The 65,000-nt window shown below is 44.3% G+C and overlaps 3 protein-coding genes across 3 annotated transcripts; 1 reads left to right on the top strand and 2 right to left on the bottom strand.

The window, feature by feature from the left end:
* Window positions 1-10,217: 10,217 nt before the first annotated feature.
* On the top strand, window positions 10,218-34,198 carry vwde (von Willebrand factor D and EGF domains; the record flags this gene model as incomplete). Its single annotated transcript, XM_080005799.1, has 30 exons — window positions 10,218-10,251; window positions 11,389-11,579; window positions 11,802-12,033; window positions 13,448-13,680; window positions 14,189-14,278; window positions 14,692-14,830; window positions 15,625-15,842; window positions 15,925-15,998; window positions 16,539-16,812; window positions 17,684-17,880; window positions 18,349-19,154; window positions 19,764-19,900; window positions 20,571-20,735; window positions 21,140-21,244; window positions 22,305-22,419; window positions 22,581-22,840; window positions 23,432-23,651; window positions 25,286-25,423; window positions 25,635-25,835; window positions 26,355-26,744; window positions 27,770-27,865; window positions 28,711-28,806; window positions 29,413-29,508; window positions 29,693-29,788; window positions 30,115-30,210; window positions 30,892-30,987; window positions 31,069-31,164; window positions 31,940-32,035; window positions 32,349-32,446; window positions 33,524-34,198. The coding sequence occupies 30 exons, from the start codon at window positions 10,218-10,220 to the stop codon at window positions 33,536-33,538; spliced, it is 5,100 nt and encodes a 1,699-aa protein (XP_079861925.1). The 3' UTR covers window positions 33,539-34,198.
* Window positions 34,199-34,258: 60 nt separating this feature from the next.
* seraf (Schwann cell-specific EGF-like repeat autocrine factor) lies at window positions 34,259-40,899 on the bottom strand. The gene is made up of 5 exons (XM_080004971.1): window positions 40,506-40,899; window positions 36,802-36,897; window positions 36,241-36,345; window positions 35,865-35,960; window positions 34,259-34,552 (listed from the first exon to the last, which is right to left on the bottom strand). The coding sequence occupies exons 1-5, from the start codon at window positions 40,753-40,755 to the stop codon at window positions 34,443-34,445; spliced, it is 657 nt and encodes a 218-aa protein (XP_079861097.1). The 5' UTR covers window positions 40,756-40,899; the 3' UTR covers window positions 34,259-34,442.
* Window positions 40,900-44,706: 3,807 nt separating this feature from the next.
* tmem106ba (transmembrane protein 106Ba) lies at window positions 44,707-51,871 on the bottom strand. The gene is made up of 8 exons (XM_080005199.1): window positions 51,817-51,871; window positions 50,384-50,590; window positions 49,626-49,689; window positions 48,922-49,081; window positions 48,418-48,558; window positions 47,172-47,221; window positions 47,022-47,075; window positions 44,707-46,356 (listed from the first exon to the last, which is right to left on the bottom strand). Exons 2-8 carry the CDS (start codon window positions 50,580-50,582, stop codon window positions 46,236-46,238), a joined length of 789 nt encoding a protein of 262 aa, XP_079861325.1. The 5' UTR covers window positions 50,583-50,590; window positions 51,817-51,871; the 3' UTR covers window positions 44,707-46,235.
* Between the last annotated feature and the right edge of the window lie 13,129 nt (window positions 51,872-65,000).

Below are 65,000 nucleotides of genomic sequence, written 5' to 3'. Positions count from 1 at the left end.
TCACAACTGGGGCCAGTATTTACTCGTCTTGGATGGGGATCTCTAGCATGATGTTTAATATACAAAATAAGATGTCAGACACGTTTCACATTCACTCAGCTTCAGACAAGACAACTGTCGAAGTACTAGGAAAAGTTCAAATCAAACTATAGGCCTATGCAACCCGAAGAAACCGAAGAAAGACTTTATATGACAGTTTATATATTCATTTCAGATGGGATGCCTCTCACCGAAATGACACGGCAGGCAGATAAAAAGAAAAGCATTTCAATAATTTATTGTCATATGTTATTGCTCCCCGATTCCACAATTAGCTCGCAGCATCAGAGCTATAATGCACAGCAAGTGTCCCAGATGAATCACATAGTTTACGACGCAGTCATTTCAGATATGCTTCAACATATGCCGCCTTCTCATGCTGGAATGTTTCGGGGTACGGGCGGAGCAGATGTCTGGAGATGGGGCTCATCATGGCGATGGCATGTCGACCTTCCAGTCGGAGTTATTTTCAGTCTGAAAGCCTCGTACTTATTTCTTGCGGAGGGACTTTTAAAAATCCCCGCCCTCTCCCCTCTGTCTCGCATCCGCAGCAATAAGTAATTATGGGGAATTCCACACCACATTTCAATGCACAAGTTGTTTATTTCTTTAAAAGATGAAAGAAATGGGTTGCAAAGTAAGAGTGAATCCATCATTTATTTTATTTTATTTTTATTTTTTTAAAGCTGGCATGGATATTTTTATTTTGAAGCAGTATATGACCTTAATGCAGTGTTTTCTTTATAAATACAAAAATGAAAAAAAACATTTTTTTTAGGGACTGGTATCAACACACATTCCTTTCTTACATCTTATATCTTCCTCCATATTTGCTCTTCCATACTTATATAAAAATATTTTACCATGTCTTTTCACTCCATTTATCTCCTTAATCTTAAGATCTCTGTTTTTCACTCCCTTTGTACACTCACAGGGATGTTGTGTTTAGTTTGTGACGTTCACTTTCCAACATGATGACGTGAGACTTTGTGCTTATTTTTCCAATGACCACAATGTGACACATCCATGGAACCGTTGCATTAGTTCATGTAAAAAGTAAAGTACTGTAAAGTTGAGGAAGACATTATCTCTTGGCCCAGGACAGAGACAACTTCTCCTCCACCCGCTCCATGAAGGCACTGTAAACCTCCCTTCTTCTGCTGTGTATCTGAAAAAATATTTATAATATACCATCAATGTGTTGTTTATGCAGTAGCCATAATGGAATAGAAGCTTAATTTAAAGATTGCCTGTATGGTTTAGAATTTGAGTCATTGGATTTTACTTTAAATGCTTTAATTTACACTTAACTTAAAATGATTCAATTTGTCCTTTTTTGTTTTCGCAACTTTAAACTGAGAAATTCAGATGCACATTTCAAGTTGAGGAAACCTTAAAAATGTAGGGTTTTCCAAATGAAAGCAAGCAATTTAGCAATTATTAAGCTTATTTCTTTAGAGAGAAATCAAAATCTAATTTCTGAATGACAGCATTATCAGCCATGCAAATTTGTTTGGTCAGGTAGCCTTTCGACAATGCTTCGAATTCCCATAACGGCTCTAGAACACAGGAGGAGTAGGCCTATATGTAAGGGATCATGTGCAACCCGGTCATTATCGCAAAATAACCCCAGAGAGGGTATTATTTAATTTTGCAGTAATAACCAGCTGGCTGCATATTATCTTGCTTATTACTCAGTGGGTTGCTAAATACATAAATATATTGACACATAATATTGATTTGTAATTATTGTAAATATAGTATAACTAGCTTGAGAACTTTAATGTATCTTTGCATTAATTAGTGCAGTGCCCGTTTAAAACATTCATGATCGGAATGGGCCGCACTATTTGGAGCGGCTGCACTGTTAAAAACGGGTTGCACTGCGGACGTAATTGACTCAGTTGCAGAGCCCTGAAGCCCTGCGAGCTGAGTGGCTTGCTGTTCATTCGGAATGTATTAATATTACACGTGTCGCGCGTCCAAATTGCACCATGTATCACACTGCACGTCCTTGGGTCCCCAGCATGACACCCGGAAGCAGATCTGAAGCAGATCGGATGAACAGTTATTGAGATAATCAAAGGAAAAGACAGACAGACGGACAGACAGACAGACAGACAGACAGAGATTCCTTCCTTTGTATTTAGATTCAAGTCCTTCCATTGCAGTGTCTCTGCAGCGTCACAAGATGGCGCCACTAGCTAGTGTTGTTCAATACTAAATAACAGATACATGTAAGGTAAAAATACAGATGCATTTGATTCCCAATAGTGTATATAATGAAAACTATGAATAAACACTTTGCATCAAGATGCTGTACTTACTGTATAGGAGGCTAATTTGGGAGGCCAGGGCAGTTTGGGGAGTATCAGCCCCGGGTCCCATCTGGGTTCTGCAGGTTTGTAGGTGTCCATCCTTGTCTTCACGTCCCTAGAACTACGGGTGGACACTGTACATCTGGTCCCAACTGGAAATGAGCAAATAGTGTTTTAATTTCACATACTAACCCATCAGGTGTGCGTATGTCTATGCAAAAAAAACAAAAAGCACATTTTCCAAGTATTTGTTACGGTCAAAACCATTTCCAAACTATTTGAGAACGTTTACTGATGTCTAGGTGCTTGGATTTGAAGTTCAGGTTTCCAGGATCCCTATTCCAGGATGCGGTGACTATATTGGGAAGGTCTTCATTTAGCTGTGGGAAATAATTAAAAAAAAAAAGAGAGTGCTTGCGGGACAGTGCTCCTATCGCCATCTTGTGTCGAAAATTATACATCACAAAATTTTTTTTAAAAACATTGGACATATCTACACACGGACAATCCAGGAAAGAAGGAAAAAAGTCGCTTTCCGGTCATCGCGCTCTGTGTTTACCACTCTCCTGTGGGATGATTTTTCCCACTCCCGACGGATACATCTGGAAGAAAGACGGAAGAAAACCAAGACGTTCTACTCACCGGTCTAAAGCTGTGCGGTTTGGCGTTCCTGGAAGGGCGCGTGGGGTATTTTCCGAATTTGACAAACGTCAGCTGGGACTGAAGAGCATCCGGCGCCCTGCGCAACGGGATGACCTTGGCCGGTTCTGCCACTTTGTTTATCTCAAGTAAAAACTTTGGGAGAGACTGCTGGGCCCTCTTCCTCGGGTCGAGGATCTGAGCCGCCGGCCGCGGGCCCCCTCTGCTTCTTCTTCCCCGGGGCCCCGTGAGGGACCTGTAGAGCTTGGGCGAGAGCTCCGGCGGCTTGACGCTCCACGCTCTGGCCAAGTGCTGACTCGCGGAGAACAGAGTCTTTCTGTCAAAATAGTTTGGCGACAGATGCAACTGACTCATGCCGCTTTGACCCATTCTGAACGGTTTTGGTTCCCAGGGACCAAAGGGGGGGGGGGGAAAGGGGCCTCAGACCTTCTCGTCTGGTTTGGCCCTCACCTTCAATGTCCGACGTCCCCCGGTGTGGTAGAAAGGTCAACTCCGGCCGTTTGATCCGCTCCGTCTCTCTCTCTCCCTCTCTCTCTCTCTCTGTCTCTCTCTCTCTCTCCCCGTCTCTCTCTGACCCCCATCGAGGGGGTGAGGGCAGGCTGGGGTGTATTGGAACGGGTTGCTTAGTAACCGGCGTCGGCAGTCTTTTACATGAAGAATAAAACGGAGGGAATTGAGCTCAGCGGGACGCCGGCAGAAACCTTAAACAGGAGCTTAGCAACAGGAGAACAATGTGCCCTCATTCCTCACGCAGCTCGGAGCACTAATCACCTTTTTTTTAAAATGGACTGTTATTTGACCTTTTAAATCAATCGGTCAATCAATCTTTATCTGTATACAGTGGTTGTTTATTGTTTATTTTCATTTTGTTGTTTATTGCCAAATTTACCAAATATCGCCCTTTTTTTTTTTTTTTACATTTTTGTCAGCTCCCGTAACAGCGTAATTTCCCTCCGGGGATGAATAAAGTATTTATCCAATCTATTTGATGTTATCTATAAGGACATAGCAGAAAACACACACACACACACACACACACACACACACACACACACACACACACACACACACACACACACACACACACACACACACACACACACACACACACACACACACACATGTTTTTACGATACTGTACATTACTGTACATTAATTCCCTTTTTTTTTTTAATCTTTATAATTATTTATTTCAATTTCTTGATTTGTTTGACATGATTTATATTATCCTTATATTTATCCCCAACAGACAAGGGTTGCACAGATGTGTGTGTTGCAGCCGTGATGTGAGGGAGTGTGAGTCCAGAAGGTGGCAGTGGTACGTTTCTCAACTGACGGTTTGGCCGCAGCCGGTATGAAAATTTGGGTCATTCTTTCTAGCCCGACTGCTGAGTTGAGGCATTCGCTGTTGAAACGTCTGATCGTTATTATCGAGAGTTATTGGTATAGAAAATGGGTGAAAAAAAACAAAACAAAAAAAAAAAAACTTGCCAATAAAAGGGATAAAAGTGTGCGATAAACTGTAAGCAGCAGGCCTACCGCCGTGTATTTTATTATCACAAAAAGCGTTATGCAGGAGCTCCCACAGGGAGGCGCAGGCTTGGCACACAGACACGCTAATACCTCCTCCAGATTCTGAGCCGCTCTCCAACCAACAGCTGTTTAACGTCAGCCGGAGCAAAATAGGACGTTTTGCAGGGCGAACCTCCCTAAAAAAAAAAACACAGAGTGGTGGAGCGGAGGGAGGAAGGAGGGCTCCGCTTATCGAAACATAGCACGGCATAGCATGTCCGATGGATAAGAAACGCTGCCCTCGTCCCCTGCGTAGAAGCTGATGAATACTTCGCCCGAAAGGGGAAAAAAACAGCCTCATCGTCTCATCATTCAAACCTCAGCGTTGCCGTAGTGAGGCGCCACGCCGGGTTCTGCGGTTGAAGTGTGGGGCACATCTCGGCGAGGGACGCCGCTGTTTTGCGGGGGTCCCAAGATAAGCCCGGGAGGCCGCTCTCTTATGAAAACAGACCCCTGCAGGCGGCCGCCCGCCACAGAACGCCTGGACGTACCGCCCCGCCGGGACGGCTGAGGGGGGCCGGGGCAAGGCGGCCGGGCAACCCGATCCGAGGCCGCGGAGGCCCCCCCCCCCCCTGCGGAGAAGGCCGACCTCCCTGGCCTCATAAAGCACACGGCCTCTTAGGGGGGCCGACCTTCCCCCCCCCCCCCGAGCTCCAGGTCGGGGAAAACCTCTCCCCATTGTAGCGGCTGACATTTACGGCCGCCGCGGCCTCGGGGACGGGGCTGGGGCCGATCCGATTAAGAGAGGACCTTGAAATGAAGCCGCTGACCCGGTGTCGGTGGGCGCGATGACGCCCTCTTATAGGCGGGAGATCGGCACAAGGACGTCTAATTGTGCTGCTGTTTGAAGACAAAAGCAGACAAGTCGTGCAATGGGAGCTCGCCACACCTCTTCTCTTCCCCCTCCTCCTCCCCCTCCTCCTCCTCCTCCTCCGTCTGTCACTCGCCAGACGAGGAACCGAGATTCAACATCTGTTTTTATCGTTCTGTTAAAACAAAATATCACACTGGCAAAACCCAATGTTCTGCCATTCCTGCTGACTCCATCAAATCCCCCTCCCCTCTGTGATTTTTATTTATTTAATTTTTTTTTTACCTTTCTGGGTCAGAGGATGTTGTGCAATCAGGACAAATAGAAAATATTCACTAGGAGCGATGTGCGGTGCTTGACTCTTGAATTGCAAAAAGTTTGGGTGTTTTTTTGTCATCATCCGTGAGTTGGTGGTTGCTTGTTTTTTCGTGCATGTGCTTGGAGTCCTCTGTGGATGTGGACGTGATCGTTGTGATTGAGTTTGGGCCCTGGGAAGCCAATGCATTTTGTTAATACTATTCCACCTTAAACAGACTACACAGAGCAGCATTTCAGTCGAGTTCTACTTCACTGGCTCATCTGGAAAGACCAGCACTCCTGAGATCTCCCACAGCAGGGGTGGGGAGCCTCAGGCCCGCGGGCCTGTTACGGCCCCTCCAGTCTCCATCACGCCGCCCGCCGAGTGTTTCCTAGATCTGATACAGCCGTTAAATATTTTTCCCCCATTTTGAAAAAGTAGTCCGTCACAATTTCATTAACAATTTGCGAAAATAAAAAAATAAAAAGATGAAACCGAACCTTAGGAAAAAAACAAAAAAAACAATCAATTTTTTCCCGTAGTTTATGGTAATAACAATCTTGAAAATGAACCGGCTCAAGTACGTGGTAATCTATGCATTTTTAATATCACATCAAAATGATCAATTCATTGTTTGAATTGATCAATTGTTTATAACATGTTGATCGCGTGAGTCTACGGAGTAGAGAGAGAGCGTGAGAGTGAGACAGAGAGAGAGAGAGAGAGAGAGAGAGAGAGTATGTGATAAATGACAGAATGAGTGGGAGAAAGAGAAAAGTGCAGCAGACAGAAAGAGGTCATGTCTGAACTATAAATCTTGGGACAACTTTTTACAGCAGGTACCTCCATGACCTCCGCTGACCACGTCACAACGCAACCACAGCTTCCGGGATGAGATCAACACATCAACACTTTCAGGCAGGTTGGTTCTGCCACGCCATTCTAAAGTCATTTACTCCGGATATTCAAAGGGAGCGAGTTATTTCACTGTAATTTGGTAACCCCACGGCCGTGTTAACACATGTGTACGGTGTTTGAATTCCAATGTAGCCGCGTAAAAATGTTTTGTGTTTGGTGCCCTATTTACCTGGTATATTAATCTGGTAAATCGGATCCGAGGAGTGGGCGGGTGCTTTTCCCGTCATGACCCACGTGCCCTCGATCTATTCGAATGGGATAAAATGGCATAAATTAGCTCACATATTGGGGTTAAAATGAGCTTTTCAAAGTTGAAGTTTAAGATCAAGTCCAGAAGTTCAAATAAACCCCATACCACAGTTAGAGTCTGGAAGGGCTCCACAAGCTCCCATTTAGTGAGCAATGGGATAGAGCCCAAATGTAATAATATGTATAAATCACACTCTCATTTCCTCAGAATTTAGCGGACGATAAAGATGGTGGCGTAAGAGAGCAAGTGGGAGTGGGAAGAGAAAGTGGGTTTGATTTTATTTTACTTGATGGCAATTCCAGGCCCCTGCCAGGTTGATAGTTTGGGAAATTTACGAGGGGAAAGGTTGTTCTCCTTCTTTCTCTGCCAGGAAGTCAAACAGATGAGGCTCCGGGCAGGACAGTCGGCCCGTTTCCCCCGTGTTGCACAGGGTCCTAAAAAGCGTCCAGGGACCTCTCAGCGGCTCTCGTACGGTCACTCGGTGATGGCGTCTGCACAAAATACTACCATCGAAGCCGCCTTTTTAATTTGAAATGTTGGCTATGAATAGTCACGATTCCAGATGTGCAGTGGGATAATTTTACTGCTCCAACAATTAAGGCAAAACATATGAGACATCTGGAAAGGAAAGCATCCATAAGTATATTTACATACATATTTCAATTGATTTTGGTTATGGGTTCCATTTCCCAAACCTTCATTTTCTTTTCTGCTTCCTTTAATAAATCCCAGGCATTTCTTCACCAAACCACAAGGACATTGTCAAGTTTCCTCGACATTTTAGAATCAGTACAGACCCATCACTTAAGTCCTTACACATTTTTTAACGTTAAACTTGTTACATGTGTTTTTAAGGGCTTGGAATATGAGCCTTGGGAGTACAGTCCACAACCTAAAGGTGGGGGAGAGGGATTCCAGCTCCTGGCTGTAGGTTTTATTGCAGGGTGAAGTGCAGTATGAAAGGAACTGCCCCAGAAAAGGCTGAGGCAATTTCCCCGAAAAAATACTTGACCATCTGTTTTAGTGGTTTGAAGTGGATGGTGACTAATGTAATAGTCCTATCACGTTACTGCTCAGCCAACTGGCATGACTGCCACCCGGGTTTTTCAATTTAAAACAAAAAGAAAAAAATGAACCACAGATTGTATTATTTGCAGGAGCCAATTTTCCATTTTGAGTATACTGTACGTGCGTTGGGATACGTTAACTTTATCTGAATGAACCCAAAAAAATTGATAGATGTCGTTGCATTACAAAATAAAAAGAGCTGCTGAAGTCAAAGGTTTTACTGTGTCCAGATCCTAAAACAATTACTGTTTAATGGCTTCTTGAATGATATGAGTTCCATTATATACTGCAAGATACAATATGTATCATGCAATATGAACTGCAATGCATGTAAGATATACTGTATAGTATAATGCAATGTATATGTCATATACTGCATACTGCAATGCACATAGCCTGTGCATATGAACTGCAATGCAAATGTGATATAAGCTGCAATGCATATATGCATATATCCAATGCATTTATGAATATATGCATTGCAGTTGATATATATAATGAAATGCACATATGCGTTGCAAATAACACTGAAATGCATATGTGCATCGTAGTATATATAAATATATATATATATATATATATATATATATATATATATATATATATATATATATATACATACATATATATATATATATAAATATATATATATATATATATATATATAGAGTATATATGCATTAGTGTACAAATTGCAGTTGCCAGGGAATGGCTGCAGATAAGGTGTACCCTGATGCTCCTCCTGCCGCTCCTGCAGCAGCAGCTTGAGCTCAGCGGTGCAGTCTGGGCTCCCTGGTCCCGACAACTTCACCAACTGCTGATCTTTTGTAAAGGGACTCACTCTGGTGTTTCTCTGTGGATTGCACTCTGCCGGATTTTACTCGGGCTGCTGGATTTACCTCGAGGGGGAAGCACAGGGACTCCAGTTCTGTCATTTCTTGAAAGCTGCGTCTTGGCTGCAGGACGATGCGACCCCCAGTTCTGCTCCAGCTCCTCCAGTATGTAGGGATTTTACTCGCCAGTCACATGCATCTGCAAACAGGTAAGCTGCACCCAACGCGAGTGTCGCTTTTTAAGACAGTTGAGACTTTCAATGGTAATTAGATTTACGGACTTTCCTAAAAATAGTGTCTTAAAAGTAGTTTATTTTATTTATATATTAGGTTTTTTTTACAAATGACTGACTCTCGTCTGTTACAAGACGAATATCCTGAAGAAAAAATATGTTTATTTTATTAAATATATATTACTTTAATATTTATGTGGCATCCATCTAATGTCCAGTCTCAGGTTCCCTGTGGTTATTCCTGTCCATTTGTCCAGCTGCTTAGAAAAAAAAAAAAGGGGTCCTGCGTGGTATTCTTAGAAGAACCTTCTCATCCATCACGGTGCTGTCGTCCAAGGGCGCTGATCTATTGTGCTGTCATCGGGGGAAAGCAAAGGGTCAAGCATCTTCCTAGCTGTCCACCTCCTCACCACGTGGGCCCCCAGGGGCCAAGGTGACATGCCACGCCCACCCCCCCCCACCCCCCACCCCCGAGGGGCCAGGGGAGGTGGTGCTGTGGGGCCATCCGAGGTGCTGAGGGATCTGAGGACATGTGCTCCAAAAAGGACCCTGTGAGTGGAGGACGTCTGGAGTCTGGAGGCTCTGAAAGCTCCTGTCTCCACCCTGTCATAATGAGGCAGGATATCCCCTTTCACTTTGCTGCTTCAGTCTGGGGCCCCCAGGACCCAATTATTACCAAAAAAAAAACAAAAAACAGAGGCCAGTGGGTTATGATTAGTGGCTTTTGTATTGTTTTTCAGTGGCGGAAGAAGTACTTGGACCATTTACTTCAGTAAAAATTAAAAAAAATTAAAATACCCTGACACAAAATTAGTATATACAGTATAAACAGTATGTGCTCTTAAATTTACTATAAATATTATGACATGCAGTTTTGGTTAGGTTGGTGGTGATATAGTTAAATGTTGTCTTAAAGACAACATTTAACTATGTGAAGTAATGCCGTTTTCTGAATTTCACAAACTGTTCTAGCTGTTCTGATCAATACCTCCGCCTGCTTGGTATAATATAATACTAGTGATGAATAATGGATAATTATACAAATACAATTATTCTTTCTCGCAAAACGTCATGTCCCTAAACATATGAAAACACCAATAATCAACCCCCAAAATATTTTCAAATTATCGATATCGAGGTGTTCGCCCCAAAATATCGGTGTATTTCATTTTGTCAATATCGCCCTGCCCTAAGATGAGTCAATGCCTGTTTCCCAAATGGTGGGCCGCGGCCCCCTGGTGGGCCGTGGAGGTACTAACAATAAATTAATCAAAAGGGTTTTATTTGTTTTGTTTTTTTTGTTTTTAATGAAAAATGTTGCTATTAAGTTTGAAATTGCCATAACATATTTAAAATTATATACTGACATTTAAAAAAGGTGTCAGAACTAATAAAACAAAGCCAGGGGATTAAAATGACTTGTTATCCTTCATTTATCGGACCTATTTTTGATCCCGATCGTGTCTTACTGTATATCTCATCATTGAGTTGTGGTTAAAGGTCTGGTTGGGCAGCAGAAGATTTTGACATTTTAAATCGGGCCGCGGCATTCTTAAGTTTGGGAATGGCTGCTGCGCAGTTTAATTTGCAGGCCCTCCCATCCGTCCGACGAAGGCGATTTTAAAACGGCCGTCCCTCGCCGTCTTAATCGAGTGTCGAGCGAAACACCTCGGGGACTTGCTGTCCCGGTAATGGCCCTTCTGTTTCAAATTCACATTTGACCCGAGACACGGAGCAGTCGGCGGTGCCTTTGAAGTGGCCCCGCGCCGCGCCCATCCTCAGCAAAAAGGCCAGCGTCTCCAACAGAGTTTTACAGTGCAACTAGTCACTAAATGCCAAATCCTCTCCACGCGACGGCTCTCATGTGGAACCGTATCTTAAAGGAGACCGTCTGGGGATTAGCAGGAACGTCCTATTCCCCTTTGAGCGTCGCTACAGTCATAATAATAACACTGTTAGGCTTGGCTCCGTTATGAGAGGAACCCGAGGCTGAAAGGAAGCTCCTCGTGCTGCTGCTTCTTATGGGGTTACAAGTGTTGGAGCAGTTCCCAGACCAGCCCAGACCTTTTCTTGTCTTTAGGATTCACGGATCACGTTTTCATGAATGAGACGGCTCTACTGCAAATGTGACCATTCCTCGGATTCAGTGTCGTACAGGACGTTAATACCAAGTCAGGTTCTGGGCGTGACTCGGGAAGACGTTTCACATTGTTAGCTCAAACAGGTTAATCCGGCCCCGGTTCAGGGAAGTAATTTTGATTGCCGTGCTTCCCTCCCTTCTCCAGGACCTTGAACGTTCCCTTTATCCCCCTTCTTACGACATCCACCCGGCCTCACAGTTTTTGCCCGTCGTTTCCGGTGTTCCTCCATCGGGTTTTCCCTTCACAGTGCTCCCTCCAGAGTGCGCTCCGGGAGGCCACGCTCTGCTCCAGAACCCGTACCGCAGCACGTCCTTCACCTCCGCCTGGCTGCAGCAGTCCACCCTGCAGGACTTCATCTGCGACCACTCCCTCACGCCCGGCTGGTACCAGTTCCAGATATTCGACAAGCCCGCCAGCATGCCCACCCAGTGCGTGGAGGTAGGAGAGCGAACCAGCAGAACGGGTCCTGAAATGCTGAATGATGGACTTGTTCCATGCTAAACTTCACCATTTGAAGTACAGAATTAAGTGCTTAGAGCAACATTGTCATTGTGTATATTATGATCAAGGCCGGTTTCCAATCAAATGTGACCTTCTAACACATTCTGACACATTCTCACCCGCTCTTCCCCTATGTCTCTCACCCTCTCTCTCGCCCAGGTGAACCACTGTGGGACCCAGGCCCCGGTGTGGCTCTCCCTGGGCGATGGCGAGTCCCTGCCGGGGCCCCTGGAGCTCCGGCAGCTGACGGCCTGCGCCGCCTGGCAGTTCTCGCCCAGTGCCACCAGGGACTGCTGCCTGTTCCGCCTCCCGGTCACCGTCCGTAACTGTGGAGACTTCTACGTCTACCTCCTGCAGCCCACGCAGGGCTGCATGGGGTACTGTGCACAGGGTAAGGCAGGGAACAGGACCCCCTTACATGAGGGGCGTCAAACCCGTTTGAGTCACGGCGCTGGATTGGTCAAAATGCGACTTTGTGCGGGTCGGACTACTTTTTGTGAAACCGTACCATACATAATATCTTGGAGACTACAACTAAACACGGTTAGTTCAGCTGTATTTAATACAGCATAACTGCAGGTGAATTGTTTTCTTTTCCTCCAAACTGTCCCGTGGTACTTATTGGATCCCTCTGTGGGCCGAATCCAGCCCACAGGCCATGTGTTTGACACCCCTACTGTATGTTACACGGTACTATGGTTGTTTGAGGCAATTTGCTGTGAATCTATTGTTTTGAATGTCATACGGTTGGATGAAGCCCTACACCTTCTCTCTTCTTTCAACACTCTTAACCTGATCAGGCATAAGCTGCAAGTGTTGGTTCAGACCTCAACTTTTGGGTTATTCAATGTGTCTCCCTCTCCCCAACTTGTCAACATGTCAAAACGAGACCGCCTACACCCCTGTCTCCTCATATTAAGGCAGACACTGAAACACCCTGTGTGTGTGTGTGTGTGCCTGTGTGCGTGTCTGTGTGTGTGTGTGTGTGTGTGTGTGTGTGTGTGTGTGTGCCTGTGTGCGTGTCTGTGCGTGTCTGTGTGTGTGTGTGTGTGTGTGTGTGTGTGTGTGTGTGTGTGTGTGTGTGTGTGTGTGTGTGCGTGTGCGTGTGGTGTGCGTGTGCATGTTGCCATGTGGTGTGGAATGCAACCACTGGGCCCCCTCCACACTCCTCTTAATGAACCAATCATGTGTCCTCTGGTCCACTGAGCTCGGTCTCCATGGCGATGGCCCTTGGCATTGTCCTGAGCTATTCCACCGTGGGGTTTTCTTTTTGATTTCAGATGCTGCCATAAGTCATTATGGCACCCTCGGCTGGTTGTACATTTACCCGCTTATAACATGGCCACTTGTTAAGTAAATGAATACATTGACTATTATTAAGTCAATACAGTGAGTATTGATTTGAATATTGAATTCTGATTGTATAACTATTATGCTGAGTTGAATGGTTAGGGTTAGGCTAACCTATTCACGTTGCATAATCAATTTTAAATTGGACATTTACACTCATCTGAAATGAATCATGAACAATGGAATGTTGGGGATTTCGATATTGATGTCCGCATTCCTGTCTGCCTTTGTGGTTTCTATGTGGGTTCACAAGATGGCGCCACTATCTAGTGTCAGCATGGGCATGTGGGCAGACATGAAACCAGGTGGAGAAGTGGTTGCCCGTGGCAATGGTCAGATCAGCGGTCATTATTCGGAAATAACTGACCGCTGCTTGCCGCTATTTGCCAATCAGGGTCAAGTATTTTCCACAGATTTGTATAATATCTCCCATGCGTCTCTCTCCCTGGTTCAAGCCAAGCGGCCGCCTCCTCCGCCCGTTCCGCTGATCTCCTCCGAGTTGTCCGGCTCCTCCATCGTCCTCCGGTGCGGCTTCGAGGGCCGGGGCTCCAACAGCTCGCTGGGCTACGTGGTGGCCTGGTCCCGCCTGTCCCCCCAGGGCCACAAGGAAGAGCTCAAACGGGAAACCACCATCCAGACCTCCGCCCTCATCGAGCTGGACGGCTTCAACCTCCGCCTGGGAGACAAGGTTGGGTGCCGGGAGAGGATCGCTGGGATGGCCCCGGGGAAACCCAGACTGCTCAGTACAGGCATTCACAATAGAAAAGTGAAATTATCCTTTGTGTGCCTTGCTCATGGGCAGTTTGATGTTGTGTTTGGTTGAACTATGCACAAATAATACCTATTAATCAATCAAGCAATATTTAAAGAGTTTATAGTACTGAAAATGTTGTCGGTCTGTAGCCACATATCATGTGACTGTTTACTGAGATTATATTTCCATTTTGCTGCTTTTCTCCCTCTTTCCCTCCATCCCTCTTGTGCTTCCTTTCACTCATACTCTTATTTTACTCTTTTCTCACCCTCTCTCTTTCTCTCTGTCTCTCTCTGTCTCTCTCTCTGTCTCTCTGTCTCTCTTTCTCTCTCTCTCTCTGTCTCTCTCTGTCTCTCTCTGTCTCTCTCTCTGTCTCTCTGTCTCTCTGTCTCTCTCTCTCTCTCTCTCTCTCCCTCCTCCTCTCTGTCTCCCCCTCCTCTAGATATACTGCTCCTGCTCCAGTTTCCTTCTGGATTCGCCCGACGTCCAGGGAGCGCCAGTGGAAAGTCAGGAGTTTTTCGCTGGGATCAGGGTACAGCGAAGGGATCTGAAATATTTCGACTCTGACTTGTCTGTGTGTGTGCGTGTGTATGTGGCTCTTTGAACACGTGTGTGAATGTGTTAAGCGCTGTATAAACGTCTGCTGAGGAAAATGAGTTATCCTGGCACAGTTACTGCATTTCTCCATCAAAAATGGTGAAACAAGTGAGAATACTTAAATATGGATTATAACCATATAGGATCATTATCACTCAATAAAAAAATGATAAAAACTCAGAAACCATAACATTAACAATTTTGTTAGTCTTGGCAACGAACGGCTGATGTCTGGCTCCCAACTTGGCAACCACTTCTAAAAGTTGGTATCGGACCCTGCACGTAAGCGTGTGTGTGTCTCTACGACGACCTGTGTGCGTCTCATATTGTTTGATTTACCCTCCACAGCTGAGGCCGGAGGTGACCACGGTGTCGGAGGACGGGGGGAGCTACGAGCTGGTGGTGGAGAGCACGGTCCCTGTCCCGTGCCTGGAAGCCCCCACGCAGCGCTGCGCTCTGGCCTTGCAGCTCCGCACGAGCAGCCAAGGTAAAGGCTGGAGCGACTCCACGCACAGTCATGAGTCAAGAATAAAGTTAGTCACCCCAAGACTTGTTTGTTGAAATGTTTCATTTTACTCAATTATTGATGGTTATGTTTTTTTCCCATGTCTGTTTTATTTTTATATTTTTCTGATTAATTTAGGGTGTTGTTGTTGTTATGCTATGGCTGCAGTATGGTTCAAGAGTATTTTCTGTCTTGCAAGTTGCTGTTCTTGTCTTGATGCCCTTTATGACCATATTTACTTTAAAACTTGATATTCCAATGTTTTTCTATGACCAAAATCCAACTCTTTGTCCCCAAAAACAATTTAATATATGGACTGAAAATGTATTATAATCGTATCATCCATCATTGCAAGATAAGCCTGTACATTGTCATTGTGCCGACTATTTATTACCATTATTCGCTATGAAACTCGGACACTATGTTGCATGCACGTATATATATATATATATATATATATATATATATATATATATATATATATATATAATTATTATTATTTTATTTTTATTTTATTTTAAATTACTTTATTATATTATTATACTGGTTTGTGCTTGTCATTTATATCATCTCAAAACCATATTTGCAAAAATAATACAAAAATACAAAAGTGCAGCAGACGTTGATTGCAGTGGACGATTGTTTTCTTCTTGTGTGATTTCAGTTGAATCAATCGTTCTCCCAATGTGTTGGGTTGGTTGAAATGTAAAATTTCCATGCTGCTTTTAGCTTCTCTCTAACCTGGACCATCAAATGACCATCCCATGGCCCTACAGATGCGGAGGATCTGCTGGGTCCGGATCTGACCCTGTCCTCCTGTGTGGTTGAGCTCCCCGGGGGGCCCTGCCGGGACGGGACCTGCGGCCGGGCCCTGGTCCACTTCAGCCCCGTCACCGACTCCGTGAAGGACGGAGACAGGAGGACGGAGATCTCTGTCAAACCCCTGGAGACACACAACCTGATCTGGAACGGATACCTGCCTGAGGCTGTTCAGGTGCAGCAGGATATTCAAACATCATTTTGATTTTGATTTCATTTTTCAGGGTGAGTATAGCTTTATCTCTTCTATGTTCCAGATAACTGTGATGGATGTTCCCGCTGCGTTCTGCTACTCCTTCACCGACCCTCATGTCATCACATTTGATGGCAGGTACTTTCCTCTCACAGTCCGTGCAGAAGAAAATAATTAGACCATGCAGCCAATTTGACTTTTGCAAAAACATTTATATTATATATTATATTATGTATTATATTTATCTCTATCCAAAAAGTCTATCTATCTATCTATCTATCTATCTATCTATCTATCTATCTATCTATCTATCTATCTATCTATCTATCTATCTATCTATCTATCTATCTATCTATCTATCTATCTATCTATCTATCTATCTATCTATCAATCTATCTATCTATCTATCTATCTATCTATCTATCTATCTATCTATCTATCTATCTATCATCATCATCATCATCATCATTATAATAATCATAATATAAAATTGTAATAATAACCTTTTTTTGTAGATATTAATAATCGATCTATGTATGTATGTATGTTTGTATGTATGTATGTATGTATGTATGTATGTATGTATGTATGTACGTATGTATGTATCTAGAGAGATAGACAGACAGACAGACAGACGGATAAACAGATAACTTACTCATATTGTTCATCCTCCTGCAGGCACTATGATAACTTCCAGATCGGGACCTTCGTCCTGTACAAGAGCAGCCGGTGGCCGTTGGAGGTGCAGGTGCGTCAGTGGGAGTGCGGCAGCGTCCTGCAGGCGGCGTCGTGCGCGTGCGGCGTGGCGGCGCGGGACGGCGCCGACGTGGTGACCTTCGACATGTGCAACGGCGAGACGGGGGAGACCACGCCCCAGCTGACGGTCAAGAACAGGGATGTGAGCGGGAGCCGGGTCCGCATCGTGCAGTCCCACCGCGGACGCAAGGTCACGGTGAGCGAGAGGCAACACCCCTGAAATAGTGATAGAAATAAAGATAGACATGATAAAAACACAATGGCTGTATATACTGCTTTACTGCGATCATGTTGCCTTGAAAACCTTTTCTCTTGAATGGATTTCATATTCCATTTCCTTCTGTACAATCTGACAATCTACCAGTGGAGGAAAAAGTTCTCAGACCTTTTACTTCAGGAAAAAAGTGCAAATACCCCCTTGTAAAAGTAAAAGTACCGCATTTACATGCTCACTTAAGTCAAAGTATATGTGTAATCGATCTTAAATGTATTTAAAGTATTAAAGTAAAAGGACTTCACCTCACATTGCCAAATATCCATATCACTCCTATGCAGTACCCTGATATAACATTGCCTATAATATGGTGAATTTAATATGAAGTTCTATTGAACCTCTTTTCCTGCAGATGACGCTCATGCAGTTCCCGATCACAATAATTAAATAGTATACGATGTACTACTGATATATTTGAGTATAAAACCTAAGGTAAAAAAAATAATATTTGTCAAAATCTCTGAAACTGAATATACCTAAGTACATACGGTACAGATACTTGGAAAATGCACTAAAGTACTTGTTTCTTTCCACCACTATATGCAATATACTGATAAAAGAAAACATATTTATACACAACTGCAAGGACAACAACGCCTGAAATTACATTTATTATTATTAAAATATTAAGAAAGGGCTCAGATCTAGTTGAACAAAGTTGAATTTGATCTCATTATTGATCAAAAGCGACATATATATATACGGTATATATTCTAGATGAATGTATGAATCCTGTTTGGATAATAGTAATACATCTCGTTCCTGAATCTCTTCTCGCCATGTGTCGCTGTAGATCAGCTTCTCTTCGGGAGCGTTTGTGCGTGCGGACGTGTCGTCCTGGGGGATGAGCCTGAGCGTCCGGGCCCCAAGCTCGGACCGGGCCCACACCGAGGGACTGTGTGGCACGTACGATGGACAGGCCAGCAACGACTTCCACACCGCGGGGGGCGCTGGCGTGGAGGACCTGCACGCCTTCATCGCCGAGTGGAGGTGAGAGGAGAGCCCGGTGCACTGGTAGAGGCAGATTTAGCGGCTTCGCTGTCTAAATCAATGAGATCAGATTGTTATGTGATGCAACCTCAAATTTCTCAAAGTATGTCTTCTGAACTATTTGAGATTTGGTCTGAAATAAAACTTTTCAGTTCATTTTCAGGTCTCTGCTCTGCCTCCAAAGTGGGGATGAGGTTTTTTGTTTACTTTAATTTTGTATTATAGCGACCCCCTGTGGCGAAGTTGGAACCTGGCTTTTTGGAGCCGAGTGTATCAGCCTTTACAATCACCAATGTCAAAGTTGAAAAACATCCAAGCCTGAGATAAACCTCAGAATAAAAGTGATAATGAAGCTTCCATATTCCCCATAATAATAATAATAATAATAATAATAATAATAATGATGTGTCTATAAATCAATCTTTCACGATGAATGTTTAATTTGGTGCATCATTTGGTCTCTGCCAGGCTTTCCCCAGGCACCAGTCTGTTTGACACCATCCCTCCCTCCCAGAACGCGGTGAAACAACACCAGTTCTGCGACTGTCAGGCGGGGCCCCGTCCCCCGTCCCCGAGACCCCGGCCTCACCCCGCCGCCCCGTCCGGTTCCACCTGCTCTCGCCACGGCAACGTGAAGCTCCCCAGCGTCATCCCCAGTCTGGACGTCACGGCGGAGTACATCAGCTCGGTGGAGTTGCTCGGGCACGGACCAACCCAAAGCTCTTCCCCCTCTGCAGCCTCCAGTGACGGCGCTCCAGCTCGCCGGGGCAGGCGCCAAACGTCCTACCGGCACATCTCAGACCCGCCGTACCAGAGCCTGAGCCAGTCCGACCTGGAGGGGCTCTCCTACTTCTTCCCCGAGGACCACGAGCCGCCGCCGCACCCGGACTCCTTCTCTCCCGCCACGTGGCCCGCGCCCTCCGGCCTCACCCAGCGCCAGGCCAGGCTCCAGTGCCAGCGCGGCGTGGCCGACTCCAGCGTGGCGCTGGGCTGCGGCCGCCTCATCGGGAGGCCCTTCCTTTCCCGAGCCGTGGCCATGTGCGTCAGCGACCTGCAGCTGAAGGACGACCCGGCGTGGCTGAACGAGACGCTGCCGCTGCTGGAGAACGAGTGCGAGAGGCGGCTGGTGGAGGAGAAGAGGAGGGAGGCGGAGCACCGGGACGTGCTGTCCCTCCTCAGGTGCCCCGGTCTGTGCAGCGGGAATGGGCAGTGCTCGGACCGGGGCTGCGTCTGCTTCCCGGGGTTCGGCTCCTACGACTGCGGCGTTCTGGCTGGTAGGAGGACGGGTGTACACAGAAAGTAGTATTACACCCAAACCATATTTTTATATCATGTTAGCCCTAATCCTGGAAGTGTTAGTGCCTTGCTTTCCCCGGTTAAGTTATTGCATATTTCACACCTCATTGCCCCAGTGCCACAGAGTGAGCCACGAACATTGTCTTCGTAATTCCACTGCACAGACATTTAGAAATAAGCACATTCAAATAAAAAACAATAAGAGAATGGGTAGGGAAAAAGGGGGTTATTCCGGGGTGTACCGGTAATCTGGCGTATCGGGCATTTTCCCGGTGGGCCGGCGCACTCCCCCGTCCTCTGTTTCTCGTGTCGGACGCCGTGGCTCAGAGCTCCGCAGCGCCATCAGAGTGATATTTAAACGGGCATACTTTCTCAGTCACTCTCTCCCCTCTGGGCCGTCTGGGCCGAAAAATGCCAGGGCCAATTTTGTGTTCCCAGGCCAGGCCTGGGGTGGGGTTATTCATGCTCCTTCATCCCAAGAGCCCCACAGCGACCCTTTTGGTCTCTTGATTTTTACAACGGCACAAATGAGGAAAAGAGCTTTCCCTCCACTCAACATGTCTTTCTTTGTGGCTGATGCTGTGAAGACCAGATCCCGGAGATCACGGAGCTGGAGAGGGAGGGACTGTGCGACGTGCGGCAGGGCGACTGCTCCAGCGTGCGGGTCCACGGAGGCGGCTTCAAGGACTCCTACGAGCTCAAGTGTGAGTTTGTGAAAGAAAAGGTACTTTGGAGATCTTGTCTTATCTGTTCAAGTTTGGATTGAGTTGAAGGCTTTTCACACACGCTCTCTGCCCCTCCATCGTTCTCTGTATTGCACCGGTATGATGTGATGAGATCCGAGATTCATCCAAGATCATGTTTATATTTAAAAGCAATAGTAATTTTTTTAATAGTCAAGTCTGCTTTATTTATTTTGTTGTTATTATTTGGGTATAATATGAAATTATTCATTCTTGAATAATTTGTTGAGAAAGAAAATATATGTCTTTGTTAGTCATAAAACATTTACAGGGATTTGTATATTGATGACAAATAGTCTATTCCTCTGAATTTATTTGAATAAATTTTTTGAATTGTATTCTATTATACTATAATACTATATAGCATTATTCTATAGTACTATTTAACTAAATCCTTAATTACAGTTTTCAGGTTTATGTTTTCATCATTTAAGTTGGCACCTCCAATTTAAAATATCTTTCCTTTGTTAAAGATAAGAAAAGATTAGATCAGATAGCTTAATCCACGTGGGAAATTGAGGCGTCACAACAACAGGGGTTGAGAGAAAAAGACAACAAGGTTAAAAAATCGAATAAAGTAATTTTCCCTTCCGTCTAAATTCTCTCTCTCTCTCTCTCTCTCGCTCTCTCTCCCTCCTCCATTTCTCCCAGTTTGTGGAGGGCGAGTGGGTCCTGGACGATTCCCAGTTTGTACTGGCCACCTTCCTGGGCGTGACGGCTCTGGAGTGCCGGCTCCCCCCGGAGGACGGCCAGGGCTCCGCGGGTCCGGACGGGGCGACGGCGGCGGACAGACCCCTGGCCCGCTGGCAGATCAAAGTCGGTCCCCACTTTCCTGGATGACTTCTTTGATCCACAGTTAATTGGTTGCTTTTCCCGACTTGAGTCTCTGTTCTTTGACTGATTTGACTCATCCCTTCATCATAAAACCGAACCCAAAGTGCTTGAGGACCTACAATTGGTAATATATATATTTTTTAAATAGATGAAACTGGAGCTTTAATACTTATATGAGATACGGCACCAACTCCTTTACTTCCATTAAAAGCCATACACCAAGTGATGTGAGTCCAAATGCCTCAGCAGGGACAAGGGTTAAACTATTATGGTCTGCACAGTTAACCTCGACTCGCAGAGCTGGGATTTAACTTGAACAATGTGTTCACGGGGTGGTGGCTGCCTCCTCTAATTCCCTGTCATCCGCCCGTTTTGTCTCCCGGCAGGTGTCCAATGACGGCTACAGTTACAGCAACGGCAAGATTTTAACCCTGTACGACGGGGCGTGCCAGATCTGCAATGTCAACGCCGAAATCCTCTGCGCGCTCAGAGTACGTGTGGCTGGGTATCGGCTGTGACCTTATTTACGCGATGAATGTAGATGTGTTTTTGCAGCTTCGTAGACCCCTGCACTGCGTGGTGCCAATGCAGGGCCAGACAGGGTGGAGGTGTTATCCTACCTGTGTGTTTAAAAAGGCATGCTTGTGGAATGGAGCTGGCCAGTCCCCTTTTAAAAAACAAAGTGAGACGCTAAAAGCCTTGATTTAAAAAGCAGAGCTTCATCGGCGCCGGCCGTTTGGGAAAATGGACAGGACGGGGAACAGATGGTGCGAAGTGTGGGGAGCTGGGGAACAGGCCCAATGCTGCCGCGAGGTCCGGTCTGTTCCAGTGTTGATTTAGAAGAAATGCTCCCCCAGCTTTATACTTTTTATTATGATGTTCTTTGGCAAACGGCCTTTCCACAGGGGAAGCGATGCGGTTCGCACAGCACCAACACCAGGAGGAGGTTTATTCTGTAAATGCAGATAAATAAATACAACCAAACTGAAGGATCTGCTGAATGTTTGGGTGCCAAGAGAGAATACTTAAACGCAGACAGGCGGCGAACGCGCTCACCCTGGCGATGAAAGAGGAGGAGGCGAGAGGTGATGATTTGCCGCTCGTCGTCGATCCTCAAACACAGGAAACAATTTGTGTGAACGTTCAGGTCGGTTGTTGGCGTGGAAGTGTTTGGGTGGAGGAGCAGAACCGGCATCGCTTCCCTTGTTGACTCTTGGAGGCTGCTTGGAAACTGACAGTACGCTGTGTTTGGTGCTTTATTTGTGCTTTTTTTTTATGATTCTGTCATAGATAGAGAGCTAGATAGATGGATGGGTGGGTGGGTGGTGGTGGTGGGTGGGTGGATGGGTGGGTTGGGTGGACGGACGGACGGACGGACGGACGGACAGACGGATAGATAGATATATGGATGGATGATAAATGGGATGGAAAGAATAATAAAGCAATACAAATAAGCCTGGCAACATGTAACAAACCTCTGGTGCTGTATATTGTATTGAATTTTATATTGAATATCATTTTGTCCAATCTGTCGACTGTATTTCTTTTTAGGAGAAGACCTGCATCATTGACAGTGTGTGTTACTCTGAAGGGGATCGCAGTCCCAGCAGCCCCTGCATGACGTGCCGTCCAGACTCCTCCCTACACTCCTGGTCCGTCACACAGGGTTTGTCCAGACTATAATTCCAGTACCAGCATACCCTAACATACCAACAATATAATACCAAACCTCATACTGATTCAATACTGAAAAAAAATATATATTATTTTATTTATTTTATTTTATTATTTTTTATTTTTTATTTTTTTGCTTTCCTTTCCCTCCAGACAACAAAGCTCCAGTGCTCCTTCCCTCGCAGTCTGCCATCAGCTCCTTCCAGGGGGAGAGCCTGGTCTTTCAGCTCGAGGCTGGGGACCCGGAGGGCTCCGCGGTGCTCTTCGCTCTAGTGTCGGGCCCCGGGGACGTGGCTCTGTCTCCGTCCGGCCTCCTCACCTGGACGGCCTCGGCTTCCCAGACCTCCCCCCTGCAAACCTTCCATTTCACTGTGACCGACGACTGCAACGCTGAGCTCAGAGCGTCGCTGCAGGTACGTTTGCATAATGAAATGGGTTTTTTTTTAACCATTATTCCAGTGTTCATAGTAGGAAATCCTGGATAGGACATGTTTTATGTTGTGAGAGAATGGTAATATATGCTGACAAAGTCAGTCAGACCAGACGATATTTACAATTTTGATAATAAACAAACAAATGTTTTTGCTTTTTTGCCACTTTCCATGTATGTAAGATGTCTCTATTTCAATTAATCACAATATTCAATCATTGAAGTCCCATTTAATTCCAGTTATCAGCATTGACAATCTTATTTTATCTAGACTTTTACGCCAAAGCTTTACCAGCCCTCACAGCGAGAGGGAGACTGTGAATTGCTGCTTAGAAGATACTTAAAGGATCACCAAGACGTAATATTTTACTGAATGTGAAAATTCTAATTTTTAAAAAATCGAAAATTTCAACAACAATCAACACAAGTAGTGTTGATAATACTTTCATAATAATTATAATTGTAATAATAATTACAACAGGCACCTTATCTCACCTTATGACCCGTGACATTAGTCCAAATGATGAGAACTCACTGAAACATGTCCAAATGGATCTCTGTTCTTGTGTTCCAGGTGACTGTGCTTCCCTGTGACTGTCTGAACGGAGCTCCCTGCGTGACAGACCCAGCCGCGGCGGCCGGTCGGGGGGCGTTCCACTGCGTGTGTCCGGACGGCCTCACCGGCGCCCGCTGCGAGGTGGACGTGGACGACTGCAAACCCAACCCCTGCAGACTGGGACGCTGCGTTGACGGACCCAACGCCTTCTCCTGCCACTGTCCCCCCGGCATGACAGGTAGCTGAGACAGCCACAGGGTGGACAAAGAATGAATGAAGGTCCGATAATAACAATAATAATAATATTATTATTATTATTATTATTAATAATAATAATAATAATAATAATAATAATAATAATGGTAATGATAATTATATTGATAATGATAAAAAAATAATGATAATAATAATAATAATAACAATTTAAAAAATGTAAAATAAAACATAATAATAATGGTAACAATAGTAATAATCTCTATTTACACAGCACCTTTTGAACAGAAAGTGCTTTTAATTAGACGGCAATCAAATAGTAATGATAATAAAGCAAACATGCAAAATGCATTTAACAAAAATGAGTAAATATTTCACAGAATTTCATAAATTTAGACCTTGAAGGATAAAAAAACGTTGCCTCAGTCAATGAACACATTTTAACTGCAAGTTCAGACGGTACAGTGCAGAACCCTCTTCTTTTACATATAAAGCATTTGAAGACTAACCCAAAGATAGACATTGAGAATGTAACTTTTAGGTCTGTGTTGTTCAGTCCTGTTTTGCTCATTACCAAGCACCATCTGAAGAAGAGTCACAGGATTTAACAACTTCACCAAGGTAGACATGAGCGCATCTGGCAGCAAACCTCACCACAACACGTGTGACTACCTGGGAGAAGGTTGCTGATAACATGATTTTAAAACCTTCCAGGTATTTTTTGCCCGGAATAGATACCCATGGAAACAGTCACCGCAGAAAGTTTTTATTTCTTATTATATAAATGCTTTAGCGCTCGTTTTCTGTGTGATACATGCATCCCTGTTACAGTGGAAACCACCGATATGAATCACAAAGCTTGGGACAGGATCCTTCCTATACAAATTCTGTTTCAGTGAATTTGCTTATGGTAATCAAGTAGTGCACTTACAGTGTTCTTTTGGGTATTATAACACATGACAACACATGGAAAAATACATTTAAACTACGGTAGTTCAATTATTTTACTTTATTCCCATCATACTTTAGTCCGTTTCCTGTTTCTTCAAAAAATAAATAATAAAAAGCGTGTTTTTATTTTAGATGTATTTATTTTCCTCTGTTTCCTAATTGAACCAAACATTAAAAGCCAAGCCATTGATACCATTAGATGGTAATCTGCATGAGAAATAAGGCAAAATAAAATAAAAATGGTTATAATAATCATCCGCTTATAATGATCAATTTGCCCCACACAGGCGTGATCACTGGAAGAGGTTTCCACTGTACTGTACATATAATGTAATAATGTACACGATAATGCTGGTCATTGTACAAAACAACCCTGGTTGAGATGGGGATTATGTTGTGATAATGAAAACTATGCCCTCCATATGACTAACTATTTATTGTTATTAATCTTACGTTGGAACATCGGGGATGTTACGTCTGCATTCATTGTAGTTTCTATGCAGTGTCACAAGATGGTGCCACTTGGTTCACGCTCAATTCAGTTCAAACCCACTTCATCTTGCCATGACCTCTTCATAGATTCCCTTTTTTTTGGATTGTGATTTTATTCACCCTATGTGACTGCATTGACATTCTACTGTATTTTTCTCTGGTTTAGTTCCTATTTAAATCCAGATAACATCAGTTTGTTTCCCCTGCTGTTTCCAGGCCCCACGTGCAGGGAGGACGTGGACGAGTGCGCGTCCCAGCCCTGCTTCCCCGCGGCGGGCTGCAACAACACGCTGGGATCCTTCCTCTGCGGAGCCTGTCCCCACGGACACAGCGGAGACGGGAAAACCTGCACACGTACGTCCGGTCCCTCGGCCGCTTGTCAATATCTCCGCTTGGTGCTGCGGTCACCCCTCCTGAACTCTCCTCTTAACTCAGCGTCAGCGGTGGAAGAAGTGCTCAGACATTTTGCTGCAGCGAAAGTACAAACACCCTGACGCCAAATGAGTATAAAAAGGTTGCAAGTAACCGGTAACTTTCTCGTCTTTTGGTCGGCGTGGCGACGCAGAGGTTCCGGGCGGTGCCGCGACGCCGCAGGGCCCCTCCGGCAGGAACAGGCCCCCGAGCGTCTCCCCGTGCACAAGGCGGCCTTGCCACCAGGGGGTGCAGTGCTTCGAGAGCGCCCACGTCCCAGCCGGCTTCGTCTGCGGAGCCTGCCCCGTCGGCCTCCATGGCAACGGGCAAACATGCAGCAGGCTCGCCACTATAGGTGAGAGTGATTTTTTTTTTCACGTTTTTATATTTTTATAGATTGTTTATGTTCAACGGCTCTGTTGAATACTTGATTCTGATTGGTCGGCAGCAGTCAGTTATTTCTGAATAATGACCGCCGATCTGTTGATAACGACTGATACCACTTCTCCCCCTGATCACCACGTCACAGGTTATTTTGCGATAATAACTGGATGGTCTCACATTATTCCTTACGTATTAGCCCCGAAAAATTGGAAAAACAGACAAAGACAAAGACAAAGTTGATTTGAGCACCTCTTCTTCAGGGAGGGATCATGTGTTTTTTAGTCATGGTTTGATTTATTCTAAATCTTCGGTGAGAATCATTCAAGCCGAGATTTAGGATGTGTCTTGGTTTGCCCGTTCCTAATATTAATATTAATCATTTGCTGTTGATTTTAGTTTTTAAAACTCACATTAATCAATTCATTCATTCATCATATATTTCCTTCTGTTCATTTTCAAGCCCTATCCTCTAACTCCCAGTGTTTTCCAGGGCAGGGAGCGGACAGGCGTTTCCAAATCACCGAACCCAACTCCAGCCGAGAAATCTCCACGACCACGTTTTCCTCCGGCTCCACGTCGCCCAGGAGACACCACGGCGAGCGGGTCACCAGGCCCCAGGCGACCGGGAGGAGGCCGGCCGCCGCCACCCCGGGCGACCGCGTCGCCACTGCCACGGCCACCAGGGGGCTCCCCACCGGTCTGGCGGCTGGCGTGACCCCTGACCTCGCCGATGGGGTCGCACGGGGGTCGCCGTCTCACCCGCTGACCTGCACCGACTCCCCCTGCTTCCCCGGCGTGGCCTGCGAGTCCACGGCCGCCGGGGCCTTCAGGTGCGCCCGCTGCCCTTTCGGCTACACCGGGGACGGAGTTTCATGTCGAGGTAGATTCATTTAAAGTTCTTTGAGGATTCAATTACAGATCATGCAGAGGTGTTATGTCTGTGACTTCAGGGAGGGGTGAAAGGTGGAGCAAAAACATGGAAGCTGGAGTTTGTGAACCGGCCGTTTTTCTCCAGGTTCGTAAAGTCCAGTTTCCATGTTTTTGCTCCAGCCCTGCACTGATCCAGCTGATCTCACTCATCAAGTTCAAGAGATTATTTGTCACATGGAGGAATGGAGTTTTATTTTCTAACCCTGGATTTACCCCCTCCGATAATTTGTGGAGCTAAATGGGGAAAGCTTGCGTGCTTGTTTTTTTTTGGCATTTGTAAATTCGTTCTGGTTCTGGAAAAGAGCTTTAAATTAAAAGTTGTTTATAATAATAATAATAATAATAATAATTATTATTATTATTATTATTATTATTATTATTATTATTATTATTATTATTATCAGCTTTATTTTTGTTATTGTTATTATTGTTATTATTGTTATTATTGTTATTATTGCTATTATTGTTATTATTGTTATTATTGTAATTATTATTATTATTATTATATATGCTTTTATAAAGATCATGTTCTCGGCCACCTCCCAAAATGGTTACCAACATCACTGCATGCAGAGTCCTGTTACTGCCAAGGCCAGGGTGTCTGCAGGTCCTTAAAAGTTAGGCCTCAAAAGTTTTTCCAACTCATTTCAACATTAACATTTTGTCAGAATTTTTTGTCATCTTTTTTTAGTCAAAATGAGTCTTCTGTTCTCCCCTGAGAGTCAACATTTCTGATGTTATTAAACCGTAAAGGCAACTCTGAACCGCAAGCATTAGCTTTTGTCTCCATTCAGTCCAGGATTTGTTCAGTGCTAAACTTTGTTAAAATCTCTCTTTGAAAACAGTGTTGAATAAGCACTGAATTGAACTCCCTGACACCTGCAGACACCCACCCCGTTCTTCAAGGCGCTTAGGACAAGCTCTCCAAAAAACTATAACAAATCATTGATATCATCGACCTGTTTATTTCTTAAGCGGTGTGCAGATATCACTGTGGGAAGAACATGGAGTGCACGCTCCCCAACACGTGCACCTGCAAGGAAGGCTACACGGGATACAGCTGCCGCATCGGTGAGAAGGAGGGTTTGCTCGAGCGTGGGTTCCTAAAAAAAAGGACATTTTGATGCACACGATGAGCGGGATGAGGGCTGAGACAGAGACAGGGGAACAAGAAAACTCGGGTCGGATTAAGTCAAGTTATTTAAGATTTGGCCGGTAATTCACAACAGTATCCGATGAGAGTTTCACGACTTTAGACCCTCAAGTCAAAGAAACAACTCCCGCCCGAAAATACTCCCCCCCCCCCCCCGCACTCCCTCTGGGAACTTGGGGTGTTGGCCTCCTCGACCTTGAACCGGGAGGCGGAGACACGACCCATTTTGGGTCTGGACCCAAAAACAACTTCCACGTTGAGTATTAAGGTTCAGTGCAGTTCATTCTGCTCCGGACGAACCCGCGTACCTTACCTAGATGAGGCCAGAAGACCCCAAATACCAACCCCCCCCCCCGACAGGAGTTTGTCTGTGTATTTTTATTTTTATTTTATTATATTATATTATTTTTATTTTTATTTATTTAATTTTATATTTTTAGATATTTTAATCCTTTATATTATTTTTATGTATATATATATTTATGTATATGTATATATATACAGTATATACAGTATATATGGCACATGATGGCTGCAGCGTACTCTGCCCAATTAGTAGGAAAAAATATCTTTTCAAAATGTCATTTTTGAAGCTTGGCCTAGACCGGGGGTTCGCAAACTTTTAGACGGTTTATCCACCCCCCCCAAAAACAGTTGTACACACTTTAATCCGCCTGCGGTAATAAACTGTATTCCGTATGGAGTTCCGAATTAGGCTGCACAGATGTAAGCAGCGGTACTTGACACTTTCCCTCGCCGCCAGCGGTGTGCCGTCCGGACTGCAGGAACCAGGGGAAGTGTGTGAAGCCCGGCGTGTGTGACTGCCCCCCCGGCTACAGCGGACCCGCCTGCGAAGAGGGTAACACCCCAAAAACAGCCTGTGCAGTGTCAGTGGTGGATAAAGTATCGATACCATAAGAAAGTAGCGTGGTAAAAGTGGTCCAAGTCCATTTAACGCAGTCGTCAAACACAAGTATTAAAGTGCATGGTATTGAATATACTCCGATTTTAAGTATTTGTTTAAGATCAGGAGCTTGTATTTCGTTAAAGCAGTGGGATTCATTAAAGCAGCGGTTCTCAATGTGGGGTCGAGGGACCCTCAGTGGTCCTTCGAGTGGTTCCAGGGGGTCCCAGCAAAATCATGAATAGTTCAACTTAGCAGCGTTAGAGAATGTACAATAATGACTTATCTGTGTAACTAAAGTATAGACAGGAAAACCACACATGTATCCAACAATAAAAATCTAAATAAATCTTACCAAATGAGTTCTGTGGCCTAATGCATATCAAATTGAAAACCCCTTTTAATAAAAAAAAAGATTGAGAATCACAGAACTAAAGCATTGAACGTTGCATTGATAGTCCAGTTTTTTTGCTTCGGTGGTGAATGGACTCGTCTTATTATCAGGCCGTGGTGCTTAAAATGGAATCACTGTTTCTGCGACTGTTCTGTGTCCGTCCGCAGCAAGCTGTGAGCCGGCGTGCCAACACGGAGGAACCTGCCTGGCCAGGAACCTCTGCACCTGCCCCTACGGCTACGTGGGACCGTGGTGTGAGATCAGTGAGTGATGGATCGTTCACTCATTGGTTCTGACGCGATGCCTCCTTTGAGATTGTGGGATTGAGGGATTGAGGGAACCGCACTGGTGCTCACGCTCGATTATATCATTAAAGTTGTCATTTTCTGAATATGAGTTGCTGATGGGTTATGAGTCGGGAATATGAGTGTGTGTTTCTGTGCACAGTGGTGTGTAACAGACACTGTGAAAACGGAGGCGAGTGTGTTTCTCCTGACGTCTGCAAATGTAAGACTGGCTGGTCCGGACCCACGTGCAGCTCAGGTAAGCGAAAAATGAAAAAAGATATGAATGACATGACATGATGTGTTTTGGAAACCTTTCCCAGGTAAATACAGGTAAAGAAAAAGCCGTTTAACATACATTTGGTACTACAGTATACCTGCTTAAAAAAATTGATATTATTATTATTATTATTATTATTATTATTATTGTTATTGTTTGTACTATTATTTGTATTATTATTTATAATAATACTAATAATATTATTATTCATATTACAAAACATATTATTATTATTATTATTATTATTATTATTATTATTATTATTATTATTATTATTATTATTATTATTATTATACCCTCCACAGCTGCCTGCATCCCTGTGTGTCTGAACGGAGGGACCTGCATAAAACCAAACATCTGTGCTTGTCCCAGTGGCTTCTATGGTTCCCAGTGTCAGATCGGTAAGAACTGGGAGAACTACATATAGTACTGTATGTTGCTGTTGCTTCACCCCAGAGGAATATAAAAAAAATAAATGTCTAATAAATTACAAGTATACGTTAAATTGACATCTCAGCTGGCCACAACATATTTCATTATATCCCTGCACATACAACTGCAGACAATTTAACTTCTTGTACTGGTCCATTTGAACCAGTGGTTCTCAATGTGGGACCCTGGGACCCCCGGGGGTCCTTCCTTTAAAAAGTTTCCAGCAAAATGGGGTCCCCAGCAAAATCATTATTAGTTCAACATCACTGTTATTTCATTTACAAGATGTTGGCATAATTAGAGAATGAGCAATAATGACTGTTTTGATCCTAGTTCCACTGTTATGAGACTGGCATTGACACGTATGGAAGTTTGGACTAAATCATACCTGAAAATAAAAATCTTCTCAGATCAGGGCCCCAGAGACAAAATCTATTTAAATGGGGCCCTATTGTGTAGTTAATTGAGGGTCCTTGATATCACTGACAAAAACAATATGTTAGCAACTGAAAATCTGAAATCGTTACATGAGAAACTCTTCTTATTGAAGGCTTTTCATACTGTCAGTGTGAGTGCTACTTTCAAAATAAAAGCGCGTGCTTCAATGAATGAATGGGTAAATGAGTAAAATAAATGTAAATGTCCTGCAGCCGTGTGCAGCCCGCCCTGTAAGAACGGGGGACAGTGCATGAGGAACAACGTGTGCTCCTGCCCAGAGGGCTACACGGGGAAGAGGTGTCAGAGGAGTAAGTACCGCACAACCTAATTTTAATGCTCAGTTGCAGATGGCGATTCAACATCCATGTGCTTTGATTTGTGCGTCTCAGGCGTGTGCGAGCCCACATGTATGAACAAAGGGAAGTGCGTGGGTCCCAACACGTGTTCCTGTACGTCAGGCTGGAGGGGCAAGAGGTGCAACATACGTGAGTGTCACATGCAACTAACTTTCAGTCAAGTGGTTGCCAAGTTGCCAACCATGCATCAGCAGTTACAATAGTTGCCAGGACTGGCAAAATAGTTGCCGTATTTCAATAGTTTTGCTATTGATTGATTGATAATTATTATAAATAATTATCATGCACATTTCAATATTTTCACTTGTTTCATAATTTATAACAGAGCAATTGACGTGGCAACTGGGCAACTGTGATTTTTTTTCGAAACCGGCCGATACAATTGAAAGACAAAGGTTGTACTAATAATGTTTTGGTTGGAGTCAAGCTCAAACTGTTTATTGTTAATGTTTGCTGCTGTCTTGTTGTCATGTTGTCATGTTGTCACATTGTAATGTTGTCATGTCGTCATGTTGTAATGTTGTCATGTTGAAATGTTGTCATGTTGTCACATTGTTATATTGTAATGCTGTCATGTTGTCATGCTGTCATGTTGTCATGCTGTCATGTTGTCGCGTTGTAACGTTTAATGTTGTAATGCTGTCATGTTGTCATTTTGTAATATTGTAATGTTGTCATGTTGTCACATTGGCATGTGATAATGCTGTCATGTTGTAATGTTGTCATGTCATGTTATAATTCTGTCATGTTGTAATGCTGTCATGTTGTCATGTTGTCATTATTGTCATGTTGAAATGTTGTAATGCTGTCATGTTGTAATATTGTCATGTTGCCATGTTGTCATGTTGTCATGTTGTCACCTTGAAATGTTGTCATGTTGTAATGTTGTAATATTGTCATGTAGCTGTGTGTCTGCAGAAGTGCAGGAATGGAGGTGAATGTGTCGGCCCCAACACCTGCCACTGTCCTGTTGGATGGGAAGGACTTCAGTGTCAGACACGTGAGCTTTTTGTTATAATCACATTGTTCTTTGGCTTCATGCAGATATGGAGCTTGTACAGCTGAGCTTTAACAACCGAATCTGCTGCTATGACACTACCTACAATATTTATTAAAGAAAAGCCAGATATGTTAGAAACATATACGGCATACATGTGGGAAAACAAATGGTATGTGCTAGTTCTACTTTTACTACTTCTACTTTTTGTTTTGTTTATATTTGGCTATGATTTGCATTTTAAGCGGCGTCCGACACGCTCTCACTCGTGATTTTCTCCACATTCATCCTTCTCTCTTACCCTTTCTGTGTCCAGCCGTCTGCAAGCTGCGGTGCCTGAACGGGGGACGCTGCGTCCTGCCCGACTACTGCCACTGTCGGAGAGGATACAAGGGACTGGCCTGCGGGGCCAAGGTCAGTGGAGCTCTGCAAGCTTCTGTTTTGGCAAAATACCTTGCAACGCGCCCACGTGTGAAGCCCTATACGCGAATGCTTTGGTGATAAACTCTTCACACAAACGTGTGGTGAAATACGGTGCTCGTAACAATATCTGAACCCAAGAGGCAAAGAGAGAACATTACCCAAGAAATGGTGGTGGGAAAAAAATAAATAAAGGAAAGCACCATATTGGGGTCAAATTGTGTTTGACCCCAATATGTCCCAAAGGAAACTCAAATGGAGCTTGAAATGGCAATGGCCAGCAGCAGAAGACATGGATATGATTTTGGCATACACCCAAAATGTATGACACTGCGTCTCCACTGCATTCTGACAGCAATCGAGAACAGCAATCATACACCCCTCCTCAGTAGCCACTTCTTAATATCCCACTCAACGCCTCCTCCTACCAAATTAGTGATTTTGGCGCCCCCTCGTGGTTATGGCGTTTACAGTATATAAGCAAGAGTTGCGTATTGTCGCTTATGTAGAGTATGTACCAGGCCTTACTTTACTGGTCAGCAAATTACATTACGTTACATCATTTATCAGACGCTTTTGTGCAAAGCGACTTACAATAAATACCTTTTGTCGATAGTGCTCAAAACCAACTGTGTGTCACAGTCACAAGAAGTAACACTAGTAGTAAAGGGGAAGTAAAAACTGAAGGGGGACAGAAATCACACATTTTCCATTACCCCTGACTATTGTTAAAGCCACGGTGCTTTCCCTCTTTCAATGGAATCAATAAATACAATGTACAGCAAAAGTAAGTAAAATATGCTCAGTTGTCAGAGGCACTGGAAGATACATTTAATGTAGGTTTCTCACAATATTTATCAAACAGAAACCATTTAAAAAAAAATCAAATTATTTGAGGATCATCAAGAAAATGGTTCAGGGGTCATTTAAAATGTGTGGGCTAAGTAGTCTCTAGTCCCAAAAACTGGGAGCACGTATAGGACTCAGACTGCCGTGAACTACTTTGCCAAATTGTCACTTTTGCACCATGAAAAGGTGCTGGAATAATGTTTTATTCCTCTTTCCTTGCAGGCACCTTATGCATAATGCTGCACAGGCGGTGGCAAATGCACAACGCTAGAGGAGCAGTGTGTGTGTGTGTGTCTGTGTGTGTGTGTGTGTGTGTGTGCGCGCGTGTGTGTGTACGTCAATATGTAAAATGCTCATGTGGCTGTGTGCACATTTGAACGTTGAGGGGACTCGATATATTGCACTTGTCTGGTTGTCCCTGGATGCTACTACCTCATGGCTCATGATAGAGGTTTCATGCAGTTTTATGAGCTTCTCTGCACCTGAAAATGTAAAACTATAGATGAGACGAACGAGTCCGAGCTACGACCATTGGTCTGTGAACGGTGGATTTTGTTTCCGCGTACCAGAGAGCTTTTAGTTAACTCCTTTCGCATTTGGTATTTTGATGTTGATGTGTGTGAGTGTAACCTGATTCTTAAACCGAGTTGATGTGCACTGGTTGCAACTCTGAGAAATACATACTTTAGTTACCTTAGGACTAACTTGTACACGTATTTAGAAAAGTATAATTTGATGAAGCTGCCTTTTGTCTAACGTGTAACCTGCTAAATAGTGATACCAGAGGTTTTGATGATTTTTGTGAATGCTGGTTTTCAAGTTTTTGCCAAAACCCACCAAAAATTGGGCTGTGTGTTATAAATTCATGAGACAAATAAAAATATACTATTTCTACAATTTCCCTTTTTCCACTTGTTTCTGTTCATAGCTTTGATCAACATGCGCTACCCATTCACATACACTACACACATTTATTTAAACACACATTACAGTACAGTACACAGTTTATACAGGAGAAGTTTAAACGGATGAACAACTATGTTAGATTGGGTAACAAAAAAATGCATTATATTTGCTCAAAGACGTAAGAAAAAGCACCGGTTGGTCCCCATTGACCTTTGACCCCCACTGCAGAACCAGGCTAGTGGGACTTCCTCTCATCGCACCGCGGGCCAGAGAACGGGGCGCGACAGCGGCACGTCTCCGGAGAAATGCACTTTCCTCCGTTCAGGCAGGGACGACTGCACACGGCTACAGAGAGAGAATTATATGAACATGTTTTAAAGCAGTGGTTCTCAACCTGGGGTCCGGGGACCTGCCAGGGGTCCTTGAAGAGGTTTCCTGGTCCCCGGCAACAATGATTTACTATACAGTAAATTCACAATAAATGCATTAAAATTTCATTTACAAGATCATAGATCATATCTATAAAATCTTCTGTTGGGTTCCCACGTCCCAGAGCCAAATGGGATCTTAAATGGGATCTGTGGCCCAATGCACATCAAATTGAGGGTCCTTGACATAAAAAACGTTGAGAACGGGATATCCTTTCGTAGTTTTTACTAGAAATCGTTTTCTTGTAAAGCCAGATTGTGCAGACGCAGCGTTGGGCCGAGGTGGGACACAAGGAGAAAGGAGCTCGTAAAACTCTCTTGACAGGGGTCACATCTGGAAAAGCACTGAGCTGTGACCAGCTCAGCTCGCTGAACAGGTTCAGATTCACTGTTCCCGTAGAATAAGAGCCCGTACACTCTACCTCACATCTGCAGGAAGGCTCTCGGACAAGGTTTACTTGTTGTTTTTAGTACTTTCTGCGCAAGAACCGTGTGTATGTGTGTGTGTGTGTGTGTGTGTTTGCGTGTAAGAAGTAATCAAAACTGAGTCAACTCCGAGGTGTGTGTCTTTGTATGCCAGTGCATGTGCTTGTGCTTCTGAGCTTGCGTGCCCGAGTCGTACCCGCGCGCTGGCGGGTACGACTCTGCTAAGATTTCCGTTTTTCCTTCACCGAGAAGTCGACATGAGAACGACCCCGGAGCAGCTGAAGCTCCACATCAAAACAATATATAATCTTCAGTCGATTTGTATTTATGTTCACTGTCACATATGCATCATTGCACATAATGCACCTTGTTGCTCATTACAGCTGTACAGCACTGTACCCAGAAACCCAAAACACCCCCAGACCAAGTGTTTATCTCCCCATTTCACACTGTGTGTTACATAACTCAATATTTTTGCTTTGTTGTGTGTGTGTGTGCATTCAAGATTTTTATTTGTCACATACATATACATACTTCCATACATATATGCAGTGAAATGTAATGTATGTATGTATATATACATACAGTATATATTATATATATAGACATACATACACACATATATATATATATATATATATACATATATATATCATATATGTAGTTGTATGACTGCATGTGACAAATAACGAATCTTGAAATCATAGTGTGTCACGGCAGAATAGAGAGAGAGACGGGCAGACCAGGCATGACAAGACAGACAGACAGACAGACAGACAGACGGACAGACGGGCAGGACCCACCGGTGTGGCAGGCTCCACCCAGCCAGCCCTCTGGACAGCTGCAGATTCCCGGGGCCACGCAGCTGCCCCCGTTCCTGCAGCCCTGGGGGCAGATCGCTGGGGAGGGAAGGGAACACAGTGGCCAGTCATCCCCGGCACGTCAGGAAGCCACAAATCACGCACATTCGATTTAAATCCCGTTCACGATTACTGGACGGACGCCGCCGCCGCCGCCGCTCCCGATGACAGCGGGGCGGGAGCGGCTGGAATGTCGGGAGCAGACGTGCGCTGACAAGCGGCCACAGCTGAGGGGACCAGAAAACCCACGTCCCCTGTGGTGGTTTTGACCCATGGTCCTGACGGGGGGGGGGGTCATTATTCAGGGCTGCAAACGTACCCTCCTGGCATTTGGAGCCCGTCCAGCTCGAGGGGCAGATGCACTTGGCCACTCCATGGACGGCGATGCATTCCCCCCCGTTCCAACATCCACCGTCGCACGTCACTGACAAAGACAACGGCATCAATACAACGCCGGCAGAACGTCTCCAAACACATCAACCGGAACAGTCCTGATCAACGTAACGACTTACATTATGCATTAATATCACCATCGGACTTGGAGAATCAAGATGTAATCGTTGTCGGGTTTTTTTCAGCCACTGCTGCATTTTTTTTTTTTTACATTTCAAGACCATGTGTTTTTTTTTGGGGGGGGTAAAATTAGGTACATCGATAAGAGCTGAAAATCGTCCGGGTTTCTGCATTTATTATAGGAAGGTTCTATAAAACCGATGGATGTTCTCAATCATCTTCCGGCATCACTCAGACAACAAAATGAAACTTATTGAAATTGGATGGTAGACTCCCGTTGTGCGCTCAGCTGAGGGCGGGAAATTGACAAACAAAAAAATGAATTGACAAAATGAAAACGAAGTACTACAAAAAGCTATTTGCAAACCTTTGTGACAGTATTTTCCACCAAATCCAGGGGGGCATCTGCATTTCCCAGGGCGAAGACACTGTCCTCCATTCTTACATTTGGGATAGCAGTTGGCTGTGTTGAGCACACAAAATGTAAATTTGCAAAACTTTGTTAATAAGATGACAAAACCATATTTAAATATATTCCATTTGAAAATTTTTCAAAATTGACTCATGACATTTCAAAGCAAATATCTATAATTTTTACTACATTTCTAAAACAGTTGTGTTACTTAAATTCAGTCAAAGGTCTCAGTACTTTTTACACAACTGAAAACAATGATACATGTAGCCTGTGTGAGATACTACACTGTTAACACAGACAGACAGGCAGACAGACAGACAGATCATGTATGCGTTAACACCTTATTGGCAGCTTTCTCTGTCGTAGAATTACTGCAGTATTACTGTAGTAGAACCGTAGTAGTAGTAGTGTAAAGGCTGTGCATCATCACCATACTGGCAGCTCCCCCCCCTCGTAGTATTACTGCAGTAGTTCTGTAGTAGGACTGAAATAGTACTGCAATAGTGCTGTGCATCATCACCATACCGGCAGCTCTCTCACTCGTAGTGTGACTGTAGTAGTGCTGTAGTAGTACTGTAGTAGTGCTGTGCATCATCACCATACTGGCAGCTCTTTCCCTCGTAGTATTACTGTAGTAGTGCTGTAGTAGTACTGTAGTAGTACTGTAGAAGCAGTGTAAAGGCATCATCACCATACTAGCAGCTCTCTCCCTCGTAGTATTACTGTGGTATTACTGTAGTAGTACTGTAGAAGTGCTGTGCATCATCACCATACTGGCAGCTCTCTCTCGTAGTAGTACTGTAGTAGTGCTGTAGTAGTAGTGTAAAGGCTGTGCATCATCACCATACTGGCAGCTGCCCCCCTTGTAGTATTACTGTAGTAGTGCTGTAGTAGTACTGTAGTAGTGCTGTGCATCAACACCATACTGGCAGCTGTCTCCCTCATAGTATTACTCTAATAGTGCTGAAGTAGTACTGTAGCAGTGCTGTAGTAGTACTGTAGTAGTGCTGTGCCTCATCACCATACTGGCAGCTCTCTCCATCGTAGTATTACTGTAGTAGGACTGTAGTAGTAGTGTAAAGGTATCATCACCATACTGGCAGCTCTCTCCCTCATAATATTATTGTAGTATTACTGTAGAAGTAGTGTAGTAGTCGTATAAAGCATCGTCACCATACTGGCAGCACTCTCCTGCGTAGTATTACTGTAGTAGTGATGAAGTAGTACTGTAGTAGTAGTGTAAAGGTATCGTCACCATACTGGCAACTCTCTCCCTCGTAGTATTACTATAGTAGTGATGTAGTAGTACTGTAGTAGTAGTGTAAAGGCATTGTCACCATACTGGCAGCTCTCTCCCTCGTACTATTACTGTAGTAGTACTGTAGTAGTAGTGTAAAGGCATCGTCACCATACTGGCAGCTCTCTCCCTCGTAGTATTACTGTAGTATTACTGTAGTATTACTGTAGTAGTACTGTAGAAGTACTGTAAAGGCATCGTCACCATACTGGCAGCTCTCTCCCTCGTAGTATTACTCTAGTTGTACTGTAGTGGTACTGTAGTAGTACTGTAGTAGTAGTGTAAAGGCATCGTCACCATACTGGCAGCTCCCTCCCTCGTAGTATTACTGTAGTATTACTGTAGTATTACTGTAGTAGTACTGTAGTAGTAGTGTAAAGGCATCGTCACCATACTGGCAGCTCTCTCCCTCGTAGTATTACTGTAGTATTACTGTAGTATTACTGTAGTAGTACTGTAGTAGTAGTGTAAAGGCATCGTCACCATACTGGCAGCTCTCTCCCTCGTAGTATTACTGTAGTAGTACTGTAGTAGTACTGTAGTAGTAGTGTAAAAGCATCGTCACCATACTGGCAGCTCTCTCCCTCGTAGTATTACTGTAGTATTCCTGTAGTAGTACTGTAGTAGTACTGTAGTAGTAGTGTAAAGGCATCGTCACCATACTGGCAGCTCTCTCCCTCGTAGTATTACTGTAGTATTACTGTAGTAGTGATGTAGTAGTACTGTAGTAGTAGTGTAAAGGCATCGTCACCATACTGGCAGCTCTCTCCCTCGTAGTATTACTGTAGTAGTACTGTAGTAGTACTGTAGTAGTAGTGTAAAAGCATCGTCACCATACTGGCAGCTCTCTCCCTCGTAGTATTACTGTAGTAGTATTGTAGTAGTACTGTAGTAGTAGTGTAAAAGCATCGTCACCATACTGGCAGCTCTCTCCCTCGTAGTATTACTGTAGTATTCCTGTAGTAGTACTGTAGTAGTACTGTAGTAGTAGTGTAAAAGCATCGTCACCATACTGGCAGCTCTCTCCCTCGTAGTATTACTGTAGTAGTACTGTAGTAGTACTGTAGTAGTAGTGTAAAAGCATCGTCACCATACTGGCAGCTCTCTCCCTCGTAGTATTACTGTAGTATTACTGTAGTAGTACTGTAGTAGTACTGTAGTAGTAGTGTAAAAGCATCGTCACCATACTGGCAGCTCTCTCCCTCGTAGTATTACTGTAGTATTACTGTAGTAGTACTGTAGTAGTAGTGTAAAAGCATCGTCACCATACTGGCAGCTCTCTCCCTCGTAGTATTACTGTAGTATTCCTGTAGTAGTACTGTAGTAGTAGTGTAAAAGCATCGTCACCATACTGGCAGCTCTCTCCCTCGTAGTATTACTGTAGTAGTACTGTAGTAGTACTGTAGTAGTACTGTAGTAGTAGTGTAAAAGCATCGTCACCATACTGGCAGCTCTCTCCCTCGTAGTATTACTGTAGTAGTACTGTAGTAGTACTGTAGTAGTAGTGTAAAAGCATCGTCACCATACTGGCAGCTCTCTCCCTCGTAGTATTACTGTAGTATTACTGTAGTAGTACTGTAGTAGTACTGTAGTAGTACTGTAGTAGTAGTGTAAAAGCATCGTCACCATACTGGCAGCTCTCTCCCTCGTAGTATTACTGTAGTATTACTGTAGTAGTACTGTAGTAGTACTGTAGTAGTAGTGTAAAAGCATCGTCACCATACTGGCAGCTCTCTCCCTCGTAGTATTACTGTAGTAGTACTGTAGTAGTACTGTAGTAGTAGTGTAAAAGCATCGTCACCATACTGGCAGCTCTCTCCCTCGTAGTATTACTGTAGTATTACTGTAGTAGTACTGTAGTAGTACTGTAGTAGTACTGTAGTAGTAGTGTAAAAGCATCGTCACCATACTGGCAGCTCTCTCCCTCGTAGTATTACTGTAGTATTACTGTAGTAGTACTGTAGTAGTACTGTAGTAGTAGTGTAAAAGCATCGTCACCATACTGGCAGCTCTCTCCCTCGTAGTATTACTGTAGTAGTACTGTAGTAGTACTGTAGTAGTAGTGTAAAAGCATCGTCACCATACTGGCAGCTCTCTCCCTCGTAGTATTACTGTAGTATTACTGTAGTAGTACTGTAGTAGTACTGTAGTAGTACTGTAGTAGTAGTGTAAAAGCATCGTCACCATACTGGCAGCTCTCTCCCTCGTAGTATTACTGTAGTATTACTGTAGTAGTACTGTAGTAGTACTGTAGTAGTAGTGTAAAAGCATCGTCACCATACTGGCAGCTCTCTCCCTCGTAGTATTACTGTAGTAGTACTGTAGTAGTACTGTAGTAGTAGTGTAAAAGCATCGTCACCATACTGGCAGCTCTCTCCCTCGTAGCCCCTGGAGCAGAAGCAGGAGTTGTTTCGGATGCAGATGCCCGCGTGTCTGCAGGGCGGGTCGCATCTCGCCGCCGGGTCGAACACGAACGGCACCGCGACGCCCCGCGGCGCGTCCGAGCGCGCCGCCGCGCCCGGCGCCGGGGCGGCCAGGGCCAGCAGCAGCAGCAGCGGCAGCAGCAGCAGCAGGGCCGGGGGGGCCGGGACAACCGGGGGCTTCTGCATGGCTCCTCGGCCGGGTCCGGGAAACACAGCGGGAAGGTCTGCAGAGATGGACGGAAAAGCGCGGGTCGTCCGAGGACCTTTCCGCAGCTTCTCACCGGGCGGAGAGGGCAGCAACGAGGGGGGATGCGACCGAGAGGTTTGGGGTGAGTGGGTGGGTGTGTGGGTGGGTGGCGGGGGGCGCTGCAAAGTTAGTTTCCTATTGGGGGTTGGAGGCGGGGTAGGGGGGGCGGCAGTGGTGAGAAAAGTGTAAATTTAACAAGGAAATGTCATTAACATCTTTATGTCCTTGTTCTGATGCAGTTTTGCCACCAAGTTACAGACATCTGTGCATGTGGTGTAACTTTCAGGTGAAGATTAGGCCCAACTCCACACACACACACACACACACACACGCACGCACGCACACACGCACACACGCACACACACACAGTTTCCCCCCATCAGTGTTGATTCCCTGTGCAGTGACACCAATCATAATAATATTCTGAATAACTGTTTTGTGTATTAAGTTAGGGATGGTGTGCAGCCAGCTTCATCAATCTGTACAACACGTCCAAAATGCATTTTGTTATGTTTGTCGACATCCCCACTGCTGTCAACTAACATTTTTTACTTTGTTGATTCGCATTTGTGATGATTACACATTGGTTTCGAAAGCCTCTCCACCCCGCACTGAAATCTTGCAAGATTAAAAAAGTTTTTTCATTCAATTAAAAAAATAAAAAAATAAATAAGTTATTTCTAAGCATGTACATCAAGCTGAACAGCCGACCCCCAATATAAAACTAACTTTACTGTGGTGGATGGGATGGGGTGGGGGGTGGGGTGCAGTGGCTCTCAGACTACACTGTCTAGTGTTTCCCATCAAACTACACCCACAGACGCCCTACAACATGCAGGGAACGCAGAGGGAAGGACGTGCTTTGGAAATCCGGAGCCTGTGTTGACCCTGCAGGGTGCTGTCTTGGTTTGACGGACGCACCGTCTTCCCTCCATTCCCTGTCCTCAGTCAGGGCTTCATCTTGTTTTTCGATTGGGATCATTGCAGAAGAAGGAAAAAAAAATAAAAAATAGGGGTTGCATGAGAGGGATGCAAAATTTGTCCCCTGGACGTGTGCCACTGAGCTCTGGGACTTCTCAGACACCCTCCGAATCGACAGGCAGTCTCCACCTCTGAATAAAATGACATTGTTTCATTTGATAAATGTAAATACAAATGATAAATGACTCACAAAACACTCAGTGGATTAATGAGTAACTTGCAATGATAAGGTCAACATAGTAAAGCAACAACCCGTGGACCACAGTAACCGGCTTTGTCATTCTACATAAGTCACACACAGGTTTGTTTGCCTGGAAACAAGTCATCACACTCTCAAGCGTTTGTGCGAAGGGAGGGGGCCTCGCTCCAAATCACAATTCTATTCGCAAAGAGCGGACCGAGATATATATCTCCCATGAAACGCTTAAATTACAGTTTTTTGCCGTCAGCGGAGCAAAATGTCAAAATTTTCAGCAACAAAAGGGATTTTCTGTAGAGAGTCCATGTGGAAAAGCCATTTCCTTACATCCAGAGAGGAAACTATGTCCGGGCTGGGGGCGGGGGTAACATCTGTAATGGCATTAACACAACCAAGACCTCCAAAAAAAAAAGGAGACATATTACACACAATAGTTAATGCTTTTCATTAAAATATGTTTATAATGCAATAGGCTTGTATACAGTATTAATATGCAATACTTTATTGGAAGTGTGTCAAAACCTCCACACCAAGAATTAGATATTACCAGTAATTTCAGGTGGCAGAGGTCAAAAAGCTCAAAGCCTGATACTGTAGCCTGAGTTTTATTTGACTTCATGTATTTCTCTATGCGTTCATTTATTTCATTTATCACATTTTGTCCTTTCACTTTTACTCCTTTGACAACTTGAGAAAGTCGTCAAAGGGAACAAATAAGGTATAGAGAATGTCTATTGGGGGAACGCATCTGCTCTGAGTGACAGTGTCTAAGTTCAAATCTAATTTGTCCAAAAAAAAAAAAGACAACAAAAAAACCCCAAACACGGTTACCTATATTAAATGCCATTAGGATTTTGAATACTGAAATACAACTAGGAACGCCAATCCTTCACAGTCATGAGCGATGGGCAGAGCTTAAAGACGTCAGTGTTGACTCCCGGCAGAGCAGCTCTCTCTGACTCGCCTCCTCGTCGTCGGGGCTTTCCAGACGCTCCGGCCCCGAGACGCTGAGTCACGGAGGAACTCAGCCACGGGTCCGAGCCCTCGCTCCCGGGTCTTCCTACGGCGGCGGTTCTGAGTGGCGGGCGGCGACGAGCGACGGCGGGTTGGGGTCGGTTTCTCACGCGCGGCGGGAAAGAGGAAGGGTCTTGGTGTTTGGATGCACTTGAGGCGGTTCCCTGCGGAAAAGAGCCCGAACGTGGAAAAAAAACCAAACCCTCAGGGTTTTAACGACTCAAACAGATGTGAGCGGCCTGCGACGCAGCGGAGACCTCTCATGTTTCCGTCCGTCAGCCCTCACCTGATAACAGAGCGACAACTTCCGTGATTATTATTATTTTGTTGTTTTTGTTGTTGAATGCCACCACACTTACCCTACATCCCATAAAGCCGTTGTTCAACTCACTGTACAAGACAGTTCGGCAACAAGCGGCTCCAACTGTCGGTCATGACAGCAAAATAAGCACAGACAGGGTGATCAGGTCTTGTATCGCTCTATCACAATAATACTATATAAATAAATGATAAATACTGAATATATAATTCACACCACATATTTATTTAAGAGTTATTTCATTTGCCCACTGCCCAGTGGTACTGTAGCCGCTCCACCTCCTCTGCTCAACCCACCACTCCTCTCTCCCAGGTGTCACAATCAGATGTTGATTGCCCTGCTACTTTAGACAGACAGACAGATATATCGATGGATGGACGGACAGGTAGGTAGATAAATGGATGGATGGACACACGTATATAGATAGATGGATAGATACAGACAGACAGACACAGACAGACAGACATAGATAGATGGATAGCTGGACAAACTGACAGGTAGATAGATGACAGACAGACAGACAGTATATAGACCGACACAGACAGATAGATAGATAGATAGATATATAGATGGACAGACAGGTAGATAGGCGGTGGGCGAACAGACACACTTTATGAGGATCTGTGTGGAAGCGGAGCTGGTGAGCCTGACCAGCAGCACCACCCTTTGCTTTGGCTTTGCTCACTCTGAGGACGGAGGTCTGGTGGTGCAGTTTACATGGCTTTGTTTGTTTGTTTATTGATTTATTTTCACCTTTTTTTTTTTAGTAGTTTAGCGACGGGCACCTGCTAGGACAGCCCAACGCATGGTTGGCCCAGCCAGACCCAACTCTTCCAGAATGCTTTTCCTTTTTAAAATGGTCATTTTGCTTGAAATAAAACTTCTTCCTTTTACTTCTAACTCACTTTGGCGTCTTTGATGTGTTATTGGCTTCAAGATTCAAGACAAAATCTTTACTTGTGGCCCTAACACCAGTTGAAGAGCTTACGCTCAGGAAAACAGTCCACAGCAATGTAGAGGTGCCTATGATGAAAACATTCTGTAATCCACACTCCTTACTCACCCATTACCATCAAGATGCCCTTGAGCAAGGCACATCGACGGCAGCCGTCCCAGTGAGGAACGCTCCTTGTGAGGGCCAGTGGAACGGGGACATGATTCAACCGGAACAATCGTAAACTGTCGCAACAACAACTACATATTATACATGCAACAAATCTACCGAGGCCATGTTTGCTTTATTTTCAACACTCAACTGTATTCTCAAGGTTTTTCCGTTTTCTTCCTTAATTTCTCAGCGCCCCCCAGTGTTTGACAAAATTCATACAAAGCTCAATGTGCAAGGGAAATAGACAAAACAGACCGCAGGAAAAACACTCGGGGAAAAAAATACATTTTATTATCTGACGGGTCAGGCATGAAACACACACCACAGTGGAGGTGTTTGGCAGTGATGGGGGGAAAAAACATTCTGTACATCTACACTTCATGTTTGAACAAAGGGGTTTGGATGTCGGATGTCAAATATGCAGTGCGGGGTTTCACAGGATTAGAGCTGATCCTCATGGACGCCCGACACAAACGGCACTTTGGAAAACACCAGTGTCATACTCCAGTGGTGCAACGCGGACACCGTATTCAAATGACAAAACCAGTTTGGTCTTGACAAATGGTACCACGTCTGCGTACAGCACGGTGAAGGCATTTCTGCATGAAGCAAGTCACCAGGACAAATCCTTCCACACAAACTGCAAGCTGCTGGCAAAATATTTAAAACAATTTAAATTGGTAGTGAGCGGAAATCAAACAAAATGCATTTTTCCCCTACATCAACATTTAGCAGACGCCGTTAAGTGTCCTGCTCAAGAATATCAGGAGGAGCCGGGGGATCGAACAAACAACCTTCAGGTTACTAGACGACCCGCTCCACCTCCCGAGCTGCTGCCCCTACAGTACTGTGTATGTCGTTTAAAAAAATAAAATAAAATAAAAAAAAAAAGGGATAAAATATGAATGTGCAGGAGTGATCAATATTTTTTATTTAGAAACACACACACACACACACACACACACACACACACACACACACACACACACACACACACACACACACACACACACACACACACACACACACACACACACACACACACACACACACACACACACACACACACACACACGTCGATAAAAACCAAGCATAGTCCCTTTGTTAAATAGCTTTCCCCCTTAAACAACAGAATGGAAATTCTCAACTACCCACAAATAAGAGTGTGTTTGTTCGTGCCATTCCAGGATCCACAGTATTCTCATTAGCCTTTCCACCGATATGCAAACTTCAGATAAGAACATTTTCTCAGGCGCTAAGTGCTAAAGGGGGAAGCACTCGAGAGGAAATACGAAAATAAACAAAAACAAACAAAAACCACAATCAAACGGTTGCTCGAAAGACTGGTGTAGGTAGGAGTGGAACGGGTTTTATCAGGAAGTGGTTTAAAGTGTTGGAGTCACGGTCAAATGGGTTAATCGAGAAAAATAGAACGTCTTGCATTTGTGATTAAAAATAAACCATGTTTCGAAAAGTGCGCTGTGATGGTTAGTGGTGTTTGTTTTGTTTTTTCCTCCTCATACCTGGTACATTAAAATCTGAAACGTTCTGAGCACTTGAGGGTGATAGTTCCTTAAGCGAGCTAAAGTGCATCACATACAATATATATATAAGAAAAAAAAGAAAATCCCGCTAACTCTATGTTTAAGAGAATATCTTTTTTTTTTTTTTTTTTTTTAAACACGACAACAATCTTTCACCCCGCTCTCCTCCGCGGCCCCGCAGGGGAGGCTCTTCAATGGCTCCGTCCGCAGGCGGAGCCGTCTCGGACAATCTGGGTCACGGAGGCGCGGCCGCCTCACTGGTAGACCTGGACGTGGCCGTGCAGGGACGTGGTGTTCCCCCCGCAGTCCACGTACTGGTACATCTCCTGGGAAACCTGCTCGGTGTGGCCGAAGTACGTCGTCGTCACGGTGACCCTGAGGAGCGGGCCCGTACGGTCACCAGGGCGCTTGAACGCAGGCGCGCCCCCCCCTCCCCCCCCCTCCCCACCACCCGTCTCACTGCAGTCATATCTCTGCACACCCTCACCCCGCTGCTTCACCTCCTCCAGCACGGGAAACCGTCCCGCTGCTGTTAAAAGGTGTGCAACATTCATGACTCAAAATTCTATTTGACGGCTGACTCAAGCTCTTCTGTGTCTAACCCAGCTAGATTATGGTCTGGAAGTAGGGTCTAGCACTACAATGGGGTAAGATTAAGAAATGTGAAATGATAGAAAACAGAGCAGCCCGCATAGCGCTTTGTTTTGATTTAGAACAAATGTTGCTATGCATCCATGCTGGTAACGTGTATAAAACATCTTACTCTACTTTCATTAATAGTATACCTAAGAAAATAAAAATTCAATGCGTATTTGTTATTTGGCTCAGATGTAATCACGGTTCTTGGTTCCCCAGTAGACATAACAACATTGACCTAAATAAACCAAATTAAACAGTAGGTCAAATATAAGCACGTAGTCATCATAATGACTGTTTACACGACCTCAAGACCTTAAGAGCCTCAGAAGTAAGTGAATGGATGTGCAGCGCTGCATGACCCCGAAACTTTTCAGGAAAAACATGAAAAAAAACATACTTACTGCGTCATGACCACAATGTTGTGCACTTTAATGGACTCCATGGTGCAGTAGTCACTGGAAGGAAAAAAAAAAAAAAAAGATGAATTAGACATTAATACTATTCTCAAGGCAAAGTAGTAATTCTTACAATTTTGAATGTTCAATACTTACAACATGTAGCTCATCTCATCGACGATGGTGGTGGGGACTGTGTAGTCCACCTGGAATTTGTGTACAAAAGCATTTGATAAACTAATGAGTACACAGAGTCTAAAGGAAAGCTAAACTAATAAGGATTTAAAGTATGTTCTACTCATATATTCAGTTCTTTAGCGATATCCTGATATTGAGCACTTCACAATGCTTAACCCTTGTATTATGTTCACTTTTTGGACCCTTTGGTACCTTTGGTTCAAACTGACCCGGGACATTTATTAGGGTTTTAAAAGCAAGACAGAAATAAACATTTACATAATAAACTACTTAACATATACTGTCTTTATCTCAATCTATCTAACATGTAGGATTAATGTTTGCATTTAAACATCTGCTAGATCACATTTAACAATGGAAGTGTCATTCATTTTTTATGTGATTTTTGTGAAAGTTAGAATACGCGACAATAAAGACTTGGATGGCATGAATTATGTTTATCTCGGAAAAATTGAAATGAAACAATGTTTTCATGGATTATCATTATTTTTAACTGATATTCTCAAATGATTTTCACCCTTATCTTGTTGTAATCAAAGCAAGTGCAGGTGACGAACAACGATGGAAACCCGAGGGCCAAACTTTGATTGTAGATGAAAAACATCTCTTAGCAGCTCAGCGGGGGGGGGGGGGGGGGGGGGGGGGGGGGGATGAAGACCATTCAATCTGCTGCGGGGCCCTCCCTACGGCCGGCCGCGGGGCGCTCCTTCTCCTTCCTCCTCCCCCACACTCTTCAAATTCACGTTCGTCCGCAAAATGTATTTCCACATTATCCTCATATTGCGATGTGCGTTGTGCTCCCCCGCTGAGCAGGTGTGAGGGGTACAGCGCGGGAAGACGTTTGGAATGTTTTGGAAAATCACTGTGCAGGTTTCCCACACCACAGAGGTTAAAAAGAGGGAAAGCGGGAGCGGACGTCTTGGACTGTACCAATGTTGCAGCTGTATGTGTGTGTGTGTGTGTGTGTGTGTGTGTGTGTGTGTGTGTGTGTACGCGCGCGTGCGTGTGTGTGTGTGTGCGCACGCGAGTCAAACTGACCCAAACATTGCGTGTACAATAAGCCGCTGTACGAGGCTCTGAGCTCACTAACCACCGCGTCGGCTCAGACGCGCCGGCGGTTGGAAAGCGCGCAGAGAGCAGGGGCTTTGTTCCCGCCGCATTCCACTGGCGGTTTATCCTAAAGCCGTACAGCGCCGGGACGTACCTGCCGTTTATCCAGCGGGATGATGACGGTCACGTTGTTGTTCTTGGCTTTCCCTATCACCGTCTTGGAGAACTGCACCTGGGCTGTGATGTTGGTCACGGATATGGCGTAGTAGTTGTTATTGGTGATGTTAAGCGTGTTCTGGAAGGGACGGAGGGGGATTGTTGCGAAACAAAAATCGGAAAAAATAAGAAGCCTAAGCGGCGTCCCACACTAGCATACAATCTGGTACACCAATGGAACCGTATGGAGCTCATCTTTTTTTTATTTATTTATATATACACACTCTTATCAGTCCCACAATGGGGAAATTTGCAGTTTCTCTGCATTTACCCATCCTAGTAACTGACGTATCTAGGAGCAGTGGGCTGCCATACCAGGAGGAGCCGGGGACCGAACCGGCGACCTTCCACTTACTATACGACCGGCTCTACCTCCTGAGCCACTGCCCCCCTTAGCTCAAACAAACTCCCTACAAATAAACAGGCGCCAAATATATTATACCGTGATGTTGAGATAAACGATGCGTTTATCGTGGTCGTAGGAAACGAAGGCGGTCTTGACCCCCACGTAGGAGACGTCGATGGAACGAGGGAAGAGAAAGAAGACGGCCAAGCTGGACAGCAGCAGGCAGATAGCCACTGATATGGTCACGTACAGCTTTCTGGAGAGGAAGCCACAGAAAAATAACTTTCCAAAAAATGAACCACCCACTGGACCTTTGACTGAGTTTCCAGGGCGAACCACTACACTTTGAGAAGTGGTTGCCAAGTTAGCAACAATGCATCAGCTTTTGGGTGCCGAGAGTGAAAAAATGGCTGCCGAATCTGACTCATTTAATATAGTAATTGAGTGATTATGATGCGATATAATTATAATCCATATTTTAATATTCAATTGTTTCACCATTTTTGACGGCGAACGCGCCAATTTTTTTTTTTTTTTTGTAAACATACAGAGGTAATGGCCAATGGCCTAAATCTGGTTGCCCAGGGCAACTGGGCAACCCTTATTTCAGGCCCTAGATACTCGACGGACCGACTCCTTAATGAAAATTGTGCTTATTGTAGGTCACCTTTGAAAAACATTATGTAATGTCCACACTAATGCCTTTCTCTCAGCTCTACAGCGAAGGCAGTTCGGTTTTATGAACTCACGGCGAGCTCAGGACATAATAAAAAAACGAGAGTGAGAGAGACGGGACTTACGTTCTGCTCGGCCGCAGCCTCTGGTCGCTGTACGGGATCAGAGCCACCAGCTGGTTCTCCTGACCTGCAGCCAAACATCCCAGAATGAGTCTTATCAACGGCATTCTTTCACCGTGATGAGGAATGTGTGTCACCAAATGGAAGTCACCCTCACGAGGTGTCGTTTTAAAATCCCTACGCGCAGGGAGTTGGAGGGAATTTGGTATGATCAATCAATGTTCCACAGTATGGGATGACCGATTACGAATCCCATGTTCATCACATTAACACTTAACTATGAACTGAAATCACGTAAATTATCACATTAGACCACAGCTCCAGTGTAAAAATATCTATTTCAGATCTCATATTCTTAAAGAAAAGAGTCATACCTCCTCACCATTAGACTGGAGACTGTATATGGTGTCACAATATTACTATATATTATTGAGTAGATAGATTCTACTTCCATAACTCCCCATTGATATCCATGCTCATATTTTGCATACATTTTCATTCATCTGTGCAGTATATCCGCCACGATAATAACATTTATACCTATTCCATACAATTTTGTAAGATTTACTGTTTGTTTATTTTTTGATTGTTAATCTTTTCATGCTACTTTTCTGTGTTGATTCCGATAGGTCGATGCCATCATTTCATGACACTGAATCACTAAAACACCATAAAGTGATAAAGCTGTTTTATCCGAGTGCTACCGTGGTATTATGGCGTAATCACAAGACTTTTTAATGTATTTTTTTATTTATTTATACCCCGTGGGATCCTGCCTGTGCCCTGGCACGTGGGGCAGGTCACGCTGTCCCTCCCGGTGAACTCCACGTATGGAAACTGGGAAACGTCGCCGCCCTTCCCGTCCTCCTCGGCCCGAATGTCCGTGTACTCCGGAGCGCCCGTCAGCGCGTCCCGCCCCTCGTCTTTGAGCTTGGCCAAGTGGGAGTGCGACTTTCCCATGGTGAGGGCTGCAACGACACGGCAACGACATCATCAGAATCCGGCGCGGGTCCGACGCGCCGACCAAAGCGCGCCCACGTCATCAGAATGAGGAATCGGGCCCCTGGACGGCTGCCAGAAAACTTCTCCCAGAAGGCTACGCTCCGACGGGCCTCAATCACCGCTCTCACTCTGCCTGGAGGGTTCAGCCCGATTGTGAGAAACTGCTGGCGTAACGAAAAATGCAAATAGACGGCCATTCGACCAATATTTTAATAATATGCAATTTTCGAAACAATATGTAAATCAAGACTAAATTACGGCACCCATTGGTGGTTTCCGGGGTGTCTGCAGGTATCAGAGTTGGATTCGATGCTTTTCCAAAGTTGCTTTTTCAGACAAATTCTAAACAAATCTCTTATTTAACCAGAGTTGAAGGCAAGTAACTACATATTTGGGAGAGATGGGTAAGTACCAGGTAGAAAGAGGTCCTAGGCGGTTCCATGAATTCTTATTGCAAATGGTTTCCTTGAGGTCAGAAAGCAAGGCAGGTGATCGGGATCTGGAACACATTTACTTTTTACACAGACCTGCAGATGGAACCACAAGGACCGTGTCGGTCCTCTCACTACCGTGTAGCGTCCGGCTCAGCGGGAGGTTCGTGGTTTCATAACATGTGATGCGCACGGTTGGAACCTGACTCATTTGGACCAAAACAACAACACAAAAACAATACACCGACGAATGCAATCTTTACGCTGAAACGAAGAGCTCGTTCATTCAAATGTAGGCAGATTTGATGTCGTTTTGTTGTTTGAAGGAGACAATATTTCGTCCGACAGAATGGAAGGCATTGGGAAGGACCGGCGGACGGTGCCTTCATTCCGGGAGGAGGCCGACGCCATGTCACCTCCCTTTAAAGTACATCATGTACTTCCAGTGGGGAAAGCAGCACACAACACGGTCTCCATCAGACAGAAAGCAAAAAAAAAAAACTAAACAAAAAAACAACAACAACAACAACAACAAGAAAACAAACAGAAAAAGCAGTACGAGTGGCGTGTTTATCCGTTCGCGACATTCACGTCGAGGCCCCGTCGCGGAGAGGCGCTCGCCGCGGACGGTGGACGCGCTAAAGCGCCGCCTCACAAAAGACACCGCGCCGTACGCGGCCAAACGGTCGACTCCCCTCCCCTGACCGACGTCCCCGCACGACGGCGGGGTTTTCCCGAGAGGCGTGTGGCGGTGCGCTCACCTTCGTGCTGCGGCTGTGGTGGCGGCGGTCGTGGCTTGCGTGCAGGACCGTGACGGCGCCGCGTCGCTGGGAGCTTGTTTATTTATGTGGCGCCGGAGCCGCTGGACACGCCCCCCCTCGCTCTGATTGGTCGGCCCTTCCCATGTCGGTATCTATTGACGCACCAACTACTGTTTAAATAGCGTGTATTCTAATAAATAAACAAACTACACACATATATATATACACACTCAATTTACTGTACATTTACTAGTACTGGATTTAATTCACCCCCCACATCTCTAGTTTCACTTATGTATAGCCATTCATTTCTTCATCCGTTCACATTCATTTATTTATTTTTTTTTATCATTAATTGCACAACACTGCGTAATTATTATTCATTATTGTTACTCATTTCAACCGCTCAATTCACTCACTTTTGTACCGTGATGTGGTTGTCGCCGTTCATTCGATCAGTCCTCGAGCAAAACTCGATTTTCGACTGCAATTTTGATTAAAAAAGGAACAGAAAAGAAAGGTCCAACTGTATTACTTTGCCCGAACTCTTCTTTGTGCCACAATATTTTCTGGCATACATGCAAGAATACTTGTTTTTTTTAAATTGTTGTTTTTGGTTTTTTTTTTATTTCGTGCGACACAGTAATGAAGAAGAAAAAAATACAGTTAAAGATTAGATCATTTTAATACAGAGCTCCAAACGGTCATATAAAAGCTGTAATTGCAGTCGTGGGCCAGATGGTGGCAGTCTGCAGCCATGATCCGATCCCCTGTAGCTCCGTCAGCTCCACCCAGTATAACCTCACCGTGAGTGGGTAAACATCCAGTGTTTGTGATAACGGATCAGTTTTTATTATTGTTATGCTCGCCATGAACCACCCACCACCATAATGCACCATTTCATGAGACAAAGGATAATATCTCAGACAGTGGCTGCTATTATAACGTCTAATGTGCTCGCCCCAAACCTCGCTCAAATTGGGCTTGTCGGCCACGTTGACAGAATTGTTTATACTTCACCAAACTTACCCAAATAAACGGGATCATCGGCACCGAGGAGCCGTGCTGTGCAGGCGAGTTGTGGGATTTTCTGTGGAAGCGTTCCCCCTTCCACTGCTTATCCCTGGCGAAGCGCGGCTAGAAATGCATGCTCCAACTTGGCACCTTTCCTCCACATGAATGTAAAATTAGGCTGCTGGAATTATTAGCCAGCCGCCATCAAGCACATTACGTTTCTCCACGCTCAAAGAAGGTGATAACCACGCCCGCATTTAACTCTCTTTGAACGACTGGAAAATTACGACTCACAGCGCCGTGGAGAGATTTTGGGTCAGGCTAATCCGTGAGCCGCTTGGAAGACCATAACGTCAGCACTGAAATTGAAGATAAATAGCGAAAAAGGTTGAGTCTCAATTAGCCACAGTGTTCTGCTAATGAAGCGGAGCGCCGCAGCCGCGTACGGCGGGCCACTCACATTTGCTCCAACGTCACCGCGCTTTTGTGCACGTTTCGACTCGCTCCCTCCGCCGCATTTAACCGCCGTGTCCTCCGAATTAAGGTAATTAAAGTAAATCTGGGCTGAGCTCACGCACGGCTCCATCAATATGTGGTGGCAGCGGCGGCGGCGGCGGCGGCGGCGACCGTCAATTACCGACGAGGGGTTTGATTCGCTTTTGAGGTTTGGCCCTCGGCGAGTCACTCAGTAAAAAAAAAAAAAAGGAGGTTAATTTTCGCACTCTTTTGGTTTGATCAGGGCGAGCAAGAGAGAGAGAGAGAGAGAGAGACTTCCCGTCAAACGACGAGCGCGAGTCAGAACCTCGTCTAAAGTTTAAAATAATTTAATTCGGTGGCAATGAATCAATTGCGTCGCTGCTACTTTCAATGACCCCAAACTCGATCGGCTCCTTGTGAGTCTGGACACCGCCTGCTGAAGTCTTCCTCGTGGCCGCCCCTCCGAATCGGCTCCTATTACGTACATCTTGAGTTGGTAGTCGGATGCATCTAGTCTCAGTCTCGTCTTAATACGAGGTCAAATTTAAGGCGGCCCTTCATCAACTTCAGCCTCCACTGACCAGAGTGTTGCTTGTTTTTTTTTTTTTTGATCGATCCAAATATGCAAAATATGCAAGCAAATATGCTCTTCCAGACAACGAACGCGAAGGGTGTAGTCACCGAGACAATGGTCACCATGCAAAGAATGGTCGTGTCAGTACCAAGCACTTAAAGGCTTTGAGTAAATAACCTCCGTTTGTTGTTTCCACTCTTGGTTTGGGGCCGCGCACGGCCTGTTTTGGGGAAGGGCCATGGAAATTAAGTCATTACTCCAGTTCACTGACCTTTGCTCCAACTTTGTGCATAGGAACGTCTGTCTGGAGGAGAGATTAGGATTACCTGCAGAGAAGGTCCTTCAGACCCGGACGTAGGGCCTGAGGATTGGATTAATGCAGTCGCAACAAGGACGGAAACTTTGTTTAATGCTGTTTTTGTTCCAATGGTCAGAGCGCCAAACCCGACTGCCTGCTTTTGATATTTGACCAGGAAACAGGATTTTGAGGATCGAAAAAGGCTTCTAAATGACAGTTGGCCACCTGCCAAGCCAAATCAGTCTCTGGCTGCTGTTTGTCCCCGCCGTGCTCATAAAGCATGTAAAGTAAGGACTATGCATCATTTCCGATTAAAGCCCATTGGACACAAATGCAAATCCAGTCTGGTCCTCCATTTAAAAATAGAGCACCCTAGATTTGTCGGAAAATAGCAACAAGAAAAAAAATCGAAGAGAATTTATAAAGGCCTGTAGATGACACAAGATAAAGAAGAGATATTTCACTCACGTTTGTCAGGTACACTAATTCAGCCCCTACTGTAGCTGGTAATGAGTTCAAAACCAGGAATAAATCAGGTTGTACGGCGTATGAAGGTACGAATACCTTTTTAGAACAGGGATTCCTCATTGATTGTAACAGATCCTTAAATTTCATACCAGTTCAGATGGGAAGGTACGATGTGCACTGGCAAAGCAGAAAGAGAGTGTTTGCTGAGTGAATGAACACCCCTCAGTCAACTGAAGTACCATTCACAGACTGCAAATTTCAACACTGGGAATATGTAACAAATGCACGTTCAATGATGTGTCAGGGTGATAGAAAAAAATAGTGAAAGGATTTTATTTAACATTTAAAACAATAAACATGTACACATCAAGAGTGATAAAAATGAATAAATGTGTGTAATTATTGCATCCATATTCGTGTGTGTAGCTGTCTGATATAATATAATATAATATAATATAATATAATATAATATAATATAATATACAACTAAAACTAAAACTAAGGGGAAATGTGTAATTTGTGGGAACATATAATAATAATAATAATAATAATAATAATAATAATAATAATAATAATAATAATAATAATAATAATAATAATAATAATAATAATAATAGCAATATATTTTAAGGGGAACAAATTAATATTTTTTGCGCACAAATGTGATGATCCGTGATGACGTGACAAAAACATTTGTCACATCATCTGTCACATCATGTCACCTCCAGGGCTCTGTAGAAAAGGTATAAACAGAAAAGAAAAAGAATGTCCGCTTCTAGAAATGTTTTGTGTTTTGTTGTTTTGGTTAAGGCGCTGTCTTAACAGATACTCAGCAACAGCAGTTAAACCAAATCAAACAGTCAAACTGCAGCCAATTCAACTCCCCAAGCGCATGAGAACAAATTTACATTTGGAACGTGGAGGGGAACCAAACTATATTTCAGTTTGTTTGTTTTTCAAATGGATGAACTTTTGGTGTTTCAGCTGAACATGCCGAATTTTCAACTCTGGTGAGATTTATCCATATTATTTTGTAATGTTTTTGTTTTCGGAGACCTCCTTTGATTGACTTTGATCCAAAAAGACAATTGTACCCATTAACTTTGGGATTATTCTTGCATCACAAAGACAAAGTGGAAACATTGTGGATGGATATTTGAAAAAAAGACACTGAACCGAGAGGAATATCTGTTCAGTTTCTTAACATGTCTGACACGTGTCCACAGATTTAACCTCGTTTTTTTGTGTTATAATTGCGACCCGTTGGACTGCATTTAAGCACAGTGATACAGTCCCAACACAGGTCAAAGGTCAGTCATAAATCGGATGCAGCATTAATAATCTGGTTTTTTTTGTAGTCAGATGCAGCATCTAATCCAATAATAACTATAAAGGAAGGAATGTCTGTCTGTCTGTCTGTCTGTCTGTCTGTCTGTCTGTCTGTGTGATCGACTGGCGATAATCTCGATCCGTTCTACTTCACACTCGGCGGGTGTTTTGCCAGGGACCCAAGGACGTGCAGCGTTGAATTTGGTGCAATCTTGTGTCAAAACAAGACATGTGTAATATTAATGAACGTTCAATAAACAGAGAACAGCGAGCCAGTAGGGGTGGGCGGGGCTTCCCAGCTCTGCGACTGTGCGACTGACGCTCACAAAGAGCGTCTTTCCACCGGTGTACCACTTTAACCGGCAGTTTCATCCTCCATTGGCGGGAGCACAGGACTGAATCATTGACATTTTGTCAAACTGTGCCATTAAAATGTCTTAGAAAGTCTCAAATTGTGAACGGTGTGCACTATAGTTAATAATTAAAGTAAAAAAAATAATTAGATAATTGAAGTTCATACAATTTGGATCGATACGCCGGTCGCTCACAGTCGCCGTTCAAGCAGCATTAATGCCAGTTACTGTAGCGTAGCCTTGTGGAAGGGTTTTTTTTTTTCTTTCATCAAAAGTGGAACTTTTCTACCTTTTCCAAAAATGGACCTTTGGCGTACAATTCAAACACTGTTTACCGATGTTAGATACAAATGCAGTCACCTCGACCGGCCGGCCGGTCCGTGACAGGTTAGTGCTTATCTGAGTGGAATGAATGGATATATCTGGCTGGCAGCCGGCTGGCAGCCGGGGGCGACCATTCTGAGTGGCTGGCGCTGTAATGCCCAGTTCAGACGATTTTCCGATCGCCGACAGTTTTTTGGAGATTGTCGAGCAAAATCATAGCGCGCTCCCGTCAGCGACGGGTGTGTAGTGTGAACTGCTCACGGTGCGATCCGACCGCTTGCCAACACCGGCGAGAGATCCTGGTCGTGATGGGATCGAGTCGGGAGTGACGCAACGAGCTATAGCCAATCAGAGCAGACACGGAGTGAGAGGGGGGAGGAGCCGAGAAGCCTGAAACATGCAACACATCTATTTTACTTTTCTTCTCTAGGCTTTGAATATATTTCTTACTTAAATTCAGCTTCTATTGTTTTTTTTTTTTTTACATTGATCAAGAATATAATAAAAAAAAAAAAATTAATCCAAAAATCAATTGTCGTTTTTGTTTTTGTGACAAAACTCAGATTGGACACCCGACAGACTCCGACCGTCAGGGATTCCCCCCCGGTGAAAGATCTTGTAATGTGTGACCCCCTGTCGCCAATCAGTCGCATAGTGTGAAACCACAACGACTTCAAGATTCCCCATCACAAGACAGAAAGTTGTGTAGTGTGAACAGTACAGCCATCTGACGACTTTGGAAGTCTTGTAGTGTGTCCATGGCATAAGGCTGCAGGAGTCCTTTGGCTTACATATGTATATATATATATATATATACAATTATTCAAACAATAAAGGTGTTTTTTTACTTTTTTTCTCTCACACAGACAGATCTAAGTGGCGAAAATGATCCAAGAATTGCAGTGAAATTTGACCCGGCGTGAAACGTACTGGAATGACTATATGATGATGTCAAGAGATTACGGAGATTACCAAAAACTGCTCGGCGAGGGATTTGAGCATGAAGAGGATTTCAGCAGGCATTAGAAACCATGATATACCCATCACTCAATCTTTTATCTACAGAGGCAAGTTAAGTAGTGGCTGTTTACATTCCCAGCAGGCTTTTGTCATTTGGGGGAGGTCGGCGCAACTCGGTCCAACCCCGACAGCCATGCGGCGTGCTTTGCTCGTTTGTCTTCATCTCTTGACTCTGGCTCTATTTCAAAACCCAAATAACGGCCCGGAGCATAATGTACAGTGAAAAGGAAGAGCGGACAGCACAACAAGCAGCAGCTCTCAAGCATATAAAAGTAATGGACACCAATGCAGGATTCCATTACATTATAGGCTCACACACATTCACATCCACAGGTAATTAAGGGTCTCCAGAAATAGCCCGAGCTGCATGTCAGTGGAGGTGGGAGAAGATGAAGCACCTGGTGGGAACGCACACAGACACGGGGAGTGGACGGAAACACCATGCAGAGGTAGCATCAAACCCACCTCTCTGGGCCCCTGGTCGCCATATTGGAACGAGGAGGGCTGAAAATGAGATGAGAACTTACCACCTCTTGCTCCCTGAAAGACCTGCTTTTGGTGTGGGCTGTGATGTGTGCATTATTTTTTTCTTCGACCCACGCGCTTTTAAAACGGCGCATTGAATAAAGTTCTACTGACCAATTTTTTACCAATATTCAGAAAGCTTGAACCATTTCCTTGACAGTTAAAAAACGTTATATACGTATGTGTTGTCATGGTTACACCGTAAATTCGGTTGTCACTGCGGGTGTCCAGTCTACCAGGGAAGTGGGCGTCGTCATCAACACGCCCCCGATATAAATTTCCCCAATGTCCCATTCAGCCTGACTCATCTCATGATTCATGTAAATGTCCAATTTAATATAATCAACAATAATTGGATCAGTGATATGTAGTTGATTTGTTTTGTAGTGCAAATAGTTTGCAGTGTTGGCTATGTTGCTGTGGACTATTTTCCTTAGTGGATGCTTAAACTCGTCATAATGGTTTTAAAATAATTTCAAATATATATTCTGTGCCAATGTATTTCTTTATTTTGTCAGTAGCCACATAATAATATTTATACATATAGCTGCAGGCAGCAATACACAGGGTCCAGTTTAGTGCTGTTAGGAATGTATTACAGTTTTCCGGGTTCTCTGAAACGCAGCACGATTTTCTGCGTTAACGCTGAACGCCGCATGGGCTCCCCCGGGTCTGTTGTCTCCTGGTTGCAACCATTGTGCGGTCGACACAGCGCCACCCTCCTGTCTTGAGGGTCTCGGTGAGGATCCTCAAGTCCTTCTACTCTGGAGCGGTGGAGAGGCGGGCCCCGCAGAGGGCACTTATACACCAGGAGGTGTAGTAGCACACATCCTCACCACCCCAACAACGGACTGTTCCAGCTGCTGCGGTCGGAAAGCGCCTCCGCAGCCACACAGCGAGAACAGAGATACTGAGATGTCGCTTCTTCCCGCAAGCCATAAGAACTGTCAACGCTGAACTCACCAGGGGTCCTAACATAAAGCACTGAGACACTCAAACAGGCCCCCCTGCCTCACTGTACTCTATGTAGCATACTGTACTGCATACTGTATGACTGTTCTGGGTTACTGCATACTGCGCTGTATCACTATTCTGTTGGGTGTTACTGTATTGCTGTGCCCTGCTGTTGTATACTGTACTGTATATCTCAATGCACACTTTATTCACATGCACTTTACTGCACATATCTGTATATACAAATAGCCTATCCCATATACATGACTCTACTCCCTTCTATTATGTACCCCCACTCTGTATTATCTTTTTGAGTCTAGTTTTTTATTTTATTTTATTTATATTATTCTATTCACCAATTGCATTGTTGTCTTTCCATTGAAGATCTGTTGCAAAGACATTTCACTGCATACGTGTATGAAAGTATGTATATGTACTGTATGTGACAAATAAACCTCTTGAATCTTGAATCTTGTCTTTAAAACAACCGTCCGTGTTTGCCTTTTTACCAGAACTTCTCAATGTTTTAACTCACCATGTTGTCTGTGGAAATAGAGCTGCACTCTCAGTTTGGGGTTAGGGTTAGGGTTAGGGTTAGGGTTAGGGTTAGGGTTAGGGTTAGGGTTAGGGACATAATGACGTGGTGACGTCTTTCTGTGACTATTTATACTTTTTCAGGTCCTGGTTTTCCGATACGTTTCAAGTCCATGAAACGCACCATGGACTCCTACAGTTTGTATCCTACGACTTCCTCGGATCCCGCAAAGTAAGAAGGGACACAACGCCGCCTCTTAGATACGAACAGAAGCCTTCATTTACAAAAAGAGATAAAATGTCAATCGAGAATCCTCGCCTATGTCAACACACACATGCACACACACACACACACACACACACACACACACACACACACACACACACACACACACACACACACACACACACACACACACACACACACACACACACACACACAGTTAGTAGACACTACAGAGCGATGGAGTATACACCACATAGACGATGCGAATGGACACAACTTGCCCATATTTAAGGAATTGGATGATGACTGCACAAACTCATCTCGCTCTACCACCTGACCTGAAGATTTCGAACATTGGCACGTGGGCGATGCACGAAAGTTTGATGGCTTCCGGTCAAATTTCCTCCGTTTTGGAAAACATTCCTGCTCCTAATATGGATCTATATGGACAAAACTTGACCACGGGATGTCTGTGACGTCCCGGTTCTAACGAGACCTCAACTTGGGTCCAGCGGTTGTAATATTTCTTTGCATATTTTTTACTTCACTCCTGTGATGTACTCCCTATCTGCAGTGATGGTGCTACACCTGGGCTTGCCGGTGATATAGCCTCGTCAGGATTTGACATAGCGCCGCCCCCCCCAAGGATTTCCTTATAATTTTACATTTTCATCAAACTTAAAATCCTGTCCCACAATTATTTTAAGTTTAAAATGTATTTAAGACTGATCATTCGTAAAACAGGCAGGTATAGAGCAGTGGCGTAAATGCGTAATAAAGAGCGAGCGATCTCCGCCCCGCCGCCCATCCCGGTTTCCTACTTCTCAAAAAAATTAAATTAAATAAAAACAGTGTGTTTTTATTTTAGATGTATCTTTTTCCTCGTTTCCTAATTGAACAAAACAAAAAAAGCCTTGTGCGTCCCTTGTCAGCCATTGATACCATTAGACGGTAATCTGCATGAGAAATGAAGAAAAATAAAAATAATTTGGTTAAAATAATAATAATTTGTAGTAAATCTGTAGTATTTGTAATAAATTTTATAGTATATCAATTTGACCCAGACATACGTGATCACTATAAGACATTTTCCACTGTAGCACCTTTCAAAACAAAGTTTCAAAGTGCTTCACAAGAAAAGAAAAATAATAATAATAATAATAATAATAATAATAATAATAATAATTAAAAAAAACCAAAAACAAACATTTAAAATAATAAAAAAGCAGGATAACATGCATCCAGCCGGTTATTATTGAAAAAATAACCCCAGGATATCAGGATGGTGCAAGGCCGCTCCACTTCGTTTCAGGGTTATTTTGATGATAACCGGCTGGTTGCACATCATCCCCGAAATATATGTTTCAATGAGTTTAATTTGCAGTTCATAAAATCAGGAAGACTAAGGCGAGGCAAATCGGACAAATTGCATTTCTGCAATGCATAGTAAGTGCAGTCTCAATAGAGCAGCTACAGTATGGGGTGGGGGTCGGGGGGGGGGGATATGGTCTGTGCCGAAATGAATCCCAAGCCAACAAAATGCCTTTTGTTGTGGTTCGTCCTTCACCGTGCTGCGGTGCTCGTCGTAATTCACACCCTCTCAGTGACCTGTGTTCGCTCTGAAAGGCTAATGGGATGTTTAGTATTGGAGAGGCTTGTGATTCCCTGCACTCCCTCTAATCTTCCTGATCACCTTTGAATGTACCAAATAACCAGTGGAGGGGGAGCCGGCGCCACGGATCGATGCGCAGCGGGCCGTCTGTGTTGATATCTGTTCCAAACCCTGACACTCGGAGGTCGGCCGCCGACCGGAATAAAGGGGCTCACACTGACCCTCCGGGTCAAAGGTCAGGAGATTCACACATCTCTCCATTGCTTTCTCTCACCCTATTGCGTTCTTTCCGTCACGCAAACATCTTATCTTCAAAAAAGCAAATGCCTCATGGGGAACCCGCTGGGTTTTTAAGGCTGATGAGGCAGTTTTTGAAGAATTATCATAACTTTTGAAAGTCTTTTCACAGGAGCCAGGAGTCACGCCAGTTGCCCCTCCTTATAAAGAGTGCCAGTAAATTCTTGAGATTCACGAAAACAGACCAAATCTGGATCGTCGAGGCCTTTTTTTCTTTCACAAGAATGCGGCTCTAAACTTGTTAAAATAACACAAGAGCGCGATGCCTCCCATCCTGCGGGCGAGCTTAAGGACTATATGCTGTCTGTCATCACTTTAGTTTTGGTGGAAGTCACTGCTAAGAGGCACGGCGACGGTATATTGAGAAGTTAATGAGCTTACATACTGGATTCCGTACGTATTGCACACGGATATTCACAGTGCACGCCACACGCACCCATTCACGCAGTGAGTAAATACCCACACCAGGCATTGACACACACACACACACACACACACACACATACACACAAACACACACACACACACACACACACACACACACACACACACACACACACACACACACACACACACACACACACACACACACACACACACACACACACACACACACACACACACACACACACACACTAATGCACTCACGCACGCACAGACCCTGGCTGTCAAATTATATTTACATCAGGTCAGGCAGCTTTTTTAAACTGGTTGCTATGGCAGCAGTGGGTTAAATTGTCTGTCGGTACTGTAGGCCCTCCCTGCAGGCCTTTCCTTCACCAGAGAGCGGCTGCTGTTTAGGCTGCTAACATGGAGTGAATAATGGTCCACAATGTCAGCATGCAATATCAGACCCAAGACCAGTAATAGCGTTTAGTTAATGTATTTAAATATTATATATATATAATATTCTATATACATTTATTATAATTACAATTAATAATTATATAATATATGAAATATAATTTATAATAATATACTATAAGTATTATACAAATGTAATATAATTAAATTAAATCATATATAAATTTAGTCAAGAAAGAAAAACTTTATTTTATAAACCAATAAATTGTTTTGCTAATTGAATATTTTTTCTATGAGCACTGGTCTTCTATGTGTATTATTAATGCCACTGCTACAACTTTTGGTGGGACTACTACTCCACCTCTACTACAAAAATACATAAAGAAATAATAAATAGTTAGTCATTAGTAATACACACACAAACAAAAATACCCCGTATGGCTCATTGCACGAGCCTCATTTCACGGACGTCAACATCCAGACGTCAAATTCTGACCACATTTAGGTCAATTTTCCTCGAGTCCAAGACCAATTACCAAGATGCTGCGCCTTTTTTTCTGAACGATATACCAGTATATTTTCTCTACTTCTGAGATGAATTTCATCAAGCTGAGTGTATATATAATATATATCACATTGTTTCTGTGATGCAGGGAGACTGAGGGACGTCTCCACAAAATCTCAAGGAGTTTCTATTTGGGTCGTTCTCGATCCAGATCTGAAGTTCAGATGCAAAAGGTGGCGAATGAGGAAGCAACCAACTCTTCATCTGTTTATTTTGGGTTAGCTCTGTCACTGAGACCAGAGTGAAAATGAAGATGGTTTGACGCCTCCAGCACCAACTCGACGCGCCGCTGCTCTGTTTGTCGGTGTTTACTCAAGTTTCAGTTCCGCTGGTCCGGATCTGCCGCCGCCTCCAAATCCTGTACGGGACTTGGACTTGACAAGCCTCAGTCTTCAGACTTCGAACGCTTTGTCTCGACTCCGGTGGTCCTGACTACAATAGCGATCTTCCTCAACGAAAAAGAGCTTCTCCCTTCCCGGCGATACCCAGCATGCAACAGGCCAATGCACAATATAAAACGACAATGGAGCAGCACTGAGAGGGGCGGTGGACAGGCCCGGCTCTTCCCGTAGGCGACGTAGGCGGACGCCTAGGGGCGTCGACCCGAGGGGGGAGCGAACGAGGCGCTAATTGTCTCCCTCTCCGACGGTGCCCGCGCTGTGGTTTTATTTCATATTTAGGTTGTTTTATTTTACTCCGTTTCCTTATGGAACGAAACAAGCACCGTGCGCACCCCCTGTCAACAGTTTGCCTGCCAGTCGACCAGATGTGTGTAATCCAGGTTGGTGAAGATGATCTGCACAACAGCCCCCACACTGTGGAAGGTGCAAATCAACGCTGGCACGACATGGAGGCAAAGATTTGGCACGTGGTTTGGGATTTTAGTTTTTCTATTTTTGATACGCCTCGGTTTGCCAGGTTGAAGGCCAGGAAAAAACCGAACATGAAAAAAAAAAAAAAAAAAAAAAGAACAGCTCTATCTGACCTCGTTCTACCTCGGTTCCGTCATGATCGTTTTATGATCACGGCGCTGACCCATATTTGCAGAAACTACTGTATTAAAGGTGTTAAAGCCTAAAAAGCAATACCTCAGTGGACACGTCCTTAATGTCATTTTTAGAATTATTTTTCCGCTGAAACCAAATCCATTTGGATACCTGACTGGCGACCTTTTACACAGTGCACACACACACACACGCACACGCACGCACACGCGCACGCGCGCACACACACATAGAAAACAGTTAAAAATATTCCCGATGCGTAAACAAAACGTTCTGATCGGATGATACTGTTTGTGTTGTGATTTTTTACTTTTACTGTTCTTTTACCAGCGTATTTACTCATACTATCATTACTACATTACTGCCACACACTGCTTTACATATATTATTATCTTACGTTATGTTATCATACATATATCTTACAGCTATGTTTGGCATTCCGTATGGACAGTCTTAGGTTGATTTAATATGCATTTTAAATTCATACTTGGTGGCATATTCAGAAAACAAAATAATGGGATGGCATTGGTCAGTGGTAGCCTGGAGTGGGATGGGATGTTCTGGTCAGTTCGGTGAGGGAGGGCTGTTAATCTTGTGGAGTGCTCATCTCTGCACGGGAACGTTGACTTTACCCCCCCCCACCCACCCACACACACACACACACACACACACACACACACACACACACACACACACACACACACACACACACACACACACACACACACACACACACACACACACACACACACACACACACACACACACACACACACACACACACACACACACGCTGCTCTGAGCTT

Source organism: Zeus faber, assembly GCF_960531495.2.
Source record: "Zeus faber genome assembly, chromosome: 8".
Taxonomy (NCBI): domain Eukaryota; kingdom Metazoa; phylum Chordata; class Actinopteri; order Zeiformes; family Zeidae; genus Zeus; species Zeus faber.
Note: the sequence above shows the minus strand (reverse complement) of the source record. Positions and strands in the feature narration are given on the sequence as shown.

Excerpts from the sequence above, each read along its gene's own strand:
- tmem106ba (XM_080005199.1), bottom strand. The coding sequence starts at position 50,582 with ATGGGAAAGTCGCACTCCCACTTGGCCAAGCTCAAAGACGAGGGGCGG. Across the intron at positions 49,082-49,625 it reads AGGCTGCGGCCGAGCAGAAC|AAAGCTGTACGTGACCATAT; the intron begins GTAAGTCCCGTC and ends CTTCCTCTCCAG. Across the intron at positions 48,559-48,921 it reads TCGTTTATCTCAACATCACG|AACACGCTTAACATCACCAA; the intron begins GTATAATATATT and ends CGTCCCTTCCAG.
- seraf (XM_080004971.1), bottom strand. The coding sequence starts at position 40,755 with ATGCAGAAGCCCCCGGTTGTCCCGGCCCCCCCGGCCCTGCTGCTGCTG. Across the intron at positions 36,898-40,505 it reads GGGAGAGAGCTGCCAGTATG|CCAACTGCTATCCCAAATGT; the intron begins GTGACGATGCTT and ends TGCTCAACACAG. Across the intron at positions 36,346-36,801 it reads TGGAAAATACTGTCACAAAG|TGACGTGCGACGGTGGATGT; the intron begins GTTTGCAAATAG and ends TGTCTTTGTCAG.